This window comes from Oryctolagus cuniculus, chromosome 16 (genome assembly GCF_964237555.1).
Source record: "Oryctolagus cuniculus chromosome 16, mOryCun1.1, whole genome shotgun sequence".
NCBI classification, from domain to species: domain Eukaryota; kingdom Metazoa; phylum Chordata; class Mammalia; order Lagomorpha; family Leporidae; genus Oryctolagus; species Oryctolagus cuniculus.
Genome location: NC_091447.1, coordinates 47,071,560 through 47,143,016, shown reverse-complemented (window position 1 = coordinate 47,143,016; position 71,457 = coordinate 47,071,560). Strand labels below are relative to the sequence as shown.

The window sequence follows — 71,457 nt, the reverse complement described above, 5'->3', positions numbered from 1 at the left end:
GTTGAGGTGAATGAGTGTATGCGAGGACTTCAGAGCACTCTTGGAAAATGGAATTAAATGACTGGCTGTTGGTTTGACATCCTGGCAGGTGCGATTGTTCCTCTTTGTGTTCACTCTGCCACCAAAGAGCCGGCTGCTACAGCATCACCCAGAGACGCCTCGGAAATGTCAGCTGCCAGGCCCCTCTCAGGGAGTCCCAGAGGCAAACCCTGAGGATGGCGTTTATGCACACTGGAGTTTGAGACCATGGATCCAGCCATCCATGTCCTCTTAGTTGTCTTTGCAAATATGGGAAATTTGCATACATATCAAAACTCTCCACCTACCCAGATGTTTTACAGCGGCGTGTACTGTCTGTACTCTACCACTGGAAAAATGCACTTGCTCTAAGGCACTTTGGTTTTTACCAGATTATTTTGGGGGTTGATTTCTTGAAGCGAGATTGCTAGACAGGTTGCTAGTCCTGTTTCTTCTGTCAGGCATCCTCAAGTCCCTTTGCTGAGGTGTTGTACCTCTGTGCACTGCCATCGAGGTGTTGTACCCCTGTGCGCTGCCATCGAGGTGTTGTACCACTGTGCGCTGTCATCGAGGTGTTGTACCCCTGTGCACTGCCATCGAGGTGTTGTACCCCTGTGCGCTGCCATCGAGGTGTTGTACCCCTGTGCACTGCCATCGAGGTGTTGTACCACTGTGCGCTGCCATCGAGGTGTTGTACCACTGTGCGCTGTCATCGAGGTGTTGTACCACTGTGCGCTGTCATCGAGGTGTTGTACCACTGTGCACTGCCATCGAGGTGTTGTACCACTGTGCGCTGCCATCGAGGTGTTGTACCCCTGTGCGCTGCCATCGAGGTGTTGTACCTCTGTGCACTGCCATCGAGGTCTTGTACCCCTGTGCACTGCCATCGAGGTGTTGTACCACTGTGCACTGCCATCGAGGTGTTGTACCACTGTGCGCTGCCATCGAGGTGTTGTACCCCTGTGCACTGCCATCGAGGTGTTGTACCACTGTACTGCCATCGAGGTGTTGTACCCCTGTGCACTGCCATCGAGGTGTTGTACCACTGTGCGCTGTCATCGAGGTGTTGTACCCCTGTGCACTGCCATCGAGGTGTTGTACCACTGTGTGCTGCCATCGAGGTGTTGTACCCCTGTGCGCTGCCATCGAGGTGTTGTACCACTGTGCGCTGCCATCGAGGTGTTGTACCACTGTACTGCCATCGAGGTGTTGTGCCACTGTGCGCCGCCATCGAGGTGTTGTACCACTGTGCACTGCCATCGAGGTGTTGTACCACTGTGCGCTGCCATCGAGGTGTTGTACCCCTGTGCACTGCCATCGAGGTGTTGTACCACTGTGCGCTGCCATCGAGGTGTTGTACCCCTGTGCACTGCCATCGAGGTGTTGTACCCCTGTGCGCTGCCATCGAGGTGTTGTACCACTGTGCGCTGCCATCGAGGTGTTGTACCACTGTGCGCTGTCATCGAGGTGTTGTACCCCTGTGCGCTGTCATCGAGGTGTTGTACCCCTGTGCACTGCCATCGAGGTGTTGTACCACTGTGCACTGCCATCGAGGTGTTGTACCACTGTGTGCTGCCATCGAGGTGTTGTACCCCTGTGCGCTGCCATCGAGGTGTTGTACCACTGTGCGCTGCCATCGAGGTGTTGTACCCCTGTGCACTGCCATCGAGGTGTTGTACCCCTGTGCGCTGCCATCGAGGTGTTGTACCACTGTACTGCCATCGAGGTGTTGTACCACTGTACTGTCATCGAGGTGTTGTACCCCTGTGCACTGCCATCGAGGTGTTGTACCACTGTGCACTGCCATCGAGGTGTTGTACCACTGTACTGCCATCGAGGTGTTGTACCCCTGTGCGCTGCCATCGAGGTGTTGTACCACTGTGCGCTGCCATCGAGGTGTTGTACCACTGTGCGCTGTCATCGAGGTGTTGTACCCCTGTGCACTGCCATCGAGGTGTTGTACCCCTGTGCGCTGCCATCGAGGTGTTGTACCCCTGTGCACTGCCATCGAGGTGTTGTACCACTGTGCGCTGCCATCGAGGTGTTGTACCACTGTGCGCTGTCATCGAGGTGTTGTACCACTGTGTGCTGCCATCGAGGTGTTGTACCACTGTGCACTGCCATCGAGGTGTTGTACCACTGTGCGCTGCCATCGAGGTGTTGTACCTCTGTGCACTGTCATCGAGGTGTTGTACCCCTGTACTGTCATCGAGGTGTTGTACCACTGTGCACTGCCATCGAGGTGTTGTACCACTGTACTGTCATCGAGGTGTTGTACCACTGTGCGCTGTCATCGAGGTGTTGTACCTCTGTGCACTGCCATCGAGGTGTTGTACCACTGTACTGTCATCGAGGTGTTGTGCCACTGTGCGCCGCCATCGAGGTGTTGTACCACTGTGCACTGCCATCGAGGTGTTGTACCCCTGTGCACTGCCATCGAGGTGTTGTACCTCTGTGTGCTGCCATCGAGGTGTTGTACCCCTGTGCACTGCCATCGAGGTGTTGTACCTCTGTGTGCTGCCATCGAGGTGTTGTACCCCTGTGCACTGCCATTGAGGTGTTGTACCCCTGTGCACTGCCATCGAGGTGTTGTACCTCTGTGTGCTGCCATCGAGGTGTTGTACCACTGTGTGCTGCCATCGAGGTGTTGTACCACTGTACTGTCATCGAGGTGTTGTACCACTGTGCACTGTCATCGAGGTGTTGTACCACTGTGCACTGCCATCGAGGTGTTGTACCCCTGTGCGCTGTCATCGAGGTGTTGTACCACTGTACTGTCATCGAGGTGTTGTACCGCTGTGCGCTGCCATCGAGGTGTTGTACCACTGTGTGCTGCCATCGAGGTGTTGTACCACTGTGCACTGCCATCGAGGTGTTGTACCACTGTGCGCTGCCATCGAGGTGTTGTACCACTGTGTACTGTCATCGAGGTGTTGTACCACTGTACTGTCATCGAGGTGTTGTACCACTGTGCGCTGTCATCGAGGTGTTGTACCCCTGTGCACTGCCATCGAGGTGTTGTACCCCTGTGCACTGCCATCGAGGTGTTGTACCACTGTACTGTCATCGAGGTGTTGTACCACTGTGCACTGCCATCGAGGTGTTGTACCTCTGTGCACTGCCATCGAGGTGTTGTACCACTGTGTGCTGCCATCGAGGTGTTGTACCACTGTACTGTCATCGAGGTGTTGTACCTCTGTGCACTGCCATCGAGGTGTTGTACCACTGTGCACTGCCATCGAGGTGTTGTACCCCTGTGCACTGCCATCGAGGTGTTGTACCACTGTGTGCTGCCATCGAGGTGTTGTACCTCTGTGTGCTGCCATCGAGGTGTTGTACCTCTGTGTGCTGCCATCGAGGTGTTGTACCACTGTACTGTCATCGAGGTGTTGTACCACTGTGCACTGCCATCAAGGTGTTGTACCCCTGTGCACTGTCATCGAGGTGTTGTACCTCTGTGCACTGTCATCGAGGTGTTGTACCACTGTGCACTGCCATCAGTGGCTTCCTACAGCCTTGCCGGTAGAGTGTGTCCTCAGATTTTCGGGTGTTTGCCCGTCTGAGAGGTGAGACATTGTAGTTCTTATTTGCATTTCCTCAGCGTGAGTTTGAACAGCTTGTTCACACATTTTGGTGTCATTTTCACTTCTTTTTCTGTGAAATATCTGCTTATGTATTTTGCCACTTTTTATCAGGTTGTTAATGTTTTTTCTCAATTTGTATGGAATGTTGATATGTTGAAAATATTAGCCATCTTCATGTAAATATCTTTTCTCAGTTTATTTCTTTTGATTATGCTTGTGTTCTTTTTGTGTTGTGACAATATTTTAAGGAAAATTTATACCATTGGATTTATCAGTTTTACCTTGTAGACGCCAGATCTGGAGGGTGTGGCCTGAATGTGTGCCCCCAAATTCCCACGAGGACTATGAATGGCCAAGGTGCTAGTGTGCAGTGTGTGTCTTCAGGTGGGGGGTTCTGGGGGCAGAGCCTTCACAGGGGGTCGGGCTTGTGGCTGAGGGTGCCTCTCCCGTGCTCCTCCACCCTGTGGGGCTCAGTGCTCTGCCCCTTTGGTTCTTTCGCTCTCTGCTTCCCGCACGTGAGGACGGAGCGTTCAAGGCACCGTCTGGGAGGCTGAGAGCCGGCTCCTGCTGGCCACTGAATCTGCCGCAGGCTTCACCTGGGAGTTCCAACCTCGGAACTTTGAGAAAGACACCTTCATTCTCCGGCGAAGACCCAGTCCCTGGTGTTCAGCTGCAGTACATGAACAGCCAACACAAAGGCAATTTCCCATGTTTTCATTAAAAATTTGATTCATTTAGAGTTTATCCCAATGTGGATTAAGACCTGTTTTCTGTCCTAATCTAATTTATAATTGTCCCAATATAATTTATTTAGTTCATCTTTTTCCATAATAATTCAAGATGCTGCCTTTATCAAATGCTAGATTTCCATATATATAAATGAGTCTATTTATACATTTCTTCCATTCTATTTATCTGTCTATAGCAGGCTGTTTTAATTATGGTGGCTTTAAAGTATGTCTTAATAATCTGGTGATAATTATGAATATTTTCATTTTTATACTAATTGTTAGTTTGATGTGAATAATACCCCTAGTCCTCTCTTTCTGTAGATGCCATCTGTTGGTTTCCTATGAGAATCAACACTTCAAATAACTATTGCTGTTTCCTTTCTTCTGCCTACCACTCCACTGTATTGAATAGGTTTTTCTTTTAAAGTGGGAGTCACCAGCATTTTCTTACTTATTTATTTACTTGAGAGGTAGAGTTACAGTCAGAGAGAGGGAGAGACAGAGAGAAAGGTCTTTCATCTGCTGGTTCACTCCCCAAATGGCTGCAACAACTGGAGCTGCGCCGATCCCAAGCCAGGAGCCAAGAGCTTCTTCTGGGTCTCCCACATGGGTGCAGGGGCCCAAGCACTTGGGCCATCTTCCACTGCCTTCCCAGGCCATAGCAGAGAGCTGGACTGGAAGAGGAGCAGCTGGGGCATGAACTGGTGCCCACATGGGATGCAGTGCCATAGGTGGAGATTAGCCTACCATGCCACAGCGCCAGCCCCAGTATTGAATAGATTTGCCTTCACTTTAATCTTGATACTCTTAAGTACACTTATTCCATCATTATTTGGTTTCTAAGCTTCAAGAGCTATCCCAACTCACATTTTGTGTCACGAAATGTCACAGAAGAGAAAGGTGGGAATCAAATGCCTAATTAATTAGGCATTATATGGTATATATGGTAATCATTAGCGTAATATCTATGTTGCTTCCCATGAGCTCTTTCCTTCCCTCCTCACTTTCCTTATTTGTAATATTTACCCACTGTCAGAGCTTTGGGATTTACACAGTTTTGTTACTCTTACTCCCGTCTTTATTCTTCCTTCTATAATTAAGTGTATGCGGTGCTCACCTCTCAACCGTATCCTGAGGCTTCTGCAGTTGTCTTGTCTGGATTACTTTTTGTACCTTCTTCATTTCCTGAACCCTTGCCCTCATGTGGTCACAACACTTTGTCGTTATATTTGGCCTTTATATTTGAAGAGCAATTTGACTAGATATAAAATACTTAGCTCACTCTCTCATGGAACATCTCAAAAATGTTTTTTTTTTTCCATACAAATACTGCTTTTTGGAAGAAGGATGTCAGTATGATTTTCATTTTTCCTGACTGCATAAAGGATTTTTCCTTAATTTTAAGGTTCAGTAATTTCACAAGATATGTCTAGGTTGACCAGTTTGCGTCATTTCTTGAATTACAGTTTTAAATGTTTCTTAAGTTCCATTTTCTAGGCATTGTCTTGCAGTTCTTCAGTTACACTTACTTTGGGTTTCCTTTGTCTGTTGGATACTCTTCTATCACTTTCTCCTGAATCTTAAAAAAACAAACAAACAAACAAACAAAAAAACTTTATCACTGTTTGAATGCCTTTATGTTTCCCCACGCATGCTCCACTTTCCTTACGTATGTGTTCACAGTATCTAGGTTTTTTGCTTTTTTAAAAGATTTTATTTTATTTATTTGAAAGAGTTACAGAGAGAGGTAGAGACAGAGAAAGAGGTCTTTCATCCACTGGTTCACTCCCCAGATGGCTGCAACGGCCGGAGCTGCGCCAATCTGAAGTCAGGAGCTTCTTCCAGGTTTTCCACATGGGTGCAGGGGCCCAAGCACTCGGGCCATCTTCCACTGCCTTCCCAGGCAACAGCAGAGAGCTGGATTGGAAATGGAGCTGCCAGGTTTCGAACCAGCACCTGTATGGGATGTTGGCGCTTCAGGCCAGGGCTTTAACCCACTGCGCCACAGAACCGGCCCCAAGGTATCTATTTGTTGATTCTTTAAATTCAGTTCTTATTTCTTATTGTTTGCTCTTTTCACTCCATAATTCTTTCTCTTTTGTTAAAGATTTATTTATTTGAAAGTGACAGAGACAGAAGTGGAGAAAGGATAGATGAATAGATAGATAGATAGATGAGGTAAATCTTCCATTTTCTGGCTCACTTCTCAAATGGCCACATAACCAGGCCTAGGCTAGTCTGAAACCAGAAGCCAGGAACCCCATCCAGGTTTTCTACACAGGTAGCAGGAGCCCAAGCACTTGGGCCATCACCTGCTACCTTTCCAGGCACATTGGCAGGAAGCTGGCTCAGAAGTGGAGCAGCTGGGACTCTAATGGACACTCTGACATGAGATGCTTAACCCACTACACCATAAGGCCCTCCTCCATTCTTTCTTGACCTCTATCAAGTCTCATTTTCTATCCTTCCATAAATTTTTATGCATAGTTCCTGGGTATAAGGAATAGTAAAATACTCTAACTCTCTAAATGAAAATAACTCTTAGTGGCTAGCCCATATCATATTCAATTTAAATAACTACTGGGTGGCTCGTTTTCCCAAAATCTTTTATCAGAGCAGAATTTGTCAATTGTTTGGGGGGTAGATGGAGGAAGATCTTTTCCTGTGTTCATGGCAGTTGACGGCTTTGTTCTGGCTCCTCTGGCTGCATGGTGCTGGGAAGAGCTGGCTCAGGGTTGCCGCTTTCCTCTGGGGGTCTTGTAGATGTTGCTCAGAGCGCTTCGCCACATTGACGGAAGGTCCTAACTCAAACCTTTATGTCTACTGAAACTTTGTAAGGCATCTGTCAGCATCTCTCAGCATTTGGGATACTTCGCTCCAAAACCTGTGTCTCAGTCTGCCTCGATTCAGCATGGTCGAGGGGTTACATCTGCACTTGCTCTCAGATTCTATCAGTCTCAACCTCTGTTGCCAATCACCCTCCCCTCCATATCCCCTCACCATGTTTTGCCCTATCAGCTTCATAGTGGTTAATCAAAGGAACATGTTATTTTGTTTGTATATGCATTATTAAGGGCATTTTATTATTTATTTATTTATTTATTTATTTTTGACAGGCAGAGTTAGACAGTGAGAGAGAGAGAGACAGAGAGAAAGGTCTTCCTTCCATTGGTTCACCCCCCGAATGGCTGCCACTGCTGGCACTCTGTGCCGATCTGAAGCCAGAAGCCAGGTGCTTCCTCCTGGTCTCCCATGGGGTGCAGGGCCCAAGGACCGGGGCCATCCTCCACTGCACTCCTGGGCCACAGCAGAGAGCTGGACTGGAAGAGGAGCAACCGGGACAGAACCGGCGATTAAGGGCATTTTATATCTTTAGTCTTTTAAAAAAGATATTATCTTCCTTTATAGGTAAGGGATTGGAGCCTGGGAAAAGAGATAAACTTTGCTAACACACTCTGTTGTGTGCATTTTCACATTTTATGTTTAACTTACCTTAATGCATAATAATGAGCAAAATTAACCAGTGAGAGGTAGATTTGAGTGAAAGACACAACACATGCCAACATTGTTATATTACTGATTAAAATAATGGATTTTGCAACTTTTCTGACAGCAATGCTTTGTTAGATTCCCCCAGAGGCAGACATAAAGACAGGATCAAAGAAAATGCCTTGAAGGATGAAGGGACCTGCAAACAAGGCTTTGTACTACAGTGCAAGCCTTCAGCCTGCAAAAGGTGAGAGTGACACAGGTTGGCGCTGTGGCGCCTGCAGTGCCAGCATCCCATATGCGTGCCGGTTCTAGTCCCAGCTGCTCCTCTTCCAATCCAGCTCTCTGCTATGGCCTGGGAAAGCAATGGAAGATGGTCCAAGTGCTTGGGCCCCTGCACCCAAGAGGGAGACCTGGAAGAAGCTCCTGGCTTTGGATCGGTGCAGCTCTGGCCATTGCAGCCTTTGGGGAGTGAACTAGCAGATGGAAGACCTCTCTCTCTGTCTCTGTCTCTTTCTCTCACTGTCTGTAACTCTACCTCTCAAATAAATAAATAAAAAATCTTTAAACAAAAAAGTGAATGTGAGGGAGACTTGGGTGGGAAGAAATTCGCATCACAGTGTGGTTTTGAAAGCTGTTAGTTTGGGCCGCTGGGAAAACCCAAGCAAGTCCGGCTCTCCAGAAGAAGCTCGCATAGGCGGGATGGCTTGGTTCCAGTGTCTCTGTCACGTGGGGTCGCTGGCTGGGAGCAGCCCGGGGCAGTGTGGATCAGGTGAACATGTGATGCCTTCCTAGGTGTCTCCATTGGAGGTTGTCAATCGTTATGTCCCCTTGCAGCAGGTTCTCTTGACAGACATCCCAGTAGGTTACCATCCGTGACCACCACTGATGTCTACTTGCTATATTTAGGCAGTTTTATAAAAATCATTTTTTTCTTTCTTTTTTATTTTTTACAGGCAGAGTTAGACAGTGAGAGAGAGAGAGAGAGAGAGAGAGAGAGAGAGAGAAAGGTCTTCCTTCCATTGGTTCACTTCCCAAATGGCTGCTATGGCTGGCGTGCTGTGGCTGGCGCGCTGCGCCGATCTGAAGCCAGGAGCCGGGTGCTTCCTCCTGGTCTCCCATGAGGTGCAGGGCCCTAGGACTTGGGCCATCCTCCACTGCATTCCCTGGCCACAGCAGAGAGCTGGCCTGGAAGAGGAGCAACCGGGACAGAATCCGGTGCCCCAACCAGGACTTGAACCCGAGGTGCTGGCACTGCAGGTGGAGGATTACCCAAGTGAGCCACAGTGCTGGCCTAAAAATGATTTTTTAAAAATTCTCCCTACAGTATACATGTGAGTAATGAGAAGTTACTTCTTTTTTTCTCTTAAGATTTATTTTTATTTATTTGAAAGGCATAGATATACAGAGAGAGTAGTAGAGGCAGAGGGGGACAGAGAGAGAGAGAGAGAGAGAGAGAGAGAGGTCTTCCATCTGCTGTTTCACTCCCCAATTGACTGCAACAGCCGGAGCTGGGCCGATTTGTAGCCAGGAGCCAGAAGCTTTCTCCAGTTCTCCCACATGGGTGCAGGGGCCCAAGAACTTGAGCCATCTTCTACTGCTTTCCCAGTCCATAACAGAGAGCTGGATTGGAAGAAGAACAGCTGGGACTTGAACTGATGCCGGCACTGCAGGTGGCGGCTTTACCCACTATGCCACAGCATTGGCCCCTGAAAATGATTTTTATGATAAATTCCTTTTGTCTTCAAGTGGCTTCAGTGAACTCTCATTTGGGAAAAAATTCCAGCTACGATGAAATAATGGATGACTTTTGGTAGTTGAGAATTTCTGAAATGACTACTAAGAATTTGAATATTATTTTAATTAGAGAATGTGCGAGGAGATAAAAATGTCACTTAGCACTATTTAGCATCCCAGTAATCACATACAGCCTAAAGGTACCATTAGATAATGTTGTTCCTTTAGTCTTGTCAGTTTTGTTTTTTTTAAGGTGAAGTATTCATCACCAACTGAGAAGTCCAGCATTGGTGGCTGGACTTACCTATTTCTCATCGGTCTGTTCTTTTGACCACTTTGATTTTGATCTACAACCAATTTGTTTTCAGGAGAATCACCTGCTTCCCAACGGCCCAGAAAAGCTCCTAGGCCGAAAATCAGGTCATCTGTGGTCTAATTCTGCTCCATCCCAGTGGAGCTGTGTGACCTGGCAGTAATGAGTTCACCCCCTTGGCCTTTGGTTTCCACATCTGTGAAATGAGTTTGTAAGATTAGATAATCTGCAGGCTTCATCTAGTCTATGCAACAGCATAGTTGAAGTTGGAGGGTCATGGGCAAAATGTTTCTATATTTGCTACCATAACTAAAATAAAGACATGGAAGTCATATTTTGGAAATGTGTAATGACCATGCATTTTGGAAAATGGAATTAATATTTAAAACAATCATCTAGGCTAGGGGAGAAGCTAATTTGCATAAGGAACTTTAATAAGGATAGGATAGGTTTTTGAAAAATAAATAAATAGAAGTATATTTTAGAATAGCTTTAGGTTTATAGGTTTATTGCAAAGAATACAGAATATGTGTTTTTGTTTTGCACTCAAGTGTTAAAATAGTAATAGAAGTCTATATAGGGTATTGGTGGAAGGGAAATTGGGGTTGGTGGGGCAGACTGTGGAGAGACTGGAGTTAATAATCTATATGAAAAGAACTTAGGGGCTGGCATTGTGGCATAGTGGGTAAAGTTGCTGCCTGTGACACTGGCATCCTAAATGTGTGCTGGTTCATGTCCTGGCTGCTCCACCTCTGATCTGGCTCCATGCTAATGGCCTGGAAAAAACAGTGTAGGATGGCCTCTGGAGGCCATCTGGGGAGTGATCCATCGGGTGGAAGATTCTGTATCTCTCTCTCTCTCTCTCTGCAACTCTCAAACTAAAGAAATACATCTCAAAAATAAGCATTTTAGCATCTTATTTGATGTGAGCTGATGTTATTACCAAAACAAAAACATTTCCTGTGGAAGCTTAGGTGTCAGCAGCAGAGACTCGTGGTCCAGGACAGGGGACGCGCGGTCACACCGGGCCCAACACAGCCACTCCCCAGTTTCAGGGAACTGTGTCTTACAAGGAGCAGTGAAAAGTTTGCAGGGGATCTGAAGAAGGATGAGAATGGAGTAGGATGATGAAAGATCGGGAAATTATTATGTAGGAGGAAAGCCTGAATGAACTCGAGAGGTTTAGCATGAATGAGCAGGGCCGTAACAGCAACTACTTCTTAAATTAAATGTGTTTCCAACAATGGGGTAGCGGTTCAGCGTCATTTAAAAACCAAAATGAAATAAGAAGATATACATGCTTCTACACCGGTGCACACTCCTCTGCCTGCCCAGCGCCCCCATCCTGTGTAAGTCTGGCTCTTTTGAATCTTTCTAGTGTTTGTTTAGGCAGTGGAAAGCCAACAGGACTGTAATTTGGCCTAACAATTAAGATACCGCTGTGGACACCGCCTGCCGTGTTGAAGTGCCTGGCTTTGAGTCCCTGATCTGCTTCCAACGCCACCTTTGTGACAGTGTGCACTGTGGGAGGCAGTAAATGATGGCTCAGAATCGCGTGGATCCCTGCCACCCACGTGGGAGACACAGACTGAGTTCCTGGATCAGAGTTTTGGCCTGGCCGGGCCCCAGCTGTTGCTGGCATGTGGGTAGTGAATGAGCAGATGGAAGATCTCTGTTTCTCTCTCTCTGCCTCTCAAGTTAATAACATCAATGAAAATGGAAGAAAATTCAAATAGACATATACAAAAGACAGCATACTATATATCCTATTTTCTCTTTTATTCACTATGTGTTTTTCATATCCTCATTGTTGGCACAGCTGCCCGGCATTCCGTTCTGTGAAGGCGGAGTGCCGGGCCGCTCCGTCCCCACGGCAATGCTGCACTGGCCGCTCCTGCTCTGCTTTTATAAGGTCCTCACTCCGGAGGCACAACCGAAACCAACAGCAAGACTTATTATTTTTTTTTTTTTATCTTGAATGCTTGAAGGCATAGCCGTAGGCTGAATTCTCAGGCGTGGGACCGATGCGTCAGAACCTAACCGTGCGTTTTTAATTCGGAGAGAGACTGCATAATTGCAGCCACAGGGGGTGCTCCTCTTGGCACAGTGCAGAGCACCCCGTGGGAACGCGCCCCTCGCAGCCTCCCCCGGAGCCGAGCGTGTGCCCAGACTTCTGGAGGTTTGCCCAGCTGCCTCTCAGTGTAGCGGCAGCTCTCCTGCAGCTCGCTACGAGGCAGGTGGAATGTCTCCCCGCGTGCGGGAGAGCCTCGTGCCCCCGTGAGATCCGTTCATGCCCTCTGCACAGCCTCCTCTTGGGCTGGGCAGCTCTTGTTGGCACTGCCTCGGCTTCCCCTTGGACGTTCACCTTGGCAAGCAGGAAGCTGTGTGAGCACCTGTCATCACCCTGCCCAAGGTCATTTGTCCTGGCTGTGGTGGCACTCAGAAAGTGCGAGGAGTCACAGGTGCCAGCAGCTTCATGGCCTGGAAGCTTCTCCCGTCCTCCGAGGAAGGGGATTTGGGGAAGGAAAGCACATTTCTGTTCTAGTCGATGGGGATAACTCTGGGTTGTATTTGATGCTGTCAGGGTTTCCCAGAACTGCGCCAGTTGCCCACAGCGGTGATTGGCTTGAAAACACACCTCATCCTCCCCTGTTAGGCCGACTACTCCTTTCTCATTATTTAATGATTTCACTTCTAGGGAAAACTTTCCTCAGCCTCGCCCACGCTTGAGGTGGAACCCAGCCAAGCCAGGTTAGCCAGTCTTTGAGCGCTTTCAAAGTGTGGTCTGCAGGGGGCGCTGGCGTGTGAACGGCTTGCTGCTGGTCTGCGCTACATCCCAAAATCCAGATGGAAGTTGCGAAGCTGTAACGGCGATCTGTGGCTGCAGCGATCCTGAGTGTGTGATTTTGCGTTGAGCAGGCACACACTGAAAAACAAACAATACCGGCTCTCGTCTCTCATGGCTGGTGAGCCACTGCTTTAAGGCACGACACTGAGTGCAATGGGAGGACGTACTGTTGCAGAACCACAGTTTTTGTTAGAGACCCCCGACCTGGGTCGTGCTGCGAAATGCAGAGCGAGCAGCCCAGCAGCCCTGGCGTAAGTCCTCGGGCTGCCCGGGGAGCTGGGTGTGGAGGGCCTTAGAGAATGAAGCTGGGGCTGAGCGCGCATGCTCAGCTCCTGCCCAAGTTCCTGGGTGCCAGTGGTGCACGTGACCCTTGCTGATCTTTGGGGAACTTGCAAGGCCAGCTGATCTCCAGCTGGTCTGGGGCGGGGTGCTTACATGTGAGTGGGAGCTACCTTCTGCCCCAAGGCTGGAAATTCCCTGCCTGGCACTCGAATTCGCCTCCACAACCCCTCAGGACAGCGCTGGCCAGCAGGGTTTTTCTCCAGCGACTCTGGCGATTAGAACTTTGTTGTGCCGGCAGGGTGTGCGGTTCTTGCAATCCACTGAGTTCTTGATAAAGGACAAGTAGGGGCGCTCTGAGCTAAGGGAGACAGACCTGAGGCTTGGCCCTGCCTTTACACTCGAGGGGTTCGGTCTCAGTGCTGTTAGGAACACTGCTTGGATGTGGGAGCCAACTTCCGAGTAAGTGCCCAGAGTGCCTAACACAGGGAAGAGGTTTCGCGGTGGCAGCCGAAACTCCGTCATGAAAGGCTAACCCCGCTCTGGTGGCTGGCTCCCCTTCTCACGGACAAGCCCAGTGTTGGGTGAAGGACTTCTCCCGCTTCAACGGATTCCACGAGTCAGTTTCAAGGAAAAAGAACAGGATCGCTGCCATTCATGTTTGTCTCTCTCCGTCTCAGCAGCATGAAAGAAAGGATTCATAACCAAGAAACTAATGCATTCACTGGACTTCTTAAAAACCCATTGACTTTCTGCAAAGCATAGGGGAAAGTTTATTTTTAGTAGAACATGTTCTGATAGCTTTTGAGAAACCGTGAGTTCCAGTATACAGCGCTCCATTTAAAAAAAAGATTTATTAATTTATTTGAAAGGCAGAGTTATAGGGAGGTAGAGGCAGAGAGAGAGAAAGAGAGAGAGAAAGGTCTTCCATCTGCTGGATCACTCCCCAAATAGCCACAGTGGCTGGAGCTGCGCCAATATGAAGTCAGGAGCCAGAAGCTTCTTCCAGGTCTCCCATGTGGGTGCAGGGGCCCAAGGACTTGGGCCATCTTCTGCTGCTTTCCCAGGCACATTAGCAGAGAGCTGGATTGGAAGTGGAGCAGCAGGGACCGGAACCAGCTCCCATATGGAATGCCATAGCTACAGCTCTGGCCCCTCCTTTTTTTTTTTTTTTTTTTTTTTTTGCAAAATTGAGAAATTGGCAGCTGGAGGTTATAGATAATGAAACTAAATACATTTTTCTTTTTGAACACTTAGGTTCTTCACTGGTATTAAAGTCCTGGATTAAAAGTGTTGTGAAATTTCTTGCACAAGTCACTGAATCTTAAGAACAAAAAAGTCTGGTCAGTACACAAAGCACTAACACGAAACCGGAGAGAAAGAAAACATTTACCTTTCAGCCCCTGGAGCAGGGCTGTCCTCTCCGACCGCCCTGTGAGTCCTCTGGTCCGGGGTTTTCCCTGCTCCACCTGCACGCCCTGCCGCTTCCTCTGGGGTTCAGGGAAGCTTATGCTCAGCCTGCAGAGGGAAGATTGAAAAGCCAATGGCAATGGACTTGAACTCAGTGCATGACGCACAGATCCTATGCCAGGACACCCTCAGCAGGTAAACTGGGCTCAACAGAAGTAGTTGAGGAGGGTTGAGGCAGGGCAGTCTGGAATATTTAAGACTCCAATGAGCTTTTTAAGCTCATCAAAGAAACGTTCAAAGAAGAGGTGTCAGAGGTTCAGTCCACCCCGCCTAATGTGTGGGTCCCAAGGGGGATTTCTTGCTGCTGCGCTGAAAGGGGCTAGCCCCTCAGTGCAGAGCCCAGCTCTGCCTCCTGCGGGTCCTGGGAGCCTAGGCTAGGCAGTGAGGTTTTAGCTCCGGCTTTGCTTACGGTAACCTACAGCAGATGGCAGGAAAGGCCTCCCAGGTTCCCCTGCGGCAGGGAGCAGCCATGCTGGCTGCTGTTTCCTGGCTCGGCTTGGGGAGGGCAGCAGAGTCCTCCCCTTCCCCATCCCCTCTCCTCCTGCCCCTCCACCTTTGACCCTTGACCTTCTCTTTCCTCACATAGGTCTTACATGAGAGTTCAGGCTTTCGCTTTGAGTTTGAGGTGAGGCAATGCGTAGAGGAGTAACGCAATTTTTTTTCCCCTAAATTCTACTGAGCAAGCTTGAGAAGAAAGACTTTGGATTGCAACACTAACTCCTTATAGGCAATTGAAATAGGATCCTGGACGGCTCTGTGCGGGCTCTCCTGGAGGACAGAGGTTGGGAGGACGGCTGTGGAGAGGCGAGTGAGCATTGCCCTCTGTGGCTCTGTGTCTGGACTGCTTTTCCCCTGATTTTGGGAGGAGTTCCAGATCTTTCGAGCTCCCCGAGATGAAAGGCAGGATAAACAGGCCTCTTTATCTGGGCTGCTTGTGATCCCTGAACAATAAACACATGGGGAACTCTTGAGTGAATTTCTAATTGAAGCAGCTTCGGAGTAGGGGCTTCTCCATTTGCCTCTGGCTTACTCCAGGCTGTGTGCCCTCTCTTCATCAGATTTTATTTTGCTTTTAAAGGCATAGGAAGAGGCTTCAGGCTGCAGCTGAGAACCCGTGCAAGGTGTCCAGTGTCCGGCCACACAGTCTAAATCCGCTGCTCTCTCAACCCTCTGCCCTGGTTGGTGGTGTCTGCCCACAGCAGGAAGGCTTTGTGTCCTGATCTCCCATGACTCCAGCGTGGGATAGTACAGGTCTCCCCCTGTTGAGCCAGCAGGTGCCACCCTTCTCTGAGGACAGTGCTCAAGGACACACTGGCGTTTACCCCCCAGCTGAGCTCTCTCTCTGTATTGCATGAAGCACAAACCCGCTCAGGTGCCTTCACACCAGGACACGGCCCTTTTCCTCATCCCCGAAATAAAGGACTTCAGTCCCAGATGCTGGAACAACTGTGATTCAAACCCACCCAGGGACAATTTTTCTTGGGAACGCAGATGAGTCAAGAGCAGAATGAAACAGAACTAGAAAATATTTTTAAAGGAACATTTAATGAGTATACATTTACAAAAGCTTTATCCCTTAACACAGGGAAGGTGTACAAAACAAAAGGTCTGTGAGCTCAACAAACATTTTCCTATGAATACAGAAAGGCATTTAGGCTAATTTCTTAATGTCAGACAGTTTGTTAAAAGGAACACAGTTCACTCCAGGGACTTATTTCGATCTCTTCTAAACTGCTTCCTTATGTAAACTGGAGGAGTCAGCTGTTGTTAAGATGCTTAAATTGATTGAGGGTCAGGAGGGTTGGGAGGAGAGTGCTTTGCTCTGCTCTGCTGGTGGGGCTCAGAGCCCTGTGCTTGGGGCTAAAGAGCAGGCCTGGCAACACGGCTGTGAGGGCCAGGTTTAGAGCTAACTTTGGGCTTGCTCCAAGGCCTTAAGCACAGCACAGAGCCCCCAGCTAGAGCATTCTCCCCAGGTGTGGCACTTCCTAGTTTTTTGAGACAGCCCCTGGTTGTTTTACTGGTTTACTCTTACTGAGCAGTGTGGTTAGCTCCAACGCATCCCTAGACCAGCTGACCAGGACTTGAACTCTTTAGCCAGAGAGCAGGCCCCAATCCCAGCACACACGGTGGTTCTGCAGGATACGGGAGAGCAGTGAGGTTTTCCTGGCTTATCCCTGCTGCCCTGAGTCAGCACCACACACCACGGCTCTGCTCAGTGTCGTCCAGCTTAGGTTGATCAAGGATACATCAAAGGAGCATATGTTCTGTGTATCTTTGCAGGTGTTTATAAGTAAGCACAAATTGAAAGAGAAAACAAAACCTGTAACGGTGTGATGAAACCAACGAACACCCTAATCCAATGTTACTGGCATTGATAAACTCATTTTAGATGGAAATTGGCAGCATAGAGCAAATGCCAGCGAAACTTCTTTAATCCCAATTCCTGACAAGTGTTTTGAGGAAATAACTGAATGTATGGGAAAATGTTAATAAGTGTAAAAATATTCTTGAAACGTTATTTGTTGTAATCAGAAATAGAAATAGGCTATATATTCTGTGAGGGCTCTGGTTAAATAAATGCCCATTTGATGGATATTATATGGCTATTAAATACATATACCATGTATGAGGCTATAAAGCCTTAGTAAATTAAATCAACAGGAAGGAAATTGAATATATAGAACTGTCTTTGAAAAGTTTTATTCAAAAAGATCCTGGATGGTGGGGGATAGTCTAATATATTTTAACCACTTTGTACAGTGTCACATACAATATGTGACAATAAAAGCAAAAATGAAAGGCAAACAAATTGCCCTTGTAGAGTAGGCAGAATGACGTCACACACACAATGCCAATATTTTGCACCATCTGCACAGAAAGAACCATCCTGTAGCCCCACAGGAAATGAGAAGGAACCAAGTCTGCGTACCAACTCCCGCCCAGACCTCTCTGCCCACAGCTTTCCAGAACTCTCGTCTATGTGTTGGTCACATGTACACTTCCAGAATTTCATTTAATTTTGAAAATTATAACAGACAAATACAGATTACAGGACCTAAATCTTTATACTAGAAATTATTTTCATTGATAATTAGTATTAAACAATATTTGGAATATATGATTTACAAAGCATAGCACAATGCCTAAATAATACCAGTAACATAGTACAACTTTGAAATTTTTTTAGCACGTTAGCTAAAATTCTGGTTTACCGTAACATTTTTGTGCAAGGGCTTTTATCAACCTTGCCTTGTTTATTGTACACTGAAAAAATCCAAAGTGCTAGCCTTCCATTTTTGCTCAGTCTTTCCTTTCTCTGTTTCTTACAGATCTTACGACAACTGTATAGATTTGCATATATGCAAGCATGGTCACTTCCAACCAATTGCAATATGTTTCCTGTAAAAAGTAGTTCTCTACAATAGACATCCAGATTGGTGAAAGCAAAATTAAGGAATACATGAAACTCGAGAATTTACTATGGCAGTATTTACGATCGCCTTGACTTCCAAAAATAAGTCATCTTCTTTTTCCTTTGGCCCTTTTCTTCAAACCTACCTAACACAGCCTGCATCAGCGGCCGCCATCATACTGTCTTCTCTTTGACTTAACTCAGCCCTTGACTCAGAGGAGGAAGTGGCATGAACTTCTCCTGGATTTTGCAAGACATTAGGAAACATATGTTAAAGAAGCTTGTTGGTGTGAAACCACAAAGCTAATCTCAACACCAGCCCCATGGCCCCTGGGAAAAGCAGCAGCAGGGGCCTGCACAGATTCACCACCCATTTGAGATAGAAGGCTGTTCTCTTCCAACCTGTCAATTTCTCAAAGTCAGGCAATGGTTTCCTTCTGTGTTCATAAATCTCAGGCGGCGCTAGGACAAGCAGGCTTCCCGGATACACCCATTGTTCCTCCCTAAACAGTCAACAATGTACAAGTCTGGGTAAATTCAGTCTTGCTTCAAATATCTGATTTTCCATTCACTGCTGATTTCGAGAATTCTGTGTTCCTTTCCCAGCCTTGGCGGATCCGCATAAGGGTCTTGTCGATGCAGGGCATGATGAGGATGAACTTGACCACAAGTACGGTGCAAGGGATGATGAGCGCTAAGATGTAGGCTGAAGGAAGGCACCATCTGAGAACGGAAGGGCTGAGGAACCTCTTCCCGCCATACACCAGGGTGTGGGCTGTGCACAAGATCAGGGTCAAATAGCCCAGTTTGGACTATAAGCAAGAAACAAAAATATGCTATTAACACCATTTACAAATTAAAGTGGAACATTCTGTCATGGCTGCAGCAGGATCTAGCTCCCCAAACTCATGCCGCCATTTAAAGCCCCGAGTCTTAGTGTCAATGGTTGATGGATTACAGCTGCAGATTGATCTAATCATGGCATGAGGGGGGCGGGTCTAGTGGGAGGTCCTTGGGTCACTGGGGGAGGCCCTTGGAAGGTTGGTCTCTGGCTGGTGGGGGTATATAAGCCAAGCGTGCGGCGTCAGTCTCTGCTTCCTGGCTGGCCATGTGGTTGTCCCTGCACCATCCTCCAGCCCCACCGGATGCTTAAACCAAAGCTCCTACCTCATCCTGGGCTGTGACTTGCAAACTGTAAGCCAATTTAAGCCTCCTTCCTTCCCACATTGCTCCTCTTTTAAAGTCCTGAGAAGCTGATTATTACACACTGTAAACCTGTGAAGTATATTTGTCAGCAACCGCAGCATTTGAAATCTGTAGTACTTAGGACACTCTGCTAAGTACTGAAAAATGCATTAATCCTCCTTCAGGATGGTAATTACTTCATTTTTTCAAACCGAGAGTTGCACAGGAAGACAAATAGCACATGCTCTCCTGCGTGTAGAGCTAGAACAGTTGGTCTTGGTGAAGGAGAGAATAGGATAGTGGAAACCAAAGGCTGGGAAAGGTAGGGGAGAGATGAGTAAGGCGGTATGACCCCAAGCAACAGCACATGGATGTCTGTCACTGACTAAACACAGATGCTACCTAATCTCTATTGCAGAGAAGAGCAATTAGCCAGCTTCATTGGTTTTGGCCTAAATGCTAACACTCAGACTTCACGTCTGTCTTAGTGCCTTGAATAAAGGTATTATGAGAATATGTTGACTGTATTTAGCCCTGGGAGAAACTGTAAGACTCGAAATTCAAATAGTTCCATAAAACGCAAACCTAATTTAAGTACTAATGGTCTATTTTATTATACTGGTTCAGAATGAGCATGCGTCAGAATCATCTGGGGGTCTCATTAAAACAAATTGCTGGGCAACACCTGCTGGAGTTGCTGAATTGGTAGGTCTGGGTGTGGCCTGGGGCCTCCCGTAGCTAACAAGTTCCCAGGTGAGGCTATGCTGCTGGTCCTGGTGCCATCCTTTGAGGACCACTGGTCTACATGAATAGTTCCCAATTGCTTTCAATGAGGTAGCTGGTGGTTAATAGGTGGAAAAACCCAAATTTCCCTCGTAAGGACTAGCAGTAAGTCTGGTGTGATGACGTCTATCAAATCTGGCTTCAAGTGTTTTAAACCATAATCTAGTCTCTGCCTTCCCATATTAATAAGCCTATACTGTAAGTCTACTTTTCAAAGTAAATTTCATTTTATCTTTGGGTTTGTTTTTATCTTGTCCCTAGTACATCTCTGTACACAAAATTCAACAGCCTGTGGTGCTTCTCCATGCTGTAGTATTAGCTGTGTCTGTGGGACCAGTCAGATATCCTGCAAGAGATGAGCTACTAGGAAATCAAGCCACTAAGGAACTTGCCCACTTGTAACTTAGTTCAACGTTTTCTAATTTGAATTGTTAACAACTAATTTATTTAAGAGACAGAGAAAGACAGAGACAGAGCTCCTACCTGCCTGTAACAGCTCCCAAATGCTTGTAACAACCACGGAGCCTAAGCTGGGAGCTAGGAATGCAGACCTGCTTACCCACATGAGTGGCATCAGTGCTGCCTCCCTGGGCACACAGTCACAAGAAGCTGGAATCAAAGCTAGAGCTGGGCGTTGACCCCAGCTACTGGGATATGGCACATGCGTATCCTAACTGGGGTCTTAACCACCAGGCCAAATGCCTGCTCTGATTGGAATTTTTAAAATGAGATTGCTGGGGCCGGTGCTGTGGTATATAGCTGGTAAGTCCACTGCCACCTTGGAGTGGTCCATGTCCCAGGTGCTCCACTTCCAAACTAACTCCCTGCTTACGGCCTGGGAAAATATCAGAAGTTGGCACAAGTGTTGGGCGCCTGGACTCATGTGAGACCTGGATGACATTCCTGGCTTCGGCTTGAAAGCCATCTGGGAGGTGAACTTCACACCCGGATAGAAGATCTTTCTCTGTCTCTTCTCTCTCTAACTCGGACTTCCAAATAGATACATCGTATTTTTTTTAAAATGAGATTGCTAGGGAAATGCTGAAGCAAAATGAAAAAATTGGGCATTATATAACAGAAAAATGAGGGTATTTGTAGTCACATGCATTCTGCAGTATTATGGGAGCAATTACCTGGACGAATCGAAACTCTCTCCAGGTGACCATGTTGCTAACTGATGGCAAGGAAGTGATTCCCAAGAGTACAAAGAGAAAGAATCCAAGGATTCCCAGAGATATGTAAGAATCACTGAGCCAGGCGGAAGAGGTACTAAATGGATTCTCTTTCTTGGTCATCACCTATGAAAAATGATAAGCAATAAAATTAGTTTTTACAAATTGCCCACACTTTTAAGGAGACTGAAAAATACATGTATCTGTATTATTTGCTCAAAATTATGTGACATTTCTTAATTATTTAGATATAATTATAGAGAAAGATACACTTAAAATTACATTTTGGTAGAAAAAGTAATTGGCTATTCTGGGATTTTATTATGATACTTGATTCCAGGAACTGCATAGGGGGTTTTAATTTATACTATAAATCCTAAAACAAAGTGAACATTTACTTAAACCTTCTTTACCATATGGTTTTTTGCTCCTCAAGCAAAACTCGATGTTCTCAAATGATTGCATCAGAATTCTTATTCTGCTTTATATGTTGATTATTCACACTCGGAAGGCTTGGGTTCTTCCAGGCTTATTATATGGTAGTAGCATCAACTGAGTTTTTCCCACTGTTTGAGAGGAATCAGGCCCTTCACAAGAAACCTCCATGCTATTGTTAGAGAAATAATGTACAGAAACTCTAGAAGCATCATCAATGTGTTATTGACTAAGCTTTGAGACTGCAGTAAGAATGATCAAAAACAGTTGTAAACTGGAACTGACTTAGAGGATTCCCTCTTGGACTGTTTTAAGACTCTTTGCGCTGGTTCTCTTTGATCTTTGGAGTATGCTTAAGATAATATTTTATATTTGCTCAGAATTGCTTAGTTTTCTAGTTATTGAGGACAACTCACAAGTCACATTAAGGGTATGACAATACCAATTTGTGAGTTCCTTTGCATTGCCGTGGCCTCCTTAGCTACAAGAGGGTTGGTTTTGACTTCCAAAATGAAGCAGCATACATAAAAATAGAAGCTTGAAAATACATGAGTTTGCTTGCATTTGTTGACTGCCACCGGAAGGAATTCAAGTGGGTGTCACTAGGTTTTCTCTGCCCTCAAATCTTTCAGTTTGCCAGCATCTCAGTGAGCCGTGGGAATACAGCTCTGGATCCAATAAACCTGGAAATCCAAATTCTATTCTCAATAGTTGTATGAGATCTCAACTGGATTCATGTAAGGAGGAAAATAAAACACCAGGCATGACATGTCTAATTCCAGTTACTTTAAAGATAAAGATGCTTAGGAAAGTGATCCTCTATAATCACGCAATGAAAAATGAGATCGCAAGGTTCCTCTTTGCTGCAAGAAGTGGGGAAATATAAGAGAGTAGAGACCCACCTGGATCACCGTTATGTTCCTTGACCTCCATCGCACATAATAACGCATGGGAATCACCAGCGTGTAGAGGACGTGAAGGAAGGCAAATCCCAGAGCTATCAAGCCAAGCTGCTTTCTGCAAAGCATCCAGTGGTCAAGCCAGCTGGGGAAGCGGCGATACTTTGTACCGTGGTACAGCTGTAGAATGGCAGCAATAACCCCAGGGAGGTAAACCAGAGCAAGCAGCGTCAGCGCCGTTATAGGACACATGCGGTTCAGGATGGAAATGGCCAAGCGGAACGTATGGTCTTCCTTTTCGTATACATAAGGGTAGATTACTTCTCTTATAACACAGTAGAAAAAGAAGAAGATGCACAGTGCAGCAGACAAATAGAAGGGGAACCTCCACATTGGAAACAGTTGCAGGGGGTAGTTCTCGATCTCCTTGGCTGCCAGCAGAGACCCTTGGTCCAGTGGGGTGAGTCCAAGGTTACGGACAACATCCATCACTCTCTGCTTTGCTCTGCTGTCGTTTCCGCAGACAAAAACCTGGGCGAAAGTAATTCATTCTGTATTTGCTTTTTATTTAATAATTACTTTGTAAATCTATATAGGTTGACAATCCCTAATCCAAAAATCTGAAATCAAAAATGTTCCAACTTCCCACACATTTTGAGTGCTGACAACAGGCACCAAGCAGAAAATTCTGTATGAAATTATTAAAAATATGTATAGTACTATGCAAAATAGTATAACTTCAGGCTATATGTAAAAAGGTGTACATGAGGCAAATCCATTTCATGTTTATACTTGGGTCCTATCCCTAGGAGATCTCATAACATATAATATATAATATGTGTGTATGTGTAGATTACATATACATATGCAAATATCCCCAAATCCCAAGAAATCCAAAATCTGAAGTTCTTCTGGTCCCAAACATTTTGGTTAAGGGATATTCAAACTTAAGAAGTACAGAGAACAATGTCATGGAATGAACAGTAGACCATTTTTCAAGGATTTAGAATTATCATACCTAACAGGGTATTATTTTGAACTTCTACATGTGTGCTGGATAGTTAGGTACTAGAGATTTTAGTCAAGGATGGTTTTAAGCTGATCATACCAATGGTTCTACACTTGAGCAAGTTGATCGTGTATATTTGTAGATGCCGCATCCCTGTGATACCTGCGTGCATCAATACAATCAATTTCAGACTTTGTGTGGGAATGGGAAAGAATCTCCACTGAGCTCCACTGGTTTTTGGTACCGACAAGAGGTCTTCAGAAACTGGTCCACCAGGTTCCAGCAGACTAAAAGTTGATCAGACTAAAATAGGTGCAGAGTGAGAAATGAATTGCAAATTTGACTGTTCTCCCTGGTCAAATCCAAGAAAATTCCTCTTGGCACATATAAGCAAAGTGAAATTTCTAGTAGGTATTTTATTTTGGAGTTGTATTTTAGAATCCTTGGGGAAGGGCGCGTAGAGTGATTCAGTGTACAAAGCTGGAGTGCAGATTCCTTTTATCTTACCTGCCGGCTTGCGTCCAGTGCTCCTGATTGGAGAGCCCACGCTGAGATGGTGTTAAATGCTTTTACTACGTGGGCTCCAGGCATCAACCGAGCAAGGTACTCTGCATTAGACTCTGAATACTGATTGATTTTGACGTTGTTGCTGACATCAACTAGTATTTTCCCACTGAGAACCTCCGTTAGTTCCCTGAGAAAATCGTAATGCTCTCGGTGGATTGCTAGGATGATGATGTCAGACCTCTGGGCTGCTTCTGAATAGCTCAGGACCTCCGCCCCGCTGGTCATCAGGCTGGACATCCGAGGGTTTCGACTTCCAAACACAACAGAGTAACCACACTGGAGCATTTTCAATCCCAGTGATCTTCCAAAATCACCAGTGCCAAAAATACAGATGGTTTCTTGCTTTTCTGGAGAACTCATAGTAAGAGGAAGTGCCTCTGTACACATTTTATCCATAACTGAAAGATAATAACACAGATACCCAACAAAATATTAATAGTCTGGGCATGGAAAAATTAATGAGAGTTACATCAGGAAATTAGTCTAAGTGGCTAACGTTTAAATCTTCTAATGATTTCAAGTGTTTCCAAATTTGAGTGAAAATTGTTATACATATTTTCATATGTGACTTAATTATCAAAATCACTAGAAAAAAGCGTCTATTGAATAATGGGATTCAGTGAAAAACGAAGACATGGATTTTTTTAAACTGTGGGGGTACATTACAATGATATTGAATGTATTGAACTCATAGTTCCAACCTATAAATTTTGAAAATTTGGGTAAGGAATGGGATGCTCATCCTATTAAATAAGAAAAGCCCTATCGAGCTAAAATAAATAACATGGTACTACCAAAGGAATGGAAAAAAATCTCTGTTGAACCAAGAAAAAAAAAAACAAAAATGGACCCAAACATTTGTGATGAAGATGGTATCTCGAGCCATCGGGGGAAAATGTGGATTGTTCAGTTACTAATGTTGGGACAGCTCAACAGCCAATCGGAAGAAAAAACGGAATCTATACTCAGTCTAGTCCCAGTAAATCAAAAGGTATGAAAGACTGAACTTTTTAAAAAAGAAGCTACAACTAAGAGCTAGGAGCAGTCATGGAAATTATTCTATAGGGGAGGCCTTTTCCTTACATCATTATACTATTTTAGACAGACAAATGGGATGACGTAAAAATAATTCTTGTAAAGCAGAACCAGTAAGCAAAGTCAGGAGATAATGAACAAACTGAGAAAAATGTTCCAAACTCACACAGATCAATAAAAAATAATCAATTGCTCATTAAGAAATTGGGCAAAAGATGTGAGCTGACAGATCATCATAAGAAAACATTGAAGGTGTTTAAATGTAAAAAGTAAAAGATACTTAACTTGCATTTATTTCAGTTTGGGCAAAATTAAAACTGATATTACGAACAATGTGGCTGTATTACTTTTAAATATTTGTGAAATTTAAAAATAGTGTCTTATCTCAAGCAGTAAACTAGGTTAGTATCTATACTTAAGACTGTTATTTCCTATGTCTACTGAATTTCTCTTAGAATTCTTGTCTTCCCAGCACTAGTTTGAAGGATTCGCTTACTCATGTCCAATGATCTATCTGCAGTGCTCAGAGGACCACTGAACGCTTAGTGAACTCGTGTTCACAACAGGAGAAGGGTGGAGTACAGGGGCTCTGCGTCCCAGTCTCAGTGTGAGATACAGAGGAGGCGGCTGATCGGTTACTGACTGATGCGGAGCAGTATAAGAGCAGGAAAATAGCAAGGGAGGGTTTTTGTTTGTGTTTTGAAAGAGTTACAGAGAGAGGGGGAGAGAGGGAGAGGGGGTGGGAGAGGGAGAGGGAGAGGGAGACTTTTTCCATCCACTGGTTCACACCCCAAATGGCTGTCAGGGCTGGGCCAGGCCAACGCCAGGAGCTTCATCTGGGTCTCTCACGAAGGACCTAAACCCTAGAGCCATCTTCCACTGCTTTGCCCAGGCCATTAGCGGGGAGCTGAATTGGAAGTGGGGCAGCCGGCACACGAACCAGTGCCCCTGTGGGATGCTGGCATTGCAGGAGGCGGATTGACTCGCTACTCCACCCTGCTGGCCCCTGGAGGATGAGTAAAGAAAGACAGGACGTTCTTACTGTCCCTCTGGGCAAGTTACTCGAACTCTCTGTGCCTCAACTTCATCATCTTTAACATGAGATCTTGATAGCACCTGCCTGAGAGACAGAATTCGATGCATCCACATATCTCAAAACAGTTCTGGAGACGAGACATAGTAAAGGCTCAATGAACTGGCTATTTTACGAGTCTTCAGAAACTTAATTATTGAATTTATTTTCTAGTAATTTTTAAACCTTCATAAAGTCTATGCAGTGAGGTTAGTCATGCTTCTACTACTGATTGTTGTAAATATATAAAAAAGAACCTGAACTAGAATACAGTGACAAGAGGCTCCTGTTCTCCCTGCTTATGTCCTAAACCCTGTGTGAAATGGCCTTTGAGCATATGAGTTTATCAAAAACACAGATGCAAAATCACTTTATTTTACAAGAGGCTTGTCAGTCTACTTGGGCTCTTACCCCAGCCATGAAAATTTAGTTTTGCTCTCAAATTTCAAAGACACCACTGAACAAATATAATAGACAGGAAAATATCACTGACTTAATAGAAATACTGTATAGTTATTCATTGGGCAGTCAGTTACTCCTGTGCAAGTGAGTAAACTGTAAGGGTGGTGATATTTTTGCCACATGAGCTCCATTTCGGGTCACCCTGGTTCTGCTTCTGGTCTGTAGCCAATAACTGAACCCGCTCAGAATCCTGTGCCTAATAGGGACCCTACATGTGGTCTCTTGATTCTTGTCCTGGGCTTCTCTGAGACCTGTGCCAGCCCAGTGCTCAGACATGCACAACCCTGGTGGCCACTGCAGACCAGTGGGGCTTAGGACTCCATGGCTCAGTGCTTCCTCTGGCTGACACTTTGCATTCGGACCCTCAGCAAGTCCCAGCGGAATGCAGCACCGGTCATACGTAGCTGTGGACAACTTAAGTCAGCCTTGCACTGTCTTTCCCAGGTCCCCTGGCTAGGCCTCCTGGAATCATGTCCCTAATAAGTCATTGCATACACGCCTTTGTCACAAGATCTGCTTGCATGATAATTTAGGACAGCACCATATTTTAGTATTTTTAATGAAAAAGATCTCAGATCCATGGTAACCATGTTGGGTGATGTAATAAACAGCATGTAAAAAATCAAAAGTACTTCTAAGGAAGAATTTGATTCTGAACCCTTGGAAAAATATAAGAATTTTTTATTAAGTTGATGATTAAGCTTGTGATTATAAATTGAAAGTGCATCAACTCAAAAATTAAAAAAGGGGAGGAGGGTGGGAGGGTGGGAAGTATCATGTTCTTAAAACTATGCTTGAAATACATGAAATCAGTTCCTTTTATATAAATAAATAAAAAAAAAACTAGGATTTATGCACACAAAACCACAAGAGACCTCAAGTTGGGGCTGTGTTTTCCAGTAAGCGCTTTATAAAGAAGGTGGCTACACCCACGTGAGACAGAGCTGTGTGTAAACATGGGTTCATGGTGCTATTGAGGTTTCTTATGCAAAGACTTAGTCTCTTGGTTCTACTTTTAGATGTCAGATGATGCAATACAAAAACAGGAAAGGTGGTAAGCAGGAGGAAGCATCATGGAGGGAAAGATGGGTTAAAATAGTTGGAGCAAGCCGGTGCTGCGGCTCACTAGGCTAATCCTCCGCCTAGTGGCGCTGGCACACCGGGTTCTAGTCCCAGTCAGGGCGCCGGATTCTGTCCTGGTTGCCCCTCTTCCCGGCCAGCTCTCTGCTGTGGCCAGGGAGTGCAGTGGAGGATGGCCCAGGTACTTGGGCCCTGCACCCCATGGGAGACCAGGAAAATCACCTGGCTCCTGCCATTGGATCAGCGCAGTGCACCGGCCACGCGGCCATTGGAGGGTGAACCAACGGCAAAGGAAGACCTTTCTCTGTCTCTCTCATATCCACTCTGCCTGTCAAAAAAAAAAAAAAAAAAAAAAAAAGTTGGAGCGTAATGCTCTCTCCTCCTTTGGCCCCGTGGGTGCTCCGCAAACCTCAGTTAAGGAACAAGAAACCCAAGAGGAAGAGCTCTTGGCTTGGGAAATGCAGGGCTGGCTTCTCTTCCTGTAGCTGCGTCAGCCGGAGAGCCTCCTTGAGAGCAGAGTGGAGAGAGGTCGAGCTACCCACAGGGTGTTTGTGTGGTTAGGGGCCGGCACCCAGTGACTCGGAGGTAAAGCACACGGTGCAGGACGAGGGAGCAGGGTCACAGAGAGGGAGGGAGTGGGAGGCTGACTTGATTTTTTGGGGGAAGCACATGAAAGGGACCAGGAGGGGTCCAGAAGGGGTGTGCTCACAGGCTCCCATCCTAAGCCCTGGGAGCCCGAGGGGGCGTTCTTCTGGGGCGTTCCCGACCAGGCCTCCCAGATGCTGGGCCTGTCTAGTTTTGTTTGTGCCTTTGATGTCTCTTACCTCCCAGAGTCAGAGGCCCAGGCCAATCCCAACTTTGGAGGATTCCAGCATGTTAAAATCATGGACGTATCCACACAGGAATGCAAAAGTCATATACTTTAAATGCAGATTCTTAACAAATCAATGCTTATTTTGAAAAACCCAACTTTTTATCTGAAATAATTGGAGATTCTTAGGACACTGTGAAGATAGTTTGAGAGGTCCCGGGGTGCCCCCTGACTTAGTCTCCCCCAGTGGCTACACCTTTCACAGCCGTAGCACGATGCCCAGACGAGGACGCGGGCACAGGCCTGTGCATGTGCACATTTCTGTCATTGCATCTCCTGTGCAGACTCTCATCACCTCTGCAAGCAGGATACACAGTACTCCACGACCACCAGTTTCCCCCTCACTACCCCTCGGTATACTGGGCCCCCTCCCAACTACCAACTCTCGTAAACTGTTCCCTGTTTCTTTAATTTTGTCATTTTTAGAATATTAAATGAAATCACAGAATACCTAAGTCTCTTAAGACAGACACTTTGGCTGGTGCTGCGGATCACTAGGCTAATCCTCCACCTGCGGCACTGGCACCCAGGTTCTAGTCCGGGTTGGGGTGCCGGATTCTGTCCCAGTTGCTCCTCTTCCAGTCCAGCTCTCTGCTGTGGCCCGGGAAGGCAGTGGAGGGTGGCCCAAGTGCTTGGGCCCTGCACCTGCATGGGAGACCAGGAGAAAGCTCCTGGCTCCTGGCTTCGGATCAGCGCAGCGCGCCGGCCGTAGCGGCCATTTGGGGGATGAACCAATGGAAGGAAGACCTTTCTCTCTGTCTCTCTCTCTCTCACTGTCTAACTGTGCCTGTCAAAAAAATAAAAACAGACACTTTTTCACTCAGCACAATGCCCTCGGGAATCCATTTGTGTGTATTAATAGCTTTTTAATTTTATACCTGCATAGTGTTCCACGATATAGACAATCAGCAATTTGCTGAACACCTTATGTCAAGGAGGCCATCTGGTTATTTCTGGTGTGGGCTGTTGCAAATAGAGTTGCTGTCAGTTTTCCTGGGCAAGTTTGTGCAGCTAAGTTTGTGTTTCTCTGGGGTAAAGATCCAGGAGGGCAACTGGGGTGGATGGCAGGTGCAGGTGCTGAGCTGGGTCAGAGTGCTGCTCCATTAATGTCCCTACAGGCAATTGACGAGTGCCACAATTTTTTTTTAACCATTCTGATATTTCACTGAGGTTTTCAGTTGTACTTCTCTAATGGCTCAAGATGCTGAACATCTTTGTGTGTGCTGATTTGCCTCCTGTATGTCCTCTTTGGTGAGGAGTCTTTTTGTATCTTTCATTATTTTCTAATTGGACCTCTTTTTTAAAAGGCTGAATTTTGAAAATTCTTTATATATTCTACATATAAGTCCTTTGTCAGATATGTGATTAGCAAATAGATTCTCCCAGTCTATAGCTTGTTGTTTTCCATGTCTTAACAGAGCCTTTCATAGAAGAAAAGTTTTTAAACTTGGTGATATCCAGTTTATTTAATGGATTATGATTTTAATATCTCCAAATGTTTCATGAAGCACTTGGTCCTGAATACTTCTAAAAGTGTTACATTTTTCACATAAATCTGTAATCCACTTTGACTTGATATTGTATAAAGTGTTAGTTTAGGTCAAGGTTCATTTTTTCCTCTATGAGTATCTAACTGTTGCATTACCATTTGTTGAAAAACTTCTCCTTATTTTATTGACTTGCTCCTGTACCTTTGCCAAGAATGAGTTGTGGGTTTCTCTCTGGGTTCCTGATGTTCTTTCAAGGATCTGTGTATCTAGCTCTATGTATAACCTCGCAGTGTTGATGGGTGTAACTACACAATCAATCTTAAAATAAGGTAAAGTAGTGCTTTCTATTATGTTCTTTTTCAAAACTATTGCAGCTATTCTAGCTCTTTTTCCTTTGCATATAAAATTTAGGATAATCTTGTCTGTATACACAAAAAATATTTTAAATGTTCATACTTTTAAAAGGTCAGTGCTTCAAAAATATTATTAAAATACAATGCCAATGAGTGATGTTTTAGGAGAGGACACAGACTGTTAAACCCTAAGTTCATATACAAGCCCGACAGTGGTACGTGGATAATCTAATAAATGGACACAAGTTCAAAGCTATATGATGGGCCATAGTCCTAGCCTTCATTCAGAGGTGCCAATATCAAGTTTTTGAAGTCCTTCGTTTATTAGCGGCCTGGGGCCAAGTGGCACTTTGGCCATTCCTGATGCCCTGGAATAGAATCCACTACCAATTTCACTGAATAAGAAGGTTTGGAAACCTAACCGTAATTCTTCTAAAGGGTGGGCACCTTTGCGTCTTGCACTTGGAACACAGATCATTCCCTAAAGAGTTCATAGACTGAGGAGAAAAATAACTACATACTTACTTATTCTTCCACAATACCATTTGTGGAAGACAAGGAAAAGAAAATCTTCGCCTCTCTCTGATGCACATGGCCCTGAAAGAAAAAATTAGTCTCCACACATTCCTCTTATTTCTTAGATTCTGAAAAATCTACGGAAAGTACAAACGAAGATAAATTCCTTCAAGAATCAATCTTAATTACACCCGTCATTAGCAGACCTGTTTCTTCACTCATCCAGTCTTACGTAATTAAACAAACTGAAAATGTAAAAAAAAAACAAGTTCCCTGTGACAAATGGAGATAATCATAAACCAACTCTGAAGACAAAGCCGTCATCACGACCTACAGTTTTTAGACCTAGGAAGCAGTATCCTGGGACCCATCCTAAGGAATGTGGGCAGTGAAGGCCTCGCGAGTCGGGTTAGGCTTAGGGGGTGCGGACAGACAGATGTCTTGCTAGCCTTGTATCCTGTTTCTCTTCACTCACTGAAGTAACTTCTTAGAACCACTACGGCTTATGAAAATACAATATTCCTGCAAATAGATTAGGAGTCAGTGGTTCTCAGCTGTGGTGCACTGTCACATCGCATGCAGAACTGGCACAAAAAGCCAGGCTCTTGGAGAGTCTCAGTCCACCTGGCACTGGTCTGGGCTGCAGCCTGGACAAGCTTCCCAGGAGACCGGAATGTTTAGCCCAGATTGAGAACCACTGCCTTAAACCTCTCTCTAGCTCCCTCCCACATCAGCTAGCAGCACTCAGCCTCCCAGGAGGAGCTGTGACAATGCAATGCTAGGGAGCCACCCCCTGAGGGCAGGAATCAACTGTTCTGAGGCTGAGCCCCAGGGAATCAATTCAACAAATGAAACCCAAGCAAACTTCAATGATTCTAAAGAGCAACCCTGGTTGAGAGCCACTGGAAATCAAAAAAGGTTTATAATGTGTGTTTCTTTTCAGGAGGCAGAAAAGACAGAGGATAAAGTTTTTTAAAGTTGTTAGGAGTGGTAGAAATATTTCTTCTGCTTTAAAGCTTGTTCTACAAGCAACCTTTGGCAGAGAGGCCAAAATTCTTAGGAAAACCGGAGGCATAAAGTGTGTGCCTTAGCAGGCCTGGAAAGGAAGAGAGGGTCAGGGATGCCAGCTTGACCGAAGGCATGGTGGCAGCCTCAGGTAGGCCTCGTTCTGGACCCTCTCAGGGAAACCTTGAAACGCTGTCTTCCAAGGGGCACAGGGGGTTATATATAGTTCAGCTGAGTGTAGAATGCTATTTCTTACCAGCAACATTTACATGCAACAGTGCAATAGCTCATCCATCGTTTGCATGAAGCCATACTACTGGCTTCATATTTATTATTTTAATTTTTAGCAGATTCAGTATGATGTGTAGATGCCAGTCCAAGAACACAAAGATGAATTATGATATGCTCATCCATTCCCACGTGGGAACTCCCCACACACTGTCCACTCGGGACACACACATGCACGTACACCCATTGCTGTCGTAGCACACAGTGGTCTGGCATGGCACCTTCTGGGAGCTGGGTATAAATGACACCTTCAACCTGTATACGATGTCACAGGATTTCTCAGTTCAGTTCGGTGCCTGTAACCAGGTTTTTTTTTTTTTTTTTTTTTTTAGTTCTAAGTGTTTTGTTAGTGCTTCTAAATTTCAAACCCTGATGAAAGTCCTTGATGATTTGACAACATACTTAGAGTGAGCTAGAGCCCATCTATCAAATATCTTTTCCCTTCTGAAGGCAATGGGGCGAGCAGGAGTTCAGCAACTGTGTCGGCTTTCTTGTGATTCAGAGCATTTGTTTTAATATTTCCCAGGGAAAACTGGAAAGCAAAATATACTTTAAAAAGGTAAAAACCGTGCACTCAATGTGTACTGAATCCACCTTCTTCACTGAGCTGTTTCTGCATTTAGGGAGACCAAGCCTCTTCAGGGAAAATGGCACACCCCTGTTCTAGCATATTCCATTTACTGACAGGTGCGTGTTAGTGTGGCAAAATCAGAAGACCTCGTTTGCAAGATTGCTGATTACAGTTTATAAAAAATTGTGCCCACAAGCAACAGATTTGCTGGACAGTTCAATCCTGATTTAGTTTCTGTGTAAGTTATTTCACAATATAAATACATATGATATTTTAGCCTTATGCTTTAAAGCAGCTCCGTTTGCATGGTAATTTCTTCTTGGTGATATTTATGCGTATTTTCAAAATCTTTCCTTTAATACACATATTAGCACATCGCTTCACCAGATATTTCCTGGGTGCCTGTTGTGTACCATGGCCTACATCCTGAGAACAAAAAGAGGTGAAGAATACGGACAGCTGTATTGTAGCTGCAAAATGGTAACCTCTTTTTGGGGGCCACACCAGATCTCTGAGCGGGTGTGCTTCAAACAGTGTGTGCATGTGCACCCTACTGTCAGGAAATTGGACTATACACACAGCAATATAAGTAAGGCTATTTCAGATGGCAGAACTGCTCTGAGAAATACACAGCAGGGTGATGGAATAGAAAACGTAGCCAGGAGTAGGGATTATCCCTTTCTGAGAGCTGGTCTGTCTGAAGTCTCCCTACGGAGGCCCAAGTAAAGTGAGGGTTGCCAGATGTAGCAAATAAAAATATGATAGCCCATTGGATTTGAATTTCAGGTACATGCATGATTTCTTAGTATCAGTAAATACCTCCTCCCCTACCCCCAATGTTTGGGACCATAGTTATACTAAAAAGCCTTCAATATGAAATTGCAGTTGGGCTGGGCGTTGTGTGTTTTACATGGCAACCATAAGTCAAGCTGAGACCTGAAGGATGAGAAGAGGCATTCAAGAGAGGGGTTTTCAAAGCAGAAGGGAAAGCAGCCCGGGCTTCCGTGTTAACTACGGTGGCAGGAAAGGGCGACAGGTGCGAGAATATCCCACTTAAAGATCACCTAATTTGCAACCAGGTTAGTGAAGACGTTATTGCCACTTCAATGTATTCCAGGATTGGGTCATGTGACATGGAAGATTACTAGATATTTTTCTGTATTTCTACATTTTTTAACTGAGTGAGAATTGGAGCAAAGTAATAGGATAGGCTGGAAAACTTTGAGTGTGTGTTAATGTCTATTTCTAATTGGTTACCAGTTAAAGCTAAGAGAGGCTCTCCTGAAATTCAAGTATAAATTTTTATTCTAGGTACATAAAACTTGTATTTGTAAAATACATAATATGCATGGAGATATTTCATAAAATTCATGAAAAAATTGAATTAAACAGTAGGTTTATTTTGATGCCAAAATCTTAAAATCCATACATAGTTTCTTATATGTATTTTTATGAAATTTTGGAAGATTCCTTATATACATGAACTTCAAAAACATTTTTAGAAAGCTTTTATTTAATAAATATAAACATCATAGGTACAACTTTTGGAATATAGCAGTTCTTCCCCCCATATCCGCCCTCCCATTTCCACTCCCATCCTACCTCCCATCTCATTCCCTCTATCATCCCATTCTCATTAAGATTCATTTTTAATTATATTTTTATACAGAAGACTCAAAAAAATTTTATACCACAAAAACATCTTTTAAATTGGTTTTCCATGAACTTTTTGAAATACCCTCTCAATCTTTACTTAGAGGGAAGAGGAATAAATCATCATTTAGTGATTTGCAAAATAAGTTGTAGCAGCCATGTGAGTTAATAATAACCACAGACTAACAGAAATCTATCACTTAAACATCTTTAAAGAAACCACTGCAGGTTGGTTGCTAAAAACCAGATTATTTCAGTTGTTTGATAAGATTATGTTATTAATGTCATATTTTGACATATAATGTCAACCTAATTTACTGATGATTAGTATGTATGCTAGCCGATAGAATGACACAAAAGGAAATGGGAGTGTTGTATGGTTTGACCAAGTCACAATGATGTAGCTAAAGATCGCCTTTGCATTAATGTTTTAGGCCTAAACCTGCTAGCACACAGACTGCTAATAACTGGCTACAAACTACCTCTGGCATGTGTTGCAATGCAGTGATTCCACTGGTCACGGGTCGCTACCACCCAGCACAGTGTGAGGAGGGGGAGGTACTGCAGAGCTGAAATTAGCTATGTAATTATACTTCAGGGGAAAATTACTTCTTTTTAATTTTAGCTCTTTGTTGATATTTTAGTTCAATTAAAAATCTCATTAATGCATGTTGCCACACTCTAATCGCAGCAGCATCTGTCTAAATAAACTAAGAGTGTTTTAGGATTCCTTGGCCAAGGATTTCACCACATGGGTTCTTTATCTGCTGTCTGGGCTGGCTAGTTCACTCAGCTCCAGCCTGCGGCTTTCAACAGGGTGAGGGAACCAGCCAGGTCCGGGTTAATTTACCTTGGCCTCCTTTTACATTTTAGATCCTGAATGACTCACAAACCTGTGGTTCACCAAAGATTCAGCCTTGGGCCCACGACTAGTGGGTCCCCACTGTCAGGGAAAGACCTCACTGATGTGATGGCCTCTGGTGGGTACAGTAGCGGGCACAGCCAGCACTGGCTCAATGTGACGAGCTGCAGCAGCCCTCCTAGAAACTTGGAGCCAAGGAATCATTTTGCTTTTCTAGGTCTATTGTACTCAGATATTTAGGAAGTAACTGGACAACACGAATTTTCAATGGACTGTTGGAGCAATTTTTTCATAGGAGTATTCATTTATCTTCCTATTAAGGCCACCAGGGGTTCCGTAAATATTAATCAAGATGAGGTCAGTTTTGCTATGGATCTGACCCCAACCCTGGTGCCCCTCCAACCACTGTGCTTCAAAGCATCTCCTGCTCATTTCTGGAAATCTGGGGGAGGCTCAGGCGCCATCAGCTTCTCCGGAGTGCCACGCTCCTCCACTTCTGATCTGATCCAGGTGCCACTGTCCTGTGTGGAGACCCTCCGAAGGAGCTGCAGATTGTCCCTGGCCTCCCATGCTCCATCTCCTACCCCAGGGGCCAGAGAGTGCTCTGGACACGTGCTCCTCACTCCGTTTTTATTACTCAGACACCACAGGCTTGAGAGATGCATCAGTTGATAAAATCAAAGGGCTTCTAATTCCTGGGTTTTTAGCCTCTGCTCCTTTCAGTGGTGTGCCTGCGTGGTACCTGCCAGCTCAGAGCTGGAGATCCGCCATGGTGGGAGGTTTTACACCAAATACCCAAATCACAACACGTTCTCCAAAGTTCCAGCAAAGGCTCCAGACCTGTCACCTAACACATGGGGCCAACACAGTTTTGGCTGCGAACCAGACACCTTCAGAGTCTTGTTTTCCTTGGGGCGGTAGACACAGGGCACTCTGTGCACCTCCACCCCCAAAGCTTTCAGTTTCTCAGGCTCTCCTCAGAAGGAGGGAAGCACAATTAAGAACTCAGTCTGAGAAAGTGCCAACTGGCCCACTGGTACGATAACTGCAATGAACCATTAACCAATTGCTCATTGCTTTCTCCTCAACCCACGTCAGGAGACTGAATGAGATGAAGAAATCACTTTAATACTTCGGTACCGAAGAGGAAACAACTGGAAGCATGATGGCTGTGTACGAATCCTTTGAACTGCTCAACTGGCTTATTATGCCAGGCTTTAAGGAACTACCAGAATGTTTTACTTAAATTACTTAAAAATTTTCCATATTCCTGTCTTGATGACTTCTCAATCACATGATGTGCCTCAATCACATCATGTCACTCTTTATTAGAATCCAAAGTTTTGTAGTTACAGATTTATCATGAAAGGTACTTAGTATAGTAACACAAAAGGATTACTAATATGCAGGTAAAATGTATTTTTTATGCATCTTTTGTATTGTTGTGGCTCCCCCCCACCTCCCTCCAAAATGTATTTTAAACTAGAAACTTGCTAGTTTAAGATACATAGTTATAATAGCTTGAGCTGGTCATTGGACACCACGAAACAGTCTCCAGCTTCTCCCCACGTGCAGACGGCGGACTCTGGATTTTGCCCCCTGCCAACAAGCACAGTGCAGGTGGCATCCACACTCACTGTCACCATCTTTGAGAAATTACAATCAGGATTATCAATCACATCTGGGCAGGATTTTTGTGCCGCTCTATGGCGGCCGCTGCGTGCTATGCAACAGGGGTTCTGGTCCCAGGGAGGACGCAGCAGGGGATCAAACCACAGCTACGCTTGCCACGGGGCTAAGAGCAGAGGGACAGGCGGGGAGGGTGGGAGCTCCGAGGGGCCACACTCACCTCCTGGGACGCAGGAAAAGAAAGCTGAACAAAGGCTGTGCAGAACTACCCCTACCACCGCTTCACTTGAGCTCACATCTGTCTACTTCCCTGCTGCTCACAGGCCCACAGGACCGGTGCCACGGCGCTCTGATGACCTGATGGGAAACTTCACTCTGTTGCTGGTGCACATCTTTTTCTGTTAATATGAGGGGCCGAGGTGAAAGAGACATCTAGTTTGTGTTCCCATCGCTCTTTGAGAGGTGTACTATGTGGCTGCATCAAGTCACCTCTGAGCCGCTTTTTTATCCAGAACTGGAGTCCCTAGCTTTTCACAAGGGCCCTTCTGCACACACCTTCCTTCCTGTTAAGATGAAAAGTGAACTTGAGCTTGGTGTTAGCATTGACCACAGGATCTCCGCTTAGGAGAACAGCTTCCTCTCAGAACTTTTCGGAACTGTGTGACTGCCAGGGTGCGGCACGGTGCGGCCTTCCCGCACACGCAGAGGGGAGTGCGGTGAGCAGTCAGCGCCCTGCTTAGTTAATGAGAGCAGAACGACGTCCCTCAGGAGGAGAGTGCGCTCACTCTTACAGGGGTGCAGTTCTGAACATGATCTTCAAGCAGCGAAAGCCGGCTGTGTTCGTTCTTCCTTCCTGATACTGGGAGAACAAACTGTTTATGTTTTCGGGCCAAGTATGTTTCCTTATCGTGCACTGGTTTAAGCGTTCATTATCCTTTCCATTATTTATTTAGTTTTGTTCCTTCTCAGACTGGTTTCTTATAATTCAAATCACTTTACAAGTGACTTAACAAAAACTCTGAGCCAATGTCTCATGTGGGGCTGTGCAGGAAGTCTTCCTAATTAACCAGTAAATCATTCTCTTTGGACGTGTAAAGAACAGGTGACTGCAGAGACCTTGTCTTTGTAAACTTTATTTCCTTTGTAAAAACAACTTTTACTCATTTTCATTTTACTGAGAGGCAGGGAGAGAAGGATAGAAGGAGAGATGGGGCAGGGAGAGAGACAGAGACAGAGAATCAAGAGCCTACATCTACTGGTTCACTCCCCAAATGCCGGCAACAGACAGGGTTGGGCCAGGCAGAAGCGGGGAGCCCAGAGCTCCATTTTTCAGCTTTCCCATGTGGGTGGCTGGGACCTCAGCATGTAAACCATTATCTGTTGCCTTCCAGGGTGTGCCTTAGCAGGAATGTGGATCAGAAGTGGAGTAGCTGGGACCTGAACCAGGTGCTCCGACATGGGCTATCGGTGCCCCAAGCAGCAAACACATGCCCTGTAAACCTCCCCCAAAAAGCTCCCCCAGAAAACTGCATTAGCTGCAGCCTCTTCTAGATTCTTCTAGCAGGCATCACGGGCAGGTGTACCTGCCGACACTTAACGAATGATCTCCTTAAAGAACAACCACAGAGCCCCAGTGCGTGGGTGCCGTAGCAAAGCCTGAAGTTGTGAGAAACCACTGTGGTGGTGTTTCCCTCTGCTGCTGCTGTGTGAGAACTTATCAGCCTATAGATGTTCCCAGGAGACCACTGTCAGGCAGCAGTGGGTAAGAAGACGAATGCCGCAGAGAGCTGGGCGGGAGGGTCAGGAGCACCCGCGTGTTTCTGCGGGCACCTCCAGAGTGAGCTCCACTCACACGCAAAGGCAACTCTGCACCCTTTCCGCCTTGCTTAGTTCATCCCTCCTAGTACTAATTAACAGCAGTAGCAATAACGTGCAGGACATAGCTGCAGTCCCACCAGAGGCACATAGTGCTGGAGCTGCCCAGGGTTCCTTCAGTCTAAAAATCTGGCAACACAGGGCAAGGATTGGGGTGTTCACTTTTTTAACAGGCTTATGAAAATATCTTTGGTTCCTTATAAACAACAGTTAGCAAGCTGCCGCCGGCCGGAAGGATGGGAATCTGTCAGGTTAGGGGCCAGGGTTTATATATATTAGTTTGTGAACCTCAAGTTCTACGAACTTCAGCCGAACCATAACCATGGCCAACGGAGAGAGCTCTGACCCAGTTTCTCTAGCGCACGCAGCAGTGAATTGACAGCCTCCACGCCTGATAATGGCGAGTGCTCTGCTCTGTTTCTGGCTTGCAGTGTTTGCCGTGGAGGTAGAATACACGCAATGCAATCTCAGTGCTAAATTATAGCATTCGGAACATTGCAGGGCCTTGCCAAAGGCCATATCTCAAAGAAGTTACTGCTTCAAATAAATGTGCCATTTTATAAAATTACACCTACTGTATCAGAAAAAAAATGTTCTTTCATGTGAGTGACATTTCTGTGGCTGCCATTTACAGCGAATGGGACATCCTCACATAGCCAGGCTGGAGATGGGTTTTGACAGCGGAGAGCACCCTTTGAGTGGTGAATGGGGAAGAACTTCGAGGTTCTTCGGCGAGCAGAGGCTTTCTCTGCACAGCTGGGTCGTTTCCTTACAAAAACCAACCCGGCGTTATTATGAACAAAGTAATTGGGTTATAGGGGTAGCATTCACAAGATTTCCAGCACTTAAAACCCACAGGCCTCTTTAGTCACGGCATATCACTTTGTCAGAGCTGGATTTTGGGTATCCTGGGGACCAAGCGCTGTTTACTTTTCACTCGGGGAAACTGAGGCCGAGGGGATGGGCTGCGGTCTCGGTCCCCTCCCCCGCTCTCCATTTCACATCCACCTTAAGCCATTCCCAAATGACCTTCCTCCCGCCTGTCTGCAAACCGGGAATCCAGGCTTTATTTACTCTCCATTGCCAATTGCATTCCAAACGAGGTTCAGCGGAAAAGCTATTGCAGATTATCTTAAGGAAATGCAAGACGAGGTTGCAGGTTTCCACTACGGGGCGATGCGCCCTCCTTCAGATCTGAGACCACCTAGGTGGGCACAGAGCCTCAGCCCAGGATCGCGCGTGCACGGGCGGCCCCGTCTCCCCTGCTGCGGACCCGTCTGCACGTGCTCTCGGGGAAGCGAGGGGCTACGAAACTTGGGGAAGCTGAGTCTGTTGAGTGGCTTCCCCTGGAGGGATGAGGGCGCGCACCTCTGGTGCCAGTAGACCAGGGAAGGGGAGTGGGATGCGCCAGGGACCCGCCGCTTGGCGAGGGCTGGGAGGTCCCCGCCCGCAACGCGACCCACCTGCTGGAGAGGCGCTTCCAGGGCGGGCAGGGTCCCGGGCGGGGAGAGGAGAGCGCGGCTCGGCGGCGCGGGCGGACGGACGGCTCAGCTCCGGGCGGGCTCCGGCTCCGCAGGTATAAGAAGCCCAGCCGGGAGGGAGGGGACGGCCCGCTAAGTTGCGCAAGAGAAGCGGTTTAGAAAGCGTTTCCAGGAAGGGCTCGCGCTGGAAACCCCGCGCAGCTGGAAGGACCAGAAGTTCCTGTGCTGAACTTGCCGCTGCCCAGCGCGCCCTGGCGACCGTGGAGTTCAGGGCTTTCCCCCAGCGGCCCGGGCTGCTCTGTTTGTCCTGCTGCCGCCGGCCGTGTCTCAGGTTACAGATAAAGGTGACGTCGCGCCGCCCTGCCTGGAAGCCCTGGGTGCCCGTGGGGTTCACAGCTTGAATGATGTTGAGTTTTCAGAACTTAATTTGGATATCTTAAACCACGCAAAAGAGACAAACCAGATAACAGGATGAGAATATCTCACTGCGTAGGCTTGTGTCTTTCTATCTTTCAGGGGCTGGTTCTGGGACCCTGGAGGGTTTTGAAATCTTCCAATGCTCAGATCTCAGACGTAAAATGGTGTAAGTGCAGATAATCTTCACAATCTTCCATTGTACTTCGTCATCTCTAGATTACTTAAGATATTCAATATAGTATAAATGGAATTATGCTGTTAAGGGAGAAAGCCTGCACCTGTCCGGGACAGGTGCAGTTTTACTCTGGAAGGATTTTCATCTGTGACTGGTTGGATCTATGGATGGGGAACCTGTGGAAACAGAGGGTCAACCGTATACACAGCTACACTGGTGCTTTTCTGTTTTGTATTTCTTTTTTAATTTACTTGAAAGATACAGACAGGGAGATCTTCCATCCAGATTCACTTCCCCAATGGCTGCACCAGCTGGAACTGTGCCAAGCCAAAGCCAGGAGTCCAGAACTCAACCTAGATGTCCCACCTGGGTGGCAGGGACCCAGGTACTTTCGCCATTACCTGCTACCTCCTAGCCCATTAGCAGGAAGTGAAATTGGAAGCAGAGCCAGGATTCAAATCCAGGTGCTCTGTAACAGAATGCGGGCTTCCAGAGCTGTTTCTTAACTGTTCCACCAGATGCTACATCCTCCTGTGCCTTTCTACAGGAGCCGCTCACAAGCCACAGCCATGCTGGTTTGAGATTTAAATAATCATAACCAGAGGAGCAAAGCGCCTCTGACTCCCAAACTCTGCAGTCTAGAACCCACACTCCTCCCAGTCTGCCTCCCTCCCGCCCACGCATCTGGGCTTCCATTCCATGGCTTGCCTACCCCGTGTCCAGATGCTTTGTCACATGAGTGACCTGTTTCCAGCGCTATTGAGCCAACTTTCCATTTTCCTGGTTTGCACTCTCCCTAGGGTATCTCGTGGATATGGCCCAGACCCCGTGCCGTCCAAGGAATCTTCTCAGAGCCACTGGATACAATTAAATCTTTCATTTCTCCATGGAGTAAAATCTCAGACTGTGCCAAATGGGCAAACTGATTATTTAAGCAGGAACCAAAACTTCAGAAAGAGCCGTTTGGCCAATCTTTTCCTCCATGCTGAAACCATAAAAATCTTTCTGGGAGAATGTCCACCAGACCAAGGCTGGAAAATAGTCTTGCTCACCAAAGGCTGACAACAGGGGCCGCAGAGAACCTGAGTAAACACACTCTGGAGTAACCTCTGTTTTCAACTAGCTTCTGCGTATCCCCTCCGTATGTTTTAGGGACATCCCTGTTGTTTACTACTCGAGACCGTGGGTCTTGTCATCCACCTCAGAATCGTTGTTCTTTGTCTAGAACATTTAGAAAGGTCATGCTTTGGTCTCTGTTGTTATGATCCCCATGGACATGGACATTTTATGGAAAAAATTTTTTTTTTTGACAGTGCTTGTATTCATTGGATTCTTGGATCCAGCCCAAGAGACTGTGTAAGAAACTAAGGGGTGGGGTGGGTCTCTGCCCCGCTACAGCACCGTGGTGGGTACATTCCCCTGTAACAGGGCAGTCTGCCCCTCAGAAGAGCTCTTATGTATGGGTCTCTTCTCTGGGAGTACAAGCCCCAAAGGTTGTCACCTGATCCTTTTCAGTCTGGAACCTCCCACAATGCCTAGCACAGCACTTTGCACAAAATCAGTCTTCAGTATCTGCTGCACTCATTATTAAAAATTCTGCCAACGATTCTGTTTGTAGAGACTGATAGCATTCTAAAGCCAGGGATGAATGGATACCTTTGAAAAGGTGTCCATTGCTTCTTTTCTTTTCTTTATTTATTTGAAAGGCAGAGTTACACAGAGAGAAGGATCTCCCGTCTTCTGGTTCACTTCCAGATGGTTGCAATGGCTAAGTCTGGACTAGGTTGAAGCAAAAGCTTCATTGGGGCCTCTCATGTGGATTCAGGGGCCCAAGCAATTGGACAGTCTTCTGATACTTTCCCAGGTGCATTAGCAGGGCGCTGGGTTAGAAGTGAAGCAACTGAGACTCCAGCTGGCATCCGTGTGTGATGCTGGTGTTTCAGGTGGTGGCTTAACCTGCCACACCACGATGCCGGTTCCTCATTGCTTCAGTAGCATCTGACTTTCCCTGGTTGAAGACGGACAAGCAGGAGAAGTGTGTGTTAGTAGGAAAGAGGCCTCGTGCTGGCTACACTTGCCTCCGGTCTAGAATCTGGATTTAGATCTTACAGGCACAAAATGTGATCCTTAGCACATGGACCGTGAACCGACGCTTACGACCAGAATGCAGATCTCTTGGTGTCTGTGGAATATAAAACAAAATAGTTACTGTGAAGAGTTGCTGAGACAACCAGACATTCTGGCCACCACATTCTCTTCCTGTAAGCACCTTCCACGAAAGCCATTTACATACAGAAAGCTGTAGGTAAACAGGGGAGTGGGCCATAGGAGAGCTGCGTCCACAGTGATGGATTTGCCACTGGACACAGACAGCTAGGGTCTATGGGCCAGGTCACTCCGGTTTCTGGGTAGCGTTTGGAGCCACTAGGAGTTACAGTAAGGGGCGGCCATGTTCCCAAATGAAGCCTCCAAGTCATAACAGAACCATTGCTTTCTTTACTCATTGTGTTTAGGTGGGTGAAAAATCTCGAGGCCCAGTTGTTATGAGAGGCAGATGTATTTCAGTTATATAAGCTCGTTTTTTTTTTCTTTGCTAAAGGCGACCAGAGTCCTAGAAAAGGGAGATTAAATTACTGAGATATGAGAGATAGAAAAATTGCCTTTATTAGCAGTAAACTTAAGAGACACTTGACTTATTTATCTTGTGGTTGAAAGATTTATTTCCCCCTCAGGCCAAGGAGGGACACACAATTCATAACTTTCTTAGTTGTTCCTTCAACCCTTGCTGTAGGGGAAAATTAAGCTTCTGGAAGATGCCAGCAACCTGAATACACAAGGATTTGCTGTTGGCGGGATCCACCTTCCTGCCGCGGTCTGATCGTCAGAGCTCCGGGCAAACTTTCCCAGATGTTGGGCCTCACCCACAGGCTTCAGGGTTTCCAGGTTCACTGAGCCTCTCAGCCTCTGCTGCTCTTCCCCCACTCTCCAGCCTGCTGCCTCAAGTGCAGTAGATGGCAGACTTCTGGAAAATCACTGAAGTAGGTCTAGGGCCAGTGATCCTTAAGCGGCATTGAGTGATCCTATGTGCCTCTTAGGCACATTGGAATCTCCTTTTCTAGGTCCTTCTTGTTCTTCCAGGGCCTGCCCTCTGTGTTGGCTTAGGTCTGGGCTATCTTGCTGCCCTTATTCTTACATTATAGTGCACCATGTATTTTAAAGAGTTTTACTTGTCTGAAAGGCAGAGAGAGAGGGGAGAGACAGAGACAGAGACAGAGAGAGATCTTGAGTTAGCTGACTCATACTCCTGAGTGCCTGCATCAGATGGGACAAGTCAGGAGCCAGAATTCCATCTGAAGCTCCCACGTGGATAGAGGGGACCCACGCACTTGACCCACCCACAGCATTACCTGCTGTCTCTCACGGTCTGTATTCTCAGTAAGTGGTGGAGGGGAGACTCGAACTCAGGCACTCTGATATGGAGCACAGGTGTGCTGAGTGGCAGATAGCCACTGTGTGACAGTGCCTGCCCCTGCCACACTTTACTGTGGGCAGAGCTCTCATCAGGTACTGGCCCTGGAGGTGACTTGATGGCCAATTATTAACTGTGTATGAAAAACTCAGTGACTTAAAGATTCACCCGCTCCCTGGTTTTGAAAAAATGAAAAGTACAATGAAAGGCTCCTCAGGGACTCTGCCTAGCCAGTGAAGCGAATCCCTGATCGTGGCTATTTTAGAAATCCTGGAGCATATCTTTGAGTGACTTCTGCTTCCCTGCCATTCAGGGCTGGGGCTGGGGTGAGGGCAAGGACGCGATTCCTGTGGCTGGATTTTCTGAGCTGCTTCCCAGTGCATTTGGAAATTCAATTTCCTGTCTCTGAAAACATCTTTTTCTATTTCTTCCCTATTCTCCTGGGAAGTAGGCAAATAGGGTCCCCCTCCTGCACCCCCTCTCCTGTGGAGCTATGCAGAGTGTGGGGAAGGAAGGAGGCTGTGGACCCCGCTGCACCACTTTTGAGGATCCCTGCCAACCCAGGCAAGGAAGCAAAAGCAAACAACCGTTTACTGCCCGTTCTTACCCCCAAATAAATACCAATGGGAAACTGCCAGACGCTGACCTGGGCCGAGTTCCTGGATCACGGCTGTTGTGGGCACCGCAGGGTAAAGCAGTGGATGGGAACCCTTCCTCTCCCTGTTTCTCTCCATCTCTATCTCACTGCCTCACAAATAAGTAAATGAATTAAGTTAAAAATTCACCAACAAGGCCTGGAGGGGAGGGACAGCCATAGCTGCTTCTGGGACTGAGAATGGGCGGGCGAATCCTTGTCCTCTTTATCTGGCTCCCTAGCTCCTTGGGGCACAGTCCGAGTTACTTTTGGACTCTCCTGGAGCACAGGCCGGGCTGCGGACGGAGCATCACCACTAGACATCTGGGGGTGGCCCACGCCGCACCTGCTGGCCTCAGAGGAGTTTGCTCAGTGATGGTGTCCTCAGAGGAAAAGATAATCAAACCAGTTTGAAGAGGTGTGGAAATGTTTGTTAGTGTTTGGATAAATGCAGCTGATATCAGTAGAAATGTTCTTTTGGTAAATCAAAAGCTGGAGCTAGGCCACCCCAGTTTCAACAGTTCAGCCTCCTGGCCCACATAGCCAAGCATCGAGCTGCTGGCACGGCGTGAATCGACAGTTGCGTGGTGTTTACGGTGACTCCTGGGGAAACACTTCCAGTACAGCGATCTGTGCCTCCTGCCAGTGAAGGCAGTTTTACGGGATTCTCATACCTTAAAGAGGAGACCAAAAAAATAGTGCTTGTAGTTCTGTTAGCTTTGAACAGAATTAGCAGTGGAACAGCATAAAACAGATCCTAGGAGGAAAAGCAAAAATATAAGAATACTGAAAACACAAGGCCATTATTTTTTCCTGCATTTTTTTTACTGTTTGTAGCAATCAATACTTGCTAAGAGTAATTTTTCTCTCTTGGAATTGCTGTAAAGATAAGTATAAGATAAAGATAAGTATAAAGTATAAAGTGAACCAGCAGATGGAAGACATCTCTCTCCCTCCCCTCCTCTCTCCCTTCTCTCCTCCCCTCCCCCACTTCCCCTTACTCTCCCCCTCCCTTCCCCTTCCCTCTCTTCCTCTCCTTCCCTCCTCCTCCCCCCCACCCCAAAAAGATACTTCTAAGAATTAAAGCCCAAGGGCCAGCGCTGTGGTGCAGTAGGTTAATCCTCTGCCTGTGGCGCCAGCATCCCATGTGGGTGCTGGTTCTAGTCCTGGTTGCTCCTCTCCCAGTCCAGCTCTCTGCTGTGGCCTGGGAAGGCAGTGGAGGATGGCCCAAGTGCACCTGCATGGGAGAAGCACCTGGCTCCTGGCTTCGGATCGGTGCAGCGCGCTGGCTGCAGTAGCCATTTGGGGAGTGAACCAATGAAAGGAAGACCTTTCTCTCTGTCTCTCTTTCACACTGTCTATAACTCTACCTGTCAAATAAAAAAAATTAAAAATAAAAGCTTTATTTATTTATTATTTGAAAGGCAGGGGCCGGTGCTGTGACGCAGCAGGTTAATGCCCTGGCCTGAAGCGCCGGCAGCCCATATGGGTGCCGGTTGGAGACCTGGCAGCTCCACTTCTAATCCAGCTCTCTGCTATGGCCTGGGAGAGCAGTAGAAAGATGGCCCAATGCCTTGGGCCTCTGCACCTGCGTGGGAGACCTGGAAGAAGCTCCTGGCTCCTGGCTTTGGATTGCCACAGCTCTGGCCATTGCAGCCATCTGGGGAGTGAACCAGAGGATGGAAGACCTCTCTCTCTCTCGCTCTCTCTCTGCCTCTCTGTAACTCTGCCTTTCAAATAAATAAATAAATCTTAAAAAAAAAAAGAAGCAACTGCTGGAGCTGTGCCAATCCGAAGCCAGGAGCCAGAAGCTTCCTCCAGGTCTCCCACATGGGTTCAGGGGCTGAAGGATTTGGGCCATCTTTTACTGCTTTCCCAGGCCATTAGCAGGAAGCTTGGTCAGAAGTGGAGCAGATGGGACTTGAACTGGTGCCCTTATGGGATGCCAGCCCTGCAGGCAGCAGCTTTACTTGCTAGGCCATAGCACTGGCCCCAGTTACAATTTTGTATGACATTCAAATATGAATTAATTAAAATCCTAAATCATAACTATTTTAGCACTGACCTTAAATCCAGGCTCATTCATAACTTTGTGGCAATTTCCCAAGAAGATCATTGCTAGGCAAGAGAAGTTATTTCATAGGCACATTAGAAATTTAAATAGAGAAGTTTGTCAAAGCTCCTCAAAACCCACTTGATGGAATTAGACATTGATGATTATTGTCGTTGGGAGCTGACATTTTTCATTCTTGATGCTCCTTCCTCTTTTCACAAAGTAAAGAGTAAAACCTCATTTGTCTGCAGGGAAGGAGGCCGAGGAAATATGCCTCGGAAGCCTCATCTGCTTCAGTCAGGTTCATGGACTTCAATTTCAAGTGTTCCCTTAAAGCTCTCCCTAAGGGATGTTGTAGTGACAACAACAATTATAAGAATGTATAATATTACACCATAATAACATAGTAACAATAGCAATAATTATATCTATCTATAAAGAATTATATATCATTAAAGACAATAACAAATTGATACCTTTGCATGCATACCTTAACTTATTTTTTTTTTTAAGATTTACTTATTTGTTTGAAAGGCAGAGTTACAGAGATAGAGGGAGAGAAGGCGGGGGGATCACTCTCCAAATGGCCGCAATGGCCAGGACTGGGCTAGGCCAAAGGCAGGAGCCAGGGATTTCTTCCAGGTCTCTCACATGGGTGCAGGGACCCAGGCATTTGGGCCATTTTCTGCTGTTTTCCCAGGCACATTAGCAGGGAGCTGAATCAGAAGTGGAGCAGCTGGGACTCACACTGGTGCCCACATGGGATGCTGGTGTCGCAGCCAGTGACTTTACTCGATATGCCACAATGCCGGCCCCTACTTTGACTTTTTAGAGGATGATGTACTTTCAATTTTGAAGGCATGGAAAATATGATGTTGGTCATGTGGATAAAAGTCATATCACCATACCTAGATTTAAAAATCCTGGGATATGCAGAGGGCATTGGATCCAAAAAATGAATATCTGCATTTGGATCAAGAGGTGTCAGCGTTCTGCACGCTACGACTTCGAGTATCAGTTGAGCTAGCCCATTCAGACGCCATTGTTTCCCCTTGCCACTCTATTAGGGTCTTTTCTCCAATTATCTTAGATCTAAGTACATCAACATAGAAGCATTCGTTCAGAGGAATTGGCTTTATTTGAAACTCACAGAATTCGTTTAGGCACAAATACACAAAGCACATCTCGAGCAATTCAGTCATGGCTCCAGCGTGGGTTGGATAATTAGCAGCCTGTTGCCCTAAAGAATCGGGAACACCCTCAGGCAGTGGTGACTAAGGGGCTGTCTGTCTTCATCTTGTTTTTCTGTCTTCACTGGCCCACGCCCTCCAGTGCTGGCCTGGGCACATCTCATTTCAGAGGTCTCTGCTGGGAATTCCTGGTTTGTGTCTATAATTTCTCCAAGTTGGCCTTAAAATATTGTAACTTTCTGTGTCAGCCACACAGACCACATCAGCTCTATTTCTGTTCCCTAGCTCATTTCCTCCCTGTGTTTCATGTACAAATCTGTAAATGCCAGTTATTTATGATGCACAGTTTTAGGTTTTATATATATACACGTATATATATACATATATGTATGTATATATACATGCATATAAAATTATAGGAATGCCTACGGATGTTGTCTGCAAGAACAAAATACTTTATGCCTTGTGATGTCTTGGATCAGATACTAACAAATTCTGTAGCCCGGGAGGGTGTGGACTTTTAGGGAGCTTTTAATGGGTTAGCTGGTTTAATGGGTTGATTTCTGATGCTCAGAGATATGTTCTACTCCTCACTCCTGGAAGTGGTGAGTGTGACCTTAATTGGGTATTTTCAGATGTAACGAGTTCAGGACTGCAAGACAAGGTCATCTTGGGTGTAGGCAGACCCGAAGTCTGATGGCTGGTGTCCTTTTAAGAGAGCAAAGGGAAAACGTGAGAATCAGAGATCTGGGGGGAAGAAGAGCATGTGAAGACAGGCATCGGAGTCACAGCCCCAAGACAGCGAAGGCAGAGGGTTGCTGCAGCCAGAAGCTGTGGAGGGAGGCATGGGACAGAGCTCCCCTCCGAGTCTCCAGAAAGAGACCTTGTCAGCCTCTTGGTTTTGGACTTCTGACCTCTAAAACGGAGAAACAAATTTCTGTAGTTTTGTTATAATAGCTCCAGGTAATGAACATACTTTGTCTTAGGTGGGAAAATAAGTTCTGGCTTGAGCAATGCCAGAGATCCTCTTGTATTACTGCCTGTCTGGTTGTTTCCTGTCCCATGTGTCGTCAGCTGTCCCTTTGGGCTGCCCTTTACCGCAGAAGGAACCCAATACCAACAACAATCAGGCAACTAAAGACAGAGAAGTCTGTGGTCTTGGTTTTTAAATATTTCATGTGTGCTTTGTATAGGATTTTATCAATAAAAATTCTACTGTTATATTTTCATTAATATTTAAAAAAATTTTAGGTTTCATTTGAGAGAAAGGGACAAAACTTTCCCGTCCACTGGCTCACTCTCTGAATGCGTGCAGCGGCCAGTGGGCCAAAGCTGGGTGCCAGGAACTCAATCCAGGTCTCCCACATGGGTGGGGAGAACCCAGTCACTGGAGCCATGATCATGGCCTCCAGATCTGTGCTGGCAGGAAGCCAGAGTCAGGAGCTGAGGACAGGTATGGAATTGAGGCACCCATCAGAACAATATTTTAAAATAGAGTCATTTATTTACTTATGTGAAAGTCAGAATTACACATACATACAGACACACGAGAGGGAGAGAAAAAGAGAATTGATCCCATCTGCTGGTTCACTTCCAAAGTGGCTGCAAAAAGCCAGGAACCAGGAACTCCATCTGGGTCTCCCATGTGGGTGGCAGGGTCCTAAGTACTTGGGCCATCTTCTGTTGCCTTCCAGGGCACATTAGCAGGCAATAGAGCCAGCACTCACATGGGATGCTGGCATCACAGGTGATGGCTTTTCCTGCTGTGCCACAATGCTGGCCCAAGATGCAGGCATTGTAAAGGTGTCTTAACAATTAGGATAAATGCCCACTGCATTCTTAATATTTTTTTTTTTTATTTTTTGACAGGCAGAGTGGACAGTGAGAGAGAGAGACAGAGAGGTCTTCCTTTGCTGTTGGTTCACCCTCCAATGGCTGCCGCAGCTGGTGCACTGCGGCCGGTGCACTGTGCTGATCCGATGGCAGGAGCCAGGTACTTATCCTGGTCTCCCATGGGGTGCAGGGCCCAAGCACTTGGGCCATCCTCCACTGCACTCCCTGGCCACAGCAGAGAGCTGGCCTGGAAGAGGGGCAACCGGGACAGAATCCGGCACCCCGACCGGGACTAGAACCTGGTGTGCCGGCGCCACAAGGCAGAGGATTAGCCTAGTGATCTGCGGTGCTGGCGCATTCTTAATATTTTAATGAGCGATGTTGGGGCCTGCTAGAAAGATTTTAATCAAAATACTGCAGAGGAAAAATGAACTTTGCCATGTGGTCCTATATACTTAAGATTGCAATTTGTGTGTGATGGGTTTCCAGGATGCAGACAGGAAGTCGGGTCGTGTTGGGGTAGCTGAGGAAATCCCACTACCTCACCCTTCCTTGGGGCCCTGTGGGAGCCAGTGAGTAGTAAATGGAATTTCTCGGAAGTCCCTTCCCTGAGGGTATTGGGGATCCCCACTCCCATGGCCCTTACTTTCCCCTGGTGAGCTGCAGCTCCCATTCCATGATCTGTGCACACTTGGTGGTTTCTCAATTAAAATTTGTGTTCATTGCAGCCTGCGCTGTGGTGCAGCAGGTTAATGCCCTGGCCTGAAGTGCCGGCATCCCATATGGGCGCTAGTTCGAGACCCGGCTGCTCCACTTCCAGTTCAGCTCTCTGCTATGGCCTGGGAAGGCAGTAGAAGATAACTCAAGTGCTTAGGCCCCTGCACCCATGTGGGAGACCCAGAAGAAGCTCCTGGCTCCTGGCTTTGGATCGGCCCATTTCTGGCCATTGCCGCCATTTGGGGAGTGAACCATCAGATGGAAGACCTCTCTGTCTCTCCCTCTCTCTGTCTTTAACTCTGCCTCTCAAATAAATAGATCTTAAAAAAAATGAAAAAATAATTGTGTTCATTTCATTTGTAACCACAGTGTGCAAACACTATTATATTTGTACAGTGTATAAAAAGGACAACCAGGAGTTCTTGACCTGGAGTCTATGTGTTTAGATGGGTGGAGAATCTTTTTTTTTTAAGCTCAAACTGAAGCAGAACTTCTTTCAACTGTGAACCTCGCCTCAAAGGAGTGGAACCAGCATTACTACCTTGTATTAGTAGATAGCCATGACCTTGTCACAGTAGAAATCACCAATATTTTTCCATTTCCTCACATGCTCTAGTTATATTGAAATATTGCTCATGCTAATCACCATATTGGGATTATAGCAGCTATTACCTCCACTGCCAATCTTGTTATTTGATATGTTAATTAAGTGCCTGCATATTATTATATCGCACGGTTTCTTTTAATATTTTGATAGCTGTATTTAAGTTGCTTTTCAACTGCAATCCAATTCCGTTGCTTTTGTAGGCCTATTTTTATTTTGTGCATTTATAATATGAGAGTGCTTCAGAAAGTGCGGAGAAAATGGAATTAAAAAATAAGCTTATTTTGGTGCAAAAATTTGAAATCCATGCACACTTTTTGCATAATATGCACTTTCCATGATCTTTGTGAAGTCTCTTTATATTATTCTGAGGATTCCATTTGCTTCAGCAGACTGCCAAAGAAGTGCGTGACACAGAAAATTAGCCCTTAGCTCTTAGACATGAAGACAGCTAAGGTCTGAGGTCACTAAATCATTGGCTCCTTTAGAAAACTGGGTTCCTTAGCACATTTCCTTTCAAGGGCATAGATGAATGACAGTAAGTACCAGTTCAGTTTTCCAGAATGTTCTAAACTCATGTTTTCTTTACATTTGATGTTCCAACCTTTTGTGTTGTTGAGCAAGTTTGATGAGATTTTCTGCCACAGGGTGCAGCAGGTGATAACCATCAATCAATAGTGGGTTTGCATGTTCCAGACTTTTCTCCACCTTATTATCTTTTTTTTTTTTTTTTTTTAAGCTCTCTTTAGGGTTAACGGCTATAGCCATTAACTTCCTGAACGAGTTTTCAAATTTCAGCAATAGAAATCTCTGTCTGTGTTTGGGTAGCAGCATCATTCATCCAGCAGCATTGGTGAAGCACTCTGTCCTGGCTGTGCCATGCACTGGTGTCACCTGCTAGCGTCACCATCCTTCTCTTTAGTCTCCATTGCAGCTTTACAAACAGCAGGCAAGGCATCTTCCTCCCCTAGCTGTCTTCCTCTCCAAGTGAGATGCTCTCCTCCAGCTCACTTGGGTTTTTTGTTCCCTCCGGGATGCCGTTCCTAACAAGTATGCTCTGTTTTTTGCGTTTCCGGTCTCGGGTTCACCTGCCCTTCCTCACACAGCCACAGTTAGGCCTTCAGCGACAACAGAAACCACCACAAAGACAAGAAAAAGGCCCCGGAGAGATTTCTGGTTTCCCCCTTCTTAATTATGAACTTCAGGGGCCTCTTCTCAAATCCTCAGTTCTGCCCTCTTTCAGAGGTTTAAAACTGTTTTCCACCCCCTCCTTGAAACCCCTTAACATCACTGGCGTTGTGCTGGCCCGATCTTCCTGCCTTTTTTGTGTTTTCCAGTTCCCCAGGGCTTTGTCCTTCCCTTTCTTTTCCTCTCTGTAAAGCACGTCATGATGGAGTTCCTGGCAGCTCCTGGGCGGCTGGGCGTGTGGTGCACAAGTGAAGTCGCCGGCTGGGACACCCGCATCCCCCTTCAGTGCGCCTGGCCCAAGGCGTGGCTGCTCCACTTCCAATCCAGTGGCCGCCAATGTCCACCTTGGGAGACAGCAGGGACGGCTCAACTGTTTGGTTCCCTGCCTCCCACATGGGAGACCAAGATTGAGTTCTGGGCCTTTGGCGTGGGCCTAGCCCAGTTCTGGGTCATGTGGGCATTTGAGGCCTGAGCCGGAGGATACAGATCTCTTTCAGTCTGTCTTTCTGTCTCTCTGTCTTTCAAATAAAATCAAAATAAATACATTTTTAAATGTTAAAAAAAGAGAGAAACACTCCCCTCTCTAGAGTTCTAGTCCTGTCTGTCCCTGGTATTGGTGGATCTCTCGATGGGTGCCCGGCAGACACCTCTGGAATGCATCCGCTCCACCTTCTCACCCCAGTCCTGCTCCTGGACTGTTTAGGCAGCCATCTTGGGGCAGGTGTCTCGCTTCCTCCTCACTCCGCCCCACCCCTCATAGCCAGTTGGTTGCTAGGTGTCATCCAGTCTTCCTTCTCAGCACGTTTCAGAGCTGTTTTTCCTTCTACTTGTACCACTTTTCTTTGTTAGGACTCATTCCCAATTCTCAACTGGTCTATCTCGTCTGTCCCCTTCCTGCCTCTTCTTCCACTCTCAAACCCATTCTCACTGACATCCCAGGACCCCCGCACTTGGGTCACCCTCTGCCGGACTTGAATAGGGGCTCTGATATGGATACTGGCTATTGCACTTTTCCGCAGGTGGCAACTTAGCTCATTGTTCCACGATGCTGGTTCTTTCCCTCTTTTTTCAATTTCTCTCACTCTTTTAACCCCATTCCTTTTCCTTTTCTTGAATTGAATGTAGGAGATTTTAGCAATAATCAGAGACAGAAGTGGGAGTTGAGGGTTGGGCATTGTGGTGCAGCGGATTCACTGTTACTTGGGACACCCACATACTATATGGGAGTACCTGGTTTGAGTCCAAACTCCATTTCTGATCCAGATCCCTGCAAAGGTGCTAGAGAAAGATGGCCCAGCTCCCTGGGCTTCTGTCTTCTATTAAGATGGAGTTCCAGGCTCTGGCTTTGGCAGGCATTTGGGGGACTGAACTAGCAAATGGGAGATCTGTCTGCCTCCTTCTCTCACTCTGCCTTATAAATAAATAAGTAAATAAATAAATCTTTTTTAAAAAGTCTGGGAATTGAAATGGCCAGGATTGTGGAAGTCAGTAGGTAAAGCAGCAGAGACTTCATAATAGTTAGAGTTTGGTCCGTGTGAGTCACTTGGACAGGGCTCCTGGCTGAGAGCCGAACCGGCTGCAGGAGCATGCAGAGACAAAAGGACTGAGTCGGCCACCACGGGAAAGGGAAAGAGATTTGGTATCTTTCCCTTTCTTAGCTGTGTCATAGTTCTTTAATGTAAATGTCACTAATGTTTTGGACAAGCTCTACTTCCTTGTTTATGTAGAGATTTAGGGCCATAAGGTTAAGATTTCTTTATTTATGAAAAGGTATACACTTTGAAGTATGCACCTACAAGTCTGGTCCGTCTTTTGGTCATTAGGTTAAATCCAAAATCTCTTCTTCAACTTTTTAACAGACCTCTTGTTGTTGTTCATGACGTGGTCGTTGGTTGTTGTGTAAAATACAATGTAACTGGGGCCATTTGCATTGCTTTGTCCTCAGTATTCTAGGCATAGTTGACTGTTTCTCTTTGCATGTAGCGGAGTATATATGTTCTACAGAGCACAACTACATAATTCTTAAATGGAAAATTCGTGTTTTTTTCCAAAAAAATTAATTTCTGTATTAGACTAATACAATGGTTCAAAATATGCTTTACTTGATGCTTTTAGCTTAACCAGATTAGCTTGTTAAAAAAATAAGCTCAGGTATCTGTATAGAAAACTTTAATGAAATTGCTCAGTTCCTGTCATTGATTTCAAATGTTTACTGTCAAAATAGGGGTGTGTTACCTGGATAAGGAAGGTGGGAAAAGGAAATAATTTCCCCTGTTTGAATTAGGACTTAAGTGTTAGGTGTCTTTTCTCATCTCTTAAGTCATACTGGTCATACTGTGTTTTCTACAGACTCAGTCATTTGAGAAATCAAAGTGGGATTAGGGTATGATGGTGGCTATGAGGCTGTTACTTTTGAATGAAGGAGATTTCAGGACTAGAATCAAGACTGAGATGCTGAATATATTACTAAGCTTTGAGAAGAAAGCCTAAAGTTAGAAGACTCTTAAAATATGGGGTGACTATTGTGGGATAGCAAGTTAAGCCACCCGCCTGCAATGCTGACATCCCATGTGGGCACTGGTTCAGGTCCCAGTTGCTCTATTTTCAATCCAACTCCCTGCTGATGCGCCTGGGAAAGTAGCGGAAGATGGCCTGAGTGCTTGGGCCCCTGCACCCACATGGGAGACCTGGAAGAAGCTCCTGGTTCCTGGCTTTGGTTTGGCCCAGCCCCAGCCATTGTGGCCATTTGGGGAGTGAACCAGCGGATGGAAAATCTCTGTATTTCTCTCTCTCCTTCTCTCTATCTTTCTGTTCATAACTCTGCCTTTCAAATAAATAAAATGTGTCCTTAAACATAGTATTAAAATAAATCTTATATGAGATGACTTCATTCTTGGTAAGGAGAATGTTTAGAAAGACGAGCGTGGGAGGGCAGCACATACACTGTGGTAACTGGAAGCTACAGCAGAGTTAGACACAAACGATGGGGGAATGGATTCTGATGACACATTAACCACAGGGATGACGCGCGAGGCCCTCAGGATGCAAAGGTGAGTGAGAGCGCGTTTACAACATTCTCTGACAGGGATGCTGGAGGAGGCTTCCCCAGGGCAACGAGACATTCCCGTTGTATGAATGCCCCCTGGTTTTCCTGAAGGCCTTGCTCAAAACTGTTCAGTAGAAGGGCTAAAAGAAGCATCCTTGTTTTCTTTAGCTTTTTTTTTTTTTTTTTTTTTTTTGACAGGCAGAGTGGACAGTGAGAGAGAGAGAGAGACATTGAGAAAGGTCTTCCTTTTGCCGTTGGTTCACCCTCCAATGGCCGCTGTGGCTGGCGCACCGTGCTGATCCGATGGCAGGAGCCAGGCACTTATCCTGGTCTCCCATGGGGTGCAGGGCCCAAGCACCTGGGCCATCCTCCACTGCACTCCCTGGCCACAGCAGAGAGCTGGCCTGAAAGAGGGGCAACCGGGACAGAATCCGGTGCCCCGACTGGGACTAGAACCTGGTGTGCCAGTGCCGCAAGGCGGAGGATTAGCCTAGTGAGCCATGGCGCCGGCTTCTTTAGCTTTTAAGGTCCAGCCAATCAGGCATTGTTGAGCACGGTTCCATTTTCATATTTTCTGGAAAAGCCCATTTGTGTGATTCTTGGAAGGTGTTGTTATTACTGACACTGCTGCTCGGTTTGAGTTCGTTGGTAGGTTTCTACTACAAAGCTTCAGTTAAGATGTCTACTGTGGTGTTCGTGAAATCACTGGTCTGGCTGTGGAACCCCGATTGTTAGGGGAGGAGGCTCCCAGTTGTGAGTGGGGCGTGCGTGGAAGCTGGAACTTAGACATTGACAGGGATGTTGCTGCTTCCTCTGGTTCAGCCGAAAACCACGAAAATTAAGAAGTGGTGGTGGATGACACACTTCACGATCTGACCAACAAGCTAATTTTACTTGAATACCAAACCATACTCTAACACGTTTTGGTTTTTTGGGTCATGTGGGTAGGATGGTTTAGTGGGGAAAAAGTCTGAATGTGCAAGAAATTCTACTTAGTACTTTTTCCTAATTTGTTTTGAAGTAGTGGTAAAATACACCTAGTTTTCACTGCCTTCATCATTCTAAGTGTACAGACAAACGACCTCAAGGACATTCTCGGAGCTGTGCAACCGTTCACACCACCCGGCTCCAGCACGGCTACTCAGTACTGGTCTGAGAGGAGAAATCCCGTCTAATTTAACTCACCAAGAGTGCCAACCGCAGAGGGGAGCCACCTTAAGGAACATGAGAGGTGTTGAGTCGTGACTACAGGTAGGATTAGTGACAGCATGCAGAAGAAAGTGTGAAAAGGCAAGTGAACCACGTTTTGACTCATTGCATTAAAAATAGACATAATCTGGACTTGCCTCTGCCGTCCCTACAGAACTGCTGTTCCTAAAATGCTGCTGTGTGTTTAATCATCAAGGGCTGGCTGCTTATTTAGCCGCAGACAGATGAAGATTCTGGGGCCTAAAGGATGGTTTGCACAGCTCTCCAGAGGGATGGGACCCCTTCCTGCTACAACGTCACACCTTCCCCACCCACAACAGGCAGAAGCCCTTGGGTCACAGACAAATGTTGCCCGTGTCCTGCATGTTCAGGGAAGTGAGGAGACCACGGCACTCTGATAAAGTACAGATTCTGCAAGAGGGCCTGCAGGGCCTCTGCCTGCCATCATCACAAGGACAGTGTGACCTTGGCCCTGCACGGCAGGCAGAACTTGGCTCAAATGTGGCCACTACTGGGGAAGAACACAGCTTTTCCCCAAGTAATTGTCTCATTGTGAGAATTGGTTCTATGATATTTTTTGAACAGTATGTCATGGTGGTGAAATTCATAGACCTGTGCCAGCATATTAAAAAACTGAAATAGAAGAGAACAGATGATAGCAACATGATGGCTTTATGAAGCTCTCGTGTGTGTGTGTGTGTGTGTGTGTGTGGAGGGGAGGCATTGCAAAGCAGTGTCTGTGTGAAACAGAGTACTTACTTCTTACCAAGAAATCATGAAGAGGAAGGATTTGAATCCACCGGGGCCAGAACTACGTACTTCTCATTTTTTTTTTTTTTTGACAGCCACTTTGCTCAGGCATTTTCCAACACCTGTGTGTAAATAAAGCTTATTTATGAAGTTTTTTTCATCTTCTGTTTTCAAATAATTCTTGTTGACTCAGGCTATTGGAGAACCAGTTATTATGTGAGAATGGGAATCACTTCTGAAAACCAATAGGTCTTCACCATATTGCCCAGTGTTGTTATGGAGCTTTGAATGTGTTGCTCTTCACTACAATTTCTGGGACAGGAGACATTACCAACCTTGTGTTTCTCTCTTCCTCCCTCCCTCCCTTCCTATTCCTCCCCCATCCTACTGGCAGGATATTAAAAACAAATAGTATTTCTTTGCAGTTTTACCTGGTAAATTTTCTGCTCACTGATAATCTAATAACAACACAGCCTAAGGTGTCTATTTTTGCTACCCAGGAAATATCCACAGGAAATTGAGTTTCTCTGATTCATGGGCTGTGGCCTGCCAAGATTCCACCCACTCGTCTGACTTTAGATGCATAACCTTGGCCACTCTGCTTTGCCACTTCTCACTATATTTAATATAAGTGTTCCATAAACAAAACAGGTAGGCGTCTTACACTGTAGACCTGGGTCTTCAGTAACACCTGGCTGACAGTGATGGTAATAATGTTGTCACGAGTCTTTTCTGATCATTCCTTTCCAGAAAATATTCGCCTGTTCTTTAATCACTGGTATGGTACAAAGACACAGTGTGACATCACCTGAAACTAGCTTAGCTTGTTCATTCCCTGTATGACGAGGGGGATACCCTCTGAACATCAAATAGTGGCTGTTAAACAGGTTGACTTTTAGTTCAAATTCTCTATTGGTTGTGCCCTATTGGTAGTTATTTATTGGGGCCCAAAGAGTGACTCTGCCATTCTTTTAAATAGAAATCAGATAAGGACCATGGAACACCGGTTCTCAAACATTTTACAGTCTCGTGAATTAAAAAGAGAAATAGAGTTAAAATAATGGGCTCTTTCGGCCTTGGATGGCTGAATCACTTTTTAAAAAAGATTTATTTATTTATTTGAAGGGCAGAGTTACAGAGAGGCAGAGGCAGAGGCAGAGAGTGAGAGAGAGAGAGAGAGAGAGAGTCTTCCTTCCTGGTTCACTCCCCAAATGGCTGCAACAGCCAGAGCTGTGCCGATCAGAAGCCAGGAATCTGGAACTTCATCTGGGTCCCCGACGTGGGTGTAGGGGCCCAAGGGCTTGGGCCATCTTCTGCTGCTTCCCCAGGCCACAGCAGAGAGCTGGATGGGAAGTGGAACAGCTGGGTCTCCAACCGGTGCCCATACGGGATGCCAGCACTGCAGGCAGTGGCTCTACCTGCTATGCCACAGTGCCAGCACTGAATCACCTTGTACAGCAGCTGTGTGCTTTTCGTATCACTCATAGATCAGCCCTCTGTTACCCTGAGGACTTCTCACTTCTGGCTATTGCAGGCTTCCAGCTGCTATCTCCTGGGTGTGCGTGAGGTCTGTGCCTGATCACTCTGCCTGTTCTTTGTGCCACCAGCCGGAAGTGCTGGGGCATTAATGGTCTGGGAGCAGCCCTCTAGTGACCGCTGGACACGTGGGTGTGAACACCCCAGTTCCCACAGGCCTAGGATGTGGGTGAATTCGATGGGTGAATTTGGAGGCATGGAATGATGCCGAGTTTCCCTGTCAGTTTAGGTTCCAGTCACCCTGGATGGCAGGTGGTGGTGGTAGACTGTGAGATCCACCCACAAACCTTCCTCTTCTTCATCACGTGCTACTCTAGACCTCCCCATCAAAGAGAGGAGGGGCCTAGGAGGTCAGGCGTCTGCATCCCACAGTGGCGTGTCTGGGTTCAGTACCAGCTCTGCTCCCGATTCTTGCTTCCTGGCAAATGCAGACGCTGGAGACAATAGTGTACTGAATCAAGTGGGTGCGTTCCCGACATCCACGTGGAGAACCTGTGCTGAGTCCCTGGTTCCTACCTTCAGTCTGGCCCGGTCCAGGCTGTTGTGGGCCGTTGGTGAGTTAAGCAGTGGATGGGATCTCTCTTTGTCTTTTTGTCTGTCTTTTTCCTTTTACCTCACTGTCTCTTGCCTCTCAAATAAAAATTAAATAATCTGGGTGGTCCTGTGAGTTGCTGTGGTCATTGGGAAATGAGCAAGCCTGTCTCAATCAGAGGTTTCAAAAATGCTTGCGTATTGGAACTCTTTTCCTGTGGGGTTTTCTGGGACCAGAGACGGCCACCTGGAGAAGACCAAGCTGGCCTGTTGGAGGGTGAGAGATGACTTAGAGCTGTGCTGTTCCAGCCAAAACCCCTAGACCACCCACGTGTGTGTCTGGCCACTGAAGACACACTGGACCTCGCGGAGCAGCCAGCTGAACGCAGGAGTCAGCTGCACTGGCCCGGATGAGAAGAACTCCTGGACTACTCAGAAGTATGAGGGGCCATGTGTGTGTGTTTCTAAAGCTACATTGGTGGTACATTATGCAGCCAGAACTAACCATTATGTTTGCTTAACAACTTTGTCCCTTTGGCTGCCTGCCTTCCTTGGATCTCTTTCTTATTCTGCTACTGGACTTTCCGGAACTTCCAAATATGTATCTCCTTAAATGCTTGGCTCTTGATCTATTTCTTGGAGAACCCAAACTAAAACACCCGTCCATTAGGATTTATGCACGCTGAAGTCTTTTTCCTTAGGAATCTTCTATAGGGAATGTGAGTTGTTAAGCAAAGAAGAAGAAATAGAGCCCAAACAAAAAGGAGTCCATTTGGACAACTCCCCAGCCTCCCTGGAGTGCTCCCTCCTGGAGACACACCGTTCCAGCGGCTGTCCACCAGCATGTGGCACCTGCTCTGTGCCCTTCCTCATGGCAATGAAAATCCTTCCTGAACAATGAGGGGAGGGCAAATCTGTACTGCCAGGTTGGAGTTCAAGGGCAGATTTGATGACATTCTTCTTTGTAATGAAGGGGAAGAAGTGACTGTTTCCATGAACGTTGATCTTGACTCCTTATTTCTGGAATCAACGTAATTGACGTGACTTGAATGACAAAGAGTTGACAGGCTTAGCAGTGGTTTTATGAATTGAGGAAGCTCAATTTCCTGTGGATTTCTCCTAGGCAGCAAACAGAAAACCTAGACTCTCTTGTTACTAGATTATCAGAGAGCAGAAAATTTGCTAGGTAAAACTACCAGGAATTACTACTTGTTCTTGGTATCGTGGCAGTAGGATGGGAGGCTGTGTAGTGGGCAGCAGGCAAGCTAGGCCAGGGAGGAAGCAAAGCAAGGAAGAGCCATTTGTAGGATATGCATGCTTGGGAACATTCAGCTTTTAGAAATACAAGTAAAATTTTAGACGTGGTTATGTGGATCAAAGTTTTCCAAATGTCTCTTTAAACAAACTCTTTGCGTGGTGACTATAGGAAGCTAGTAACATAACTCTTAAAACACTTATCACTGTGTGTCAAAAATTAGCGTGGTGGTTAATACCTGGAATGCCTCTAACACAGCTCACAGGGAGCACCTTTTACCAGAAGCGTGTGCTTCTGATCTTGATTATTTATTCTACCAGAGTGTTTCTTAGGGAACGCTTGCACTTGGTTGACGTATGACTTGGGGGCTATTAGTACTGCTTTGGCTCCTCATGGTAGCCCTGACACTGCTTCATGGGAAGAGTGCTTGTTATTTATTATCATTTCAAGGTGGCAAGATGGGACTATATCTCTAAGAACCATCACACAAATTTTTCTTTGTCATTGCAACGAATAGCTGCTTTTTTTTAATCTCCTGCTGCACACAAAGTACATTTCCTATATCAGATAGTTTCAAAATATATAGCTTTTTAAAATTAAAAGGTAGTATGTATTCATTATAAGTGATTTTATGGAAAACGTATAAAGGGAATAAAAGAAAAATATATATAATTCAAGTACTTATGGGCAATCTAATGTCATTTGGTACATTTCCTTCCAGAATTTTTCATTTGAGTAAAAATTCACATTCATTTTTAAATAAAATGGCATTTTATCCTGTTAAACAAATAGGATCCATTTTAAACATAAAGTAGATGTTGACTACTTTTCAAGGCTTCTAGATATTTTAATATCCTGTTAATGGGTCTATTGCATTTTTCTGCAGGGATGCTTCTGGCTTGTTTTGTTCAGCCTCTATTGCTGACATTTATGGAGTTTCCAAATTTTCATGATTACTCACACCAAGTGCTGACACCTTTGTAGCTGTTTTTCTGCATGTCTATTACTATCTTATTCTAAATTCCCAAAAATAAAATTGCTAGATCAAAAAATAGTACATTTAATATATTTTTAATATATTTTTCTCTCAGAGATCTTCCCTATTTTATCTCTTGAAGGATATATTTTCATATTTTGTTGCTCTTGACAACATGAATTTTATATTCAATTGCCAGTGAGTATGATTTCCTGACTACTAAGTAAAATGCAAGCCTATTTAAGACAACATGAAAGAACACATTTAGCTGTGTGTTTATCCTCACATGTACTCTGCCAGATAACTGATATTTAGTAGCAATGTGAAGCCTTTGTTCATGAACATTTCCTCATCCAATCCTCCCACAACCTGTCCCGGTCCACCCACTGCAGTCTAGTGGGTTTGGTAAGAATGGTGGGAAGAGCCCCTGCCATTACGTGGTGTGAATGCCTCGTTGTGTGTTGAATCTCAACCATATTTGTCTAGAGCCCAGATTGCAATTCAATGCAATTCACCATTGCTGTGCCAGTGGCATTAATGCTTTGGCTTGTTCTCTTGCAAACAACTGGGCTTCAAAGAAGGTTTAGGACATTCACAAATAAAATTTATTTTGTGACATAGAAAGTTTAACCCATGAGAGCTTGAGTGGAAAGTTTCTGGAAAAGCCATTTAAGAAGAGGCAAAAGGCCTGTAGGGAAAGCTTAGATTATCAGGGCTGGTGTTGCCATAGAGCTCACCAACCTGACCTTTCTCTGCCTTCTTCCCAAGTCTCACAATCTGCTGTACCTCATCGTGGGATTGCACCTGTCAGTATTCACGCCGCCCTGCTCTGCTTGCAGCGTTAAAACCATCTCACAGGCTCGAAGTGCTCCAGGCCTGGTGTGGTCAACTGATGTCAGGAAGGACAGCGGTGCTGCCTGTGGGCCTCGCCTGCAAGAGCTCTCTTCCTGGATTGTGCTTGATGAGACTGTGCAGCCTAAGAGACCTGAGGGCCCAGGGCTAAGTCATGCACAGTCATCAACATCAACCCACAGTCTTTTATTTTATTTTTTTTAAAAGATTTATTTATTTATTGAGAGGTAGAGTTATGGACAGAGAAAGGGAGAGGCAGAGAGAGAGACAGAGAGAGAGAGAGAGAGAGAGAGAGAGAGATTGATTGTCTATCTACTGGTTCAGTACCCAGATGGCCGCAACAGCTGGGGCTGGGACAGACCCAAACCTGGAGCCAGCAGCTTCTTCCAGGTTTCCCACATGGGTGCAGGGGTCCAAGCACTCGGAGTATCTTCCACTGCTTTCCCAGGCCACCAGCAGGGAGCTGGATCATAAGTGAGCAGCTGGGACTCAAACTGGTGACCATATGGGATGCCGGTGCTGTAGGTGGATGCTTAACCTATCATGCCACAGCACCGGCCCCAGCTCACATTCTTGACATTATGCTTGCAAATAGAAATAGCTCAATTCTTAGATATTAATCCTGGGTTAATTTTGTCCCATTAATACACATCACCTGAGGGTTTTCTATAAGTCATGGTATGGTGTGGACTCCTTGATGAACAATGATATACAAATTCATTACCTTAATGGAAAATACAGTCTAGTAGGGGTGATAGATAATTAAAAAATTATGCAATAAGAAAAATTAAATAGAAATATGAGGATAATCGAGGGAGCAGTATTTCTACACTGGAGTCAAAGAAGGCCTTTCTCCAAGGAGATGCTATCTATGTAGAGATGGGGAGGAAGATAGCGATGAGCCATATAGAACTCTGTAGAATGTCCCGATTAGAAAACTGCAGGTGCAAAGGCCGTGGGGTAGGAGTGTGCCCAGGAGGACAGCGAGGCCAGTGCCTCTGGATGGAGTAAGTGAGGAGAATAACAGAGATGAGGTCAGAGACAGTCAGGGACCAGGTGAGGTGGGACTGTGGGGTCCAGCTGATGCCAAGAGTGGGCTTTACTTGAAGTGTGATGGGAGGTACCGGAGGCTTTTGATAAGAAATGGTGTGACTTCTTATGCACCTTTCATTGCTGTTGTGAATTGTTTCCGTCTCTGCTTGCTTGCCTCTGTCCTACGGCATCAAGGCAGGAAGATACTTCAAGTTTTCTTTTGCTTCCATCAACACCACCATACGGAGGCCAGTGTTCCTCTCAGGTCAATGTTCCTCTCTGCCACAGGCCTACATCAAGTTTCTGCGGATTTATACAGAACCTTACAAGAGACTTGGAGTTGTTAATTGTATTTGAGTTTTAAGCAACAGAATCCCACACAGAAGCATTGGCAAACTGCCTGGGAAGATTGATGGTACAGGGAGCCGTATAGGCAGGCCCTGGGAATCAGTGCTGCTCTGGGCCGCAGCAGAAGCCATCGGTGGTCACTTTTCTGCACCTTCACATCACTGAGACCAACAGCTTCTGGATCTCTTGATTCAAAAGTCCAAACGACTGGGAGAGAGAATGCCATCCGCTCAGTTTGACCCAGTGTCTTCAAAGGAGGGAGGACAACAGAAACACAACTGATCTGAGACCTTTGTGTGTGAGGTGTGTGTTCCCAAAGACAAGGATGCACAGACAAGTTTCTGGGCACCTCTGTGGCCACCAGCAGCCTGCACTGTGGGTGCCCTTTGAGGAGTCAGACTGCGGAGCAGGGACTTCTGCGTGGGGGCCGTGTTCTGCTCTCTTGCACTGGGGGAGTTGGTACCCTGGGAATCGCGATAGCAAGAGCCAGTTTTGTCCTGTTTTTTTTTTTTTCTGTCTCTTCACATAAAAGAGGTAGCAGGGACTATTGCTGGTGTTTAATTTTGCTTCAGGCTCTGTTCTGCATGCATGATCGCGAAGCTGTCCTGCCACAATCTAAAACTACAGGTTCTGCAGTTGTAATAGATCTGCCGATGGCCTGGCAGGCAGATGCAGTCCCATTACGAGCAGCTTCCCCCTGCTTTCACGTGCTCTGTGGTGCCAGGAACACAGGCCTGGGCCTCGGCGGCCTGCATTAGGTCTGCTTGCTGGGAACCTTGCAGATGGAGATTGTGGGAGGGGGTTTATTGGGAGGTGCTCTGGGGACTGGCCCCTATGGGGTGAGGGCAGAGGGAGAAGGTGAACTATGATTTTGTTGTGATGTAGGCGTTAGCAAATCCTGGAGAGATGTCCGGAAGTAGAAGTGTCTTGAAGATTCTTCCAGAGTTGGAGGAGGGCCCCCAACCCTGTGACCGTGGCTCCCTTACACCTGAGTCCCATGGGGCAAGAGACACAGCTGTGAGCTCGCAGCCACAGTCCGGTCAGCAGCTGGGATGTGAGAGCCCCGCTGACCACGCTCTGGGTGGGGAGCCCAGGGTTGGTCCCCAAAAGCAGCTCCTCCAAAGACTTAAGTTTCCATTCTTTCTAGAATTCTAGAAATTCATTCTTTGCAGCCTCTGAGGCCTTGGGCAAATCCCCTGATCTCTGTGAGTCATGTCCTCATTAAGGAGAAAAACAGAAGAGAAAAGAAAATGGAAAAACCAAACCAACCAACCAACCAATCTCATTGTTTGCTTCTCCCCGTGACTCTGAAGTATCTGACTTCAGCCAGCTTTGCTGATGAGGAGACGTAGCCCAAGAGAGCTGAAAGGACTTTGGATTTACGTGGACCGGATGTACAGGTGCTCTTTGACTTATTTTTTTTTTGACTTTTAATGTGACACTCATTCAGTAGGAAGCCTACCACGAACTTCAGATTTTGATCTGAACTCGTGGCACCCGCCATGATCCTCCCTTGCCATGCTAGGCAGTGGCAGCTGCACCTCCCAGTCACTCCCTGGTGGCAGCGGGAGCGACCGATGTTCTACAGGAGGATGCTGAGTGGCTGAGCTGGGACGCCTGGAAGGTTAGCGTCATTGAGTGCATTCCAACTTAGGGTGTTTCCACCTGGGATGGGCGCATGGGACATGGCCCCACTGTAAGTCGAGGGTCACATGTAAAAAGGCAGACTCAGGACTCAAGTTCTTGTTTTGGCTAATGTGCCAGAGCTTTCTCTGAGTAGCAGAACGAGTGTTAATACCGATTACTGCGCTAATACTGGCAATGACATGCTATCTAACTCATACTCACGGTTGTTGAGAAGCTTGAATGAGGACATTTGCAAATGACAAGTTGCTGAAAAAGTGAGTCGATGGTCAATGGAACTTTTTTTTCAAAACTGCTTTTTTTTTTTTTTATTTAAACAGGCAGAGTGGACAGTGAGAGAGAGAGACAGAGAGAAAGGTCTTCCTTTACCGTTGGTTCACCCTCCAATGGCTGCCGCAGCCGGTGCGCTGTAGCCGGCACACTGCACTGATCCGAAAGCAGGAGCCAGGTGCTTCTCCTGGTCTCCCATGGGGTGCAGGGCCCAAGGACTTGGGTCATCCTCCACCGCACTCCCGGGCCACAGCAGAGAGCTGGCCTGGAAGAGGGGCAACCGGGACAGAATCCGGTGCCCCGACCAGGACTAGAACCCAGTGTGCCGGCGCTGCTAGGCGGAGGATTAGCCTATTGAGCCACGGCGCTGGCCCAGGTCGAAGGAGTCTTAACGTGGGCTCTGGACAGTCTCCCAGGCAGCCTCTAAAGTCGCAGAGACGTGGGGTTTGCACGTTTCTTTAACTGATACTCGGACTCCTCTGGTTCTCTTTTTAAAAGAATTTTTAAAATTTTAATTAGTTTTGAACAGATTTGTAGATACAGTTCTAAGAACATGATGATATGCCCTTCCTCCCTCTCTCCCCCCTCCTCCCCTTCCCTTCTCCCTTTCTCTTTTTTTTTTAAGTTTCTGAGATGACATATTTTAAATTTGCATTGCAGTCAAAAGGCTTCATACTCCATTGAATAAGAAGTTTAACAAGTAAAAACAAAAAGACCCTAGTTTAGTGGGAAAACAGGCAACGGCTATAAACCCTAATTGATTGAGAAATGACCACTTCACCCATATACAGTACAGTTTAAAGTAACCACAGATCATTAAAACTATAGTAGCAGGGCTGGTGCTGTGGTGTAGTGGGTAAAGCCGCCATCTGCAGTGCGATCATTCCATATGGGTGCTGTTTCGAGTCCCGACTGCTCCATTTCTGATCCGGCTCTCTGCTATGGCCTGGGAAAGCAGTAGAAGATGGCCCAAGCCCTTAGGCCCCTGCACCCTCATAGGACCTGGAAGAAGCTCCTGGCTCCTGGCTTTGGATTGGTGCAGCTCCGGCCGTTGTGGCCAACTGGGGAGTGAACCATCGAATGGAAGACCTCTCTCTCTCTCTCTCTCTCCCTCTTTGCCTCTCCTCTCTCTGTGTAACACTGACTTTCAAATAAATAAATAAATCTTTTTTTTAAAAAAACTATAGTAGTATGCTATTCTTAATCATTGTTTGACAAATGTATTAAACAAAATTTTACAAAACTATATTTGCGGCAATAGTGATAAACATAGACATTTAAATTTTTCTTTTTCTTTTTTGTTTGTTTTAAAAATTTTAGCTCCCACATATGTGGGATAATATGCAGTATTTGCTTTCCTAGGACCAGTTTATTTCATTCAGCATGATGTCCTCCAGTTGTGTCCCTTTTGCTGCAATGGTAGAATTCATTCCTTTTTTTATAGCTGAATTATATTCCACTGTGTGTGTGTGTATGTGTGTGTGTGTATAATTTATCCACTCATCTGATGATGGACACCTTGGTTGGTTCCACATTCTGGCTATTGTAAACAGTGCTGCTGTAAACATGGTGGTACAGGTATCTCTTCGATTCCCTGTGTTCAGGTCCTTTGAGTATATGCCCAGCAGTGGGATTGCTGGTTCATATGGCAAGGCTGTTTCTAGTTTTTAAAGAAATCTCCATGCTGTTTTGCACAGTGAGTGCACTATTGTACGTTCTTACCAACAGTGTGTAAGTGCTCCCCTTTCTCCACACGCTCACCTTCATGTGTTTCTCTCTGTGCTTTGGGTTTTAGCCACTTCAACAGAGGCGAGCTGATGTCACATTGTGGTTTTGATTTGCATCTCTCTGCTGGCTAGTGATGCTGAGCATTTTTTCATATATTTGTTGGCCATTTGTATTTCTTTTGAGAACCATAGGCGTCCTTTGCCCATTCCTCAGCTGGATTGTTGCTTTTTGTTGTTGAGTTTTTTAAGTTGCTGATGTATTCTGGATGCTAACCTTTTGTCAGACAGGAGGTTTGCAAATATTTTTTTCCATTCTACTGGATGTCTTTTTTAAAATTTCTTTAGTAAATATAAATTTCCAAAGTACAGTTTATGGATTACAATGGCTTCCCCACCCCCATAATTTCCCTCCCACTCGCACCCCTCCCATCTCCCATTCCCTCTCCCATTCCATTCACATCAAGATTCATTTTCAATTATCTTTATATACAGAAGATCCGTTGACTGTATGTAATGTTGATTAGTTTGTGGGCTCTCTATTCTGTTCTATTGATCTGTATAGCAGTTTTTATGCCAGTACCATGCTGTTTTGATTATTATAGCTTTGCAGTATGCATTGAAGTCAGGTATAGTGATGCCTTCAGCTTGATTTTTCTTGTTAAGGATCACTCTGGCTATTCAGGGCCTTTTGTGATTTCCACATGAATTTTAGGATTGATTTTTCTTTTTTTTTTTTTTTTTTGTATTTGACAGGCAGAGTTAGACAGAGAGAGAGAGAGAGAGAGAAAGGTCTTCCTTCCGTTGGTTCACCCCCCAAATGGTCGCTACGGCCGGCGCGCTGTGCCGATCCGAAGCCAGAAGCCGGGTGCTTCCTCCTGGTCTTCCATGGGGTACAGGGACCCAAGCACTTGGGCCATCCTCCACTGCCTTCCCGGGCCACAGCAGAGAGCTGGACTGGAAGAGGAGCAACTGGGACTAGTACCCAGTGTCCCAACTGGGACTAGAACCCGGGGTGCCAGTGCCACAGGTGGAGGATTAGCCAAGTAAGCCACGGCGCCAGACAGGATTGATTTTCCTCATTATGTAAAGAATGCCATTGCTATTTTTATAGTGATTACATTGAATCTGTAGATTACTTTAGGTAGTATAGACATTTTAATAATATTGATTCTTCTGATCCATGAGCAAAGAACATCTTTCCACTTTTTGTGTGTCCTTGATGATTTCTTTCAACAATATTTGGTAATTTTCATTGTAAAGGTCTTTCACTTCTTTGGTTAAATTTATTCCTAAATATTTGATTTTTTGGTGCCTATTGTGAATGGTATTTCTTTCTTGATTTCTCTTTCTATGAGTTTGTCATTAGCATACAAAAGAGCTACCACACTGAGTGCATCTGATCTCATCTGGTTCACTTCTGGAGAGCTTGAAAATTCAGATTGCAGAGCTAGCGCTGTGGCACAGTGGGTTAAGCCACCTTGTGTAGCACCAGCATCCCATATGGGTGCTGGTTCAAGTCTCAGCTGCTCCATTTCTGACCCAGCTCCCTAACTGATGTGCCTGGGAAGACAGTGGAGCATGGCCCAAATGCTTGGGCCCCTGCATCCATGTGGGAGACCCAGCTGAAGCTCCTGGAACCTGGCTTCTGACTTCAGCCTGGCTTAGCTCTTGCCATTGTGGCCATTTGAGGAGTGAACCAGCAGGTGGATGATCTCTCTCTCTCTCTCTCTCTCTCTCTCTCTCTCTTTCTACCTCTCTCTCTGTAACTCTGACTTTCAAATAAATAAATCTTTTTAAAAAATTCATCTTGCATCCCAGAGCTGTAGCTTACTCCTAGACGGTGTGCTGTAAGGCGAGGCAAAGAAAAAAATGCTGCCCTTCAGGGAGAAAATCAGAGGGGTCTGTGACCAGGGTGGGAGTCTGTGTCCTGGCAGAAGAGAACCCCCCCTACGGCAGCAGAGCTGGAGGCTCTGTGAGTCCAGGTGACACCTGAAACTGCCACCTGACTCCCCACGTAATGGCCAGTGAGGCTAGAACTTCATACGTGCTGCTTCTCAGAGCAGCGTTTCCGAGGTGAGCAGATCGTGGGAGAGAAAGAGTCTGCGACGCATCTATCAATCTGAAAAAATGCGACTCCCATCGAGAGGCTTCTGTCCTCAGCCGCACGTGGAGCGCTTCATGGGACACACGAATCCCAAGGGCTCAGAGTTGTTCTGATCACACACATGGTCACAGTTGCATTTGAAATCACGGTGGCTCATTCATATTCATGAACCTTAATGCAAATTCAACAGCACATTTACATTTCGATGGAAATAGGATGTCTGCTCCTTACTGTGAAAGCCCACTTTTACACTCATCTCATAGCTGCCTTGCTAGAAAACTGCAGGTTTGGATCTGCTTTTTTGCTTCCTCTTATTTCTGGAAAAAAAATCAAATGTTGCCACTAGAATGATTTATTTGATCAAAGGTCTTCCTCCATTAAGCAGTAAGTCTAAAATTCTGGATTTTCCCACGTTGATTTTCCCCTTCTGGCTTCAATTAGTGAATTCCAGATTCTCCGGTCTGGAGTTCAGTGGAGGTCAATGGATTCTCACATCACCAGTTTGTTTACTTTTTATCTCCATTTGAATTAGATTAAAAAGTCAAACTTTTTCCTGCAAGAGCAATTATCTGACAAGGAATGCTAGTGTTTGGGCGATAGTTAAAATGAATGCGAAAATTCCGTCTGTAATTGTAGCGAGACTGAATGAGTCCAAATGTTTGGCAAGTTTGTTTAACCACAGTTTGACTGCTCGCCTGCTAGGGTGGTATGGAAACATGTCAATTAGGCCTGCGTTTCTTATCAGTCTGTGAACCACAGTAGATGTGAATGACTGACGCATTTAATTACGTTTGGATGCATGGACCTGGCTAACATTTTGGGCATGATCTGGCATAATACATCGAATTGTAACACAGTACACACACACACATACACACACACACACACACACACACACACACACACGAGTCCCAGCTACAGATAATTTTGGCTGTGTTTATAGTAAAGAAGAAAAATTAGTAACATTGTGAGCTTCCTTTTGTTCTCCCCTTTAGCCCCCAAGGCCGTCATGACCCTGTGGCTCAGGATTAGGAACGAAGAACGTGCTGCCTGTGTAAATGCAAACCGCATTAAAACGCAATCACACTTTCACTTTGTATAGTACTGGAGTTGAGATAAATGTTAGGAACAATTTACTTTAGGAATGGCTACCATAACAGAAGCATCCTTGGTGTGTGTGCCGTGGCCAAAATCCATTTCGTCTAGGAAATGTAAACACAATTATTCCTCTAGCAGCAGCTCAGCCTTGGTGTTACTGACCCTGTGGGTCAAGTGAGTGCGTTGTGGGGACTGTCCCGTGTCCTGGAGGAAGCTGAACACTGGCCTCTATGCTCTAGATGCCCATGGTACACCGAGCTCCCCACAGCCCTGGCTGTGACAGCCAAACACGTGCCAAGACACAGTCCAACATCCCAGGGGAGAAAGGGAAGCAGAATTACCCTCTGTGCACAACCAGTGCACCAACAGTGTCCCTGGGTTTCAGGGTTAAATTCATTGTGAAAATGTAAAAGCACAGTTTATCTATGGGAAGTATAGGAAAGACTAATAGTTTTTGCTAGGAAGACCTGCAAAATGGGACAATATTATATATCTTTACGTTGTTCTGGTCAACAGTGGCCAGAGAAAATATCTCTTCTTGAACTTTTCAGTGCTGTGATTCCGTGACAGAGGAGCAGGGATTACAAGGCCTTTTTGCTTCAAGTCCACATAATTCAGTGGCATA

The 71,457-nt window shown here is 45.9% G+C and overlaps 1 protein-coding gene across 3 annotated transcripts; it reads right to left on the bottom strand.

The window, feature by feature from the left end:
* Positions 1-15,995: 15,995 nt before the first annotated feature.
* STEAP4 (STEAP4 metalloreductase) lies at positions 15,996-40,483 on the bottom strand. Of its 3 annotated transcripts, none has more exons than XM_051853370.2 (6): positions 40,157-40,483; positions 26,009-26,086; positions 23,872-24,329; positions 22,359-22,886; positions 20,983-21,147; positions 15,996-18,693 (listed from the first exon to the last, which is right to left on the bottom strand). In XM_051853370.2, the coding sequence occupies exons 3-6, from the start codon at positions 24,325-24,327 to the stop codon at positions 18,430-18,432; spliced, it is 1,413 nt and encodes a 470-aa protein (XP_051709330.2). In that variant the 5' UTR covers positions 24,328-24,329; positions 26,009-26,086; positions 40,157-40,483; the 3' UTR covers positions 15,996-18,429. The 3 variants fall into 3 exon arrangements, with proteins under 3 accessions (XP_051709330.2, XP_069915933.1, XP_002713875.3); XM_070059832.1 differs by lacking the exon at positions 26,009-26,086 and adding an exon at positions 30,820-30,891 and having other exon boundaries at positions 40,157-40,297; XM_002713829.5 differs by lacking the exon at positions 26,009-26,086 and having other exon boundaries at positions 40,157-40,481.
* Between the last annotated feature and the right edge of the window lie 30,974 nt (positions 40,484-71,457).

What these genes read in the sequence shown, in the direction of transcription:
- STEAP4 (XM_051853370.2), bottom strand. Translation starts at nt 24,327, where the DNA reads ATGGATAAAATGTGTACAGAGGCACTTCCTCTTACTATGAGTTCTCCA. An exon ending in CACTGGACGCAAGCCGGCAG is followed by an intron (nt 22,887 to 23,871) that starts GTAAGATAAAAG and finishes ACTTTCGCCCAG; the next exon opens with GTTTTTGTCTGCGGAAACGA. An exon ending in GGAACATAACGGTGATCCAG is followed by an intron (nt 21,148 to 22,358) that starts GTGGGTCTCTAC and finishes CATTTTTCATAG; the next exon opens with GTGATGACCAAGAAAGAGAA.